Source organism: Brassica napus, chromosome C2 (assembly GCF_020379485.1).
Source record: "Brassica napus cultivar Da-Ae chromosome C2, Da-Ae, whole genome shotgun sequence".
Taxonomy (NCBI): Eukaryota; Viridiplantae; Streptophyta; class Magnoliopsida; order Brassicales; family Brassicaceae; genus Brassica; species Brassica napus.
In genome coordinates this window covers 26,552,252-26,621,386 of record NC_063445.1, presented here as the reverse complement: position 1 = coordinate 26,621,386, position 69,135 = coordinate 26,552,252, and the positions used below count along the sequence as shown (strand labels likewise).

Below are 69,135 nucleotides of genomic sequence, written 5' to 3'. Positions count from 1 at the left end.
TTGACCATTTGCAAGAATTCACTTGATGCTATGCTTAATGAACTTGAGAGTTGGCTGATTTGCATGTGTGAATGCATGATGATGAGTGTAGGGATGAAAAGAGTTGAATAGGCCTAGAGAAGCTAGAGTATAATAAGAGAGGGTGTACTAATGCTGAATTTAGATGTTGATTTGAGTGCTTTGTGTGTTTCTTTTGGCTATGAGCTCTCACCTTCAAACCTCTCTCCCTATGAGTTCTAGAAAGTTCACTTGTGGACAAGTAAAAGAACAAGTTTGGGGGAGTTGATATCTTGCATATTTCCATTATCTTATCCATTCGTCCATGTGCATTTTGATCATATAGACTAGGATTTAGCCATGTTTAGGTTACATTTTGCATACATGAGTCTTTATCAGGTGTTGGAGTGCCACATGGAGTTCTTGGGGACATTTGGATGCATTTGGAGCTCAAAGGAGGTGAAATAGGTGATCATTGGACGAGCAGAGGATGGGAGCGAGGTTCCGCAGCGACGTCATGAGGTCGCTCCAAAGCACCTCTCAGAGCGACCTAGCTGGAGCGACCCCGTGAAGTCGCTCGCCATATTCATCCTGTTGGAAGCCCAGAGCGACGCACCGAGGTCGCTCGTATCTCACACCCCTCTCGGAGCGACCTCCCAAAGCGACACCCCGAGGTCGCTCGCGTCTCTATGGCGAGACGACGCGAAGCGAAGCCCGGAGCGACCTCTCAGAGCGACCCACTGAGGTCGCTCCCGAAGGCCGGAGCGACTTGTCGGAGCGACATGCCGAGGTCGCTTCGCGTCTATTGTTGGGTCGATTTCTATTTTACTTAAGGCCCTTTTGGTCATTTCATTATGCACGTTTTACATTTCTAAAACCTATGTTTTAAACATCTTTGTAGCCGGCAGGCAGATTATCTTTTTATCTATTGAGAAATACACAAAAACTCTCTTGAGAAGTTCATCTCTTGGATTTTGATTGTTATGTTCTTGTGTTATTGTTGATTTCTTATCTATTTCTCTACATGATTAATCTGAAATCCAATATGGGTTTAAGAGGAATCATGGAGATTAGTGAGTAATCACCTTTTGAATTCATGGGTTAGGGAGATCAAGGGTGATTAGGTTAGTTCTAGGATGTTTTAGTGTAGATCATTCTTGTTCCTTGCTAGTAGAGTATTCATAATGCATCTTCTGAGTTGGCCACTCAAAAGTTGATCAATAGACATTTCCCACCCAAAAGGTGTTTGATGAAATGACTGAGACAACTCTCCTAGGCTTTTAGTATACTTTGCCAAAGACATTTGTTGTTAAAGGTGCTAAAATAGCTAATAGACTTGTTAGTAATGATTGCTTTCATATTATTCAACCAAAGACATTTGATGTTTGAGATATGTTAGCAAATGAGCATTCATCTAGACATAGAGCTTGCTTAGAATTGTGTCTAGGCTTAAGGTCGATAGTTTGATTGATCATTTGTCATCCTTAGATCGAAACTTGATCACCCAAGGTCTAATCCCTATGCCCATGAGTTCTCTTTTCCCTTAGTCAAGAAAGTATCATTCTGTTATTGCTTTTTAGTTTTAGTCATAGCTTAAAACTCATCTAAATCATTGGTTGCACTTAGATTAAGTGAGTACTTGCATTCTCATTGCTTTGATATCCCTCAGAACTGGTTCGACAATCACTATACTATAACATTTGTCTTAGGAGCTTGAAAACTCCTAACATCAGACTTACATTGAAGTCGTCTCAGGTTAGTTTTGGAATTGAAAAATAAAACAAAAAAAAATTGTTTTTTTTTCTAGACGACTTACACGAAAGTCATCCTTACGATTACTTACATTGAAGTCGTCCATACTTTTATTCCGAGATTCTGGTCAAACCTTGCATATCTTGTACGACTTCCATGTAAGTTTTCGGACGGACGACTTCTGTAAGTCGTCTAGAAAAAAAAATTGTTTAATTTTTCAATTGCAAAACTAACCTGAGACAACTTACATGGAAGTCATCTTGGTATAACAAAATATTGTTTTTTTTTAATTTTCTATTGGACGACTTACGTGTAAGTCATCCAGGAAAAGTTAAATTTGTGACACAATCCGGTCATATGCAAAACTAATCCGTTTTCCCTAGATGACTTACATGTAAGTCGTCTCGAGTTTTTTTTTTAAAAAACAAAGATGGACGACTTCCATGTAAGTCGTCTAGGTTAAAAATCAATGGCAAAACTAACATAAATGGACGGGACGACTTCCTAGAAGTCTGCCAGACGACCTCCGTGGAAGTCGTTTGCATCAATGTTTAATAAACTTTCATTTTCTCTAAAACTATAAAGAATTTTTTAACATTTTCATGTTAATTCATGTCTATTAATCAATATTTTAGCTACTGAATGAAATTTATAACTTAATTCATATTTTAAGAGTATTAAGTAACTTCAAGATATGTAAAACTCATATTTTCAAAATATGTTTTCTGCCTTAGTTTTACTAAATTTGACTAAGTTTTTCAACACAAACTTGTAAAAATTGTAATATGTTTTGACTAGTTACTATTGTTTGTTTACATCTCTTAAGTATGCACCAATGATGATTATTGCTATGAGTGGGTAAAATACTTGTTCCTTAAAATGTTGTATCAATGACTTAAGCATCATTATTGTTATATGCATCAAGGATGTTTTTTGCTTTTTTTTTTTGTCACAGAAATTTTCATTAAAATAGAAAGAGGAGAAGAAGCCTAAAACGATGGCTTAACCCCAAAGAGTTCAGTACAAAGAAGAAAAGGCTGTAAAGCCTGCTTAGCTAAATTGTAGACAAACAAGTTTTCCGATCTAAAGAAGCGAGAAAACACGATTGTTGCAAAACCAGAGGAGATCGAGCGGATGTCTGAGACGATTCCGATGATTTCTTTGGACTGGATGTTGCCGGAGATTTCTCTGATGAGCGTTGAATTGTCGGAGAAGACCTTGAGTGATGAAAACTTAAAAGACTTCGCCATGCAGAGTGCAGGGCACTCTGAACCACCAAAAAAGCTTCCCAACGAGACTATGTGAATCTCAAATGAGTTGGAAAGCAAGAAAGACCTGAGATGCCTAAATTTGGAAATAAAGATCCAGCATAACTTTTGGGTACCAAGATGCTTTGCAACGACCTGTATGTGCTTGACAGAAGTTGAAAAGAAAGCGATGGTTGAATTCAGGCAGAGACTTCGGGATCCAATATTACCGTATTGAAACCTTAGAAGTTTGACGGATCATAAACAAACTATTAGACATGGGAGTAGACATTACAGTCTTCAACAACATGGGACTAGAGATCATTCCTCCACATAGCTAATACATAGACATTACATAGACAACAACATGGATCTTTCAAACTAGTCGTTTGGAATACTTCCTGGAAGTCGTCTGGAAGACTTCTTTGAAGTCGCCTGGAAGACTTCCTAGAAGTTTTCTAGCGCTTTATATTTTAGAAGACTTCCGAGAAGACTTCCCATAAGTCTTGCAAAGTCTGATCCAGATCTGAAAAACATGTATATCAAATCCAGATCTGAAAAACCTGCATATCATATAAAAAACGTTCAAATGGCTTAAAACAGAGAAAATGAGTGAAAAATTAGATATATATACTTTTATAGAACACACAAAGTACATATCCAAGTGGAAGATGAGAACCATCCGATTAAAAACCTGCAACAAAAAGATTGATAGTGAAAAATACATGAGACAAAAATAAAAAATCCATATAAAGTTTAGTGTTTTCAAGTCTAGGAACATGAATTCTGTGTGGAAGGAACAAACATGCAGCGGAGGTTCCAAGATTTAATAATTCATGCTTTCCATTTCAAGGCTTCGTATTATAATGTATCGTATACGTGTTTGTCTCGTTTTGTCTTCCACTATAACGAAAAGAAAAAGTATATCCACAAAAATAAAATTGGGACAGAAGAAAAATGATTACAAGACTGAAACACATGAAGTATCAACCCATCCTGTCTTCTAGAGTGTGAACTATTTTGTACTAGTATTACCGCCCGGCTACGCACGGGTCAGTTAACTGTTTATAAATTATCTATCAACACCACTTAGCCTTTCTAAAAACCGAATTTTATTTTCTTTACTTCGTAATTTCATAAAGCCATCTCGGATTTCCTCGTCTTTCGTCAACAGTCCACTTGCAGCCCACCAAAAGCTTCCCATCGGTACCACATCTAATGTTTCTAATAGAGCCAAAGCATCTCCAAAAGTTGATTTCTGGTGGTTTCGTGACCGTAAAACATCTAATAAGTTTGTTCGAGACTCTTCCACACGCTGAAATCCACTTTGGATTTGTGTCTCGAAATTAACTCTTCTTCTATTCGTACGCTTAGTAGATGTACTTTGGACACACAAAATTGACTTGTTTGCACGAGGTGGAGATCGATGTGCTTCTTCTCTAGTGGGAAATTCATCATCTGAAGCTAAGAGGTTAATCGGTTCAGAAGGAATTCGGATTCCACTATCTTCTGCAGTTTCTCCCACTGTTGTTTCATCATCACTAGCTTCCTCCGTTTGCATTTGTTGGATATTGTAACGGCCCTGTTCCTGGCCCAAAAATTTCTTAAGTAGAGCTCGTTAGGACTGCAGCCCATTAGGGTTAATGACCTAGGGTTTCCTCCTTTTCCTATAAATGAAGCTGCCTCCTCTCACTTTTCTCTCATTCTGAAACTTGAGCGAAGCTCTGCAGAGATTTAGAGAGACTAGGAAACCCTAGCCGTCAAGCTTCTCTTTTCCTTTTCTCTCTTCTTCTCTCAAGCCTATCTCTCCCCTGCGCCGTCTCTCTCTCTCCTTCTCTCTCTCCTCTCTCCCTCCTCCTCGCCGATTGGTGGTGGTGGTCAGATCTCGCAGCTCTCTTGTTTCCTTGTTCCAGATCTGTTCAGATCTCCTCTCCCTTGTCTCTTGTTTCCGGATCCGGATCCAGATCTAGGCTAAGGTGGAATGTCTTGAACCCATCTTGTTCTCATGTACTGTATACTCCTTTATGTTGGAGTTAGGGTTGATTAGACCCTGTTTGTAAGCTAGGATGATAGATCATGATTATTGCTAGGATGTTAGATGAATGGAACACGATGCATAAGAACCCTCATATTGTTAAATGGGACTTAGTAAACTGAAATGGAGTTGTGGTACCGATGATTGATTGGTAATTTATGCTTGTATGTTTGGATGTGTAGTCCCATGAGTGGTTTGTGATTAAAGCTAGGATGCTAGAGAGAAATGAATGCTAAGCTGATAGATGAGTAATGATTGTTAATGTTATTGAAGTAGAACTTGAGTGCAATGTGTATTGTGTGTGACACCGATAACGGGTGGCGTCTAGTGAATGAGTCCAAGTACAAGTCTAAATGAAAAGGAAAGTGAATGAGAATGGGAAGGGATAAGTGAAAATGATAAGGATGTGAAAGGATAAGTGAAAGTATGAAAGAATAAGGTTACGGTTAAGCATGGGTGGGGAAAGCATATAGAGTCTAAGGAAAGTATGTGTGGCAGTAGTTCACGCTAGGTATCCATAGGAGATGTGGCGAATCCACAAGAATATGGAAGCACCCATAGGAGATATGGCGAATCCACATGAATATGGGGTAGAAGCCTAGTGGGAGCTACCCACTGATGATAAGAACGAAGTGCCAACCGCGAGAGGCGGGATATAAAAACGTGCATCATGGTCGGGTAACGGGGAGTTAAAGGTGTCATAGGATCGAGTCGGTCTGGTATGATGAGTCGGTTAAGTCTAGGGTTTAACGTGTGTTGCAATGAGTGAGTTCATTGTAATGATTGATCACTAGGTTGCTAGAAATGTATGGAATTGAATGTGGACAATTAGTGATGACAGTATGAAATGATAAAAATACATTACCTGATTGTAGTGGCTAGTCAGTCATAGTTCCCGCATAGAGTAGTATAGAGTGTCATGCGGGCAGACTGGTCTAGAGCCACTTCACTGAGTAACTTGTTGCTCACTCCTCCATTTCCATTTCCCTGTGCGCAGGACTGTAAGTAGAAGTATATGGATGTGAGTGTGACGGTATTTCAAAGAAGGATATGCGCCCGTCGACTCTCGGGACCAGTAACGGGACATGTAGGGTTGTCTAAATGAGTAGACACGTATCCATAATGCCCCTTCGATAACCTCAGTCGGACGCCGGGAAATCGGGCCGTTACAGATATGTTCCCAGAGCATTAATAGTGAATAACCTAAAGACATCTATTCATTGATAAGAAAAAGAAAAAACGTGAGCGGTGATTGGATTGATGATAAAATAGAATCCTGGGTCGCGAACAATGATTTGATTGATGATAAAGAAAGAAATTAGCCTTCCAAGCTAACGATGCGGATCCGATTCCCGCTACCCGCTCTAAATTCTATAATTGTCCCCTTTTTATTAGAGACAATTTTCTCTATTAGTTTTCAGCTCCTGGAGGAACAGCGAAGCTGGAGGAGAACTTCTTATATATTATATTAAAAAAAAAGTCAAAAAATATTGATCCAAATCATGTTCACCATAAATTTCATCAAGTAGCTCTTTGAAAGGAAGAGGTTTGCTTTGCAACACTCGTATAAATTTTCCATTAGTTATTCCAGCCTCCTATAATTTATTTTTATGTAAAAATTTTCCATTAGTTATTCCAGCCTCCTATAATTTATTTTTAGTATATGTTTTATGAACATTTTAACTTACAGCAATTCGATCGTCCCACAATGAACTTGGCATCTCTATTTGTTCCGTCGTAGGATTAACTCGAACTCCGGTACGGTTGATTAACATATTGTAATGGTGTCGTAGCCGGCGCATGTAGTCAAGTCTATTTCTAATCTCTGGCTCATAAATAATCTTATCTCCAGTCATTTCAAAATATTTTTCTTCTATTCTTTTCTTAGCGGGATTGTCTGGCAGTCTTATTGCGTAGTCTTTTGCTTTTAACTCAACGTTCACTAGGTTGAGTAAAATTTCGGTTTTTCTTGGGATCCAATAGTTATACTAAAATAATTATAAAAATATATGTTATACATAGTTCCCAATATAAAAAATAGGCTAAATTTATGTTAAGAAAACTTACTTTTCCTGCACGATTTGCTGGTGTTTCATCAATGGATTTGTCTTTGCGATTAAGTCGACCTCCATTTCCTTCACGAGTTGTTGATGTTTCACCACTTGACTTATCTTTGCGATTTAGCCGACTTTTGTGGCCTGATTTGCTGCTTCTATTTATCATATTTCTGCTGAAAAATAGTCATTATTAAAAAAGAAAAAGAAAAACATGTTGTTTTATACGTTGTAGAAATCATTATAGCTAGGAAGAAAAAACTTGAAGTGTTCTTCCCGTAAGTAACTAAAGATTTGCAGTAAATATATAACAATGAGTCAACCATCTATATATTAAAATGTCATCCTTGTTTCTGCGTAAAGAGAAATATTGACCAACGAATAGATTCTGCTCAACTTTCATATGTAGCCAAAATAATATTTTACTCTCATCAATAGTAAACATCGATATTTAACTCAAAAAGTATACCAGTAATGAAAGGAGATGATAGTAACTTGTAGAAGAGAAAGCAACTTGATTTGTTGGTTTGATAATGTACGTAAGATTGTTTAAATAAAGAAGAAGTTGCTATTATCTAGTTCAAGGTTGTAACATATCGTAAGATTCTACCAGAAATTTCAACTTCAAAATCTTAATAAATCTACTATTTAAATGCAATAATTACGTTGGATAATATCTAAACATAATTAAAAATATTTTTTAACTTAATTTTGTTTCATTCCTTCTCATTCACGTTCATTTTTTCTTCTGAATGTTTTATCACTGCATTCCTTCTGTTTCCACTTATTTCACAGGAATCAATGGAATGTGATCTATTTTCTATTCCATGTAAATGGTAATTTTATTTTGGAATCTACAGGAATTGACCATTCCAAATATTCATATTCCAAAAAACACACATCCAGTTGCAACCTATATGAATAGTGACACACAATATTAGCAATGTTGCACTAAAATAAAGCAATTGAAAAAGAACAGCAATAACTCATATTATTATAAGATGGTACATGTTTGTAGGATTTTTAAAAGATAAATAAAATCTATACCAAAATTTAAATATAGTTAATACTTTATTTGATCCATTAACCTTTTTCAATGATTTCTTTCAGAATAAAAAAAACTTAATGTATCTTAATATAAATTTGGATTTGGTGAACCAAATAAATTTACTGTTATAATTTTTTTACAGTTTTTTTGTAACAAATTTTTTAAACAGTTTAATATACCGATTTCATTGACATTTTATGTTACTTTACCTGACATCTTTTTGAAAACCACACATTCAAAACAAAATTAACCAACATTACTTATTTTATAGTTTGTTGTTATAAGATTAAAATTTACAACTTTAATTTGCTTTTTATTAAATTGAAATCAATTGTTATGTCTTGATGAAAAATTGCCATAGTTGACCTTGCAAAAGTGTTATTGTCGAACTCAATTGCAGTTACGACGACTGAAAAATTATTGTTTCAAGTTTCAACAAAGGAAACATTAATCCATGCATAAATCAAAATTTGGGAAGGAAACGTAGTAAAAAGTGGAAAACTGAGGCTTGTCCCTTTAGTAAAGTGGAAGATCACTGCGTGAATGTAGTTATAAGCTTTTCACCAGAATAATTTTGTTTATGCTCCACCCCATCTTTCCAAACCGTGATCTTCATGACCTATAAATAAATTGATAAAGGAAACTTCTAAGTTAACTATACTATAGTGATCTAAAACCAAGTCTTTTCAAAATCACCGTATCAGTATCAATTTCTTCAAAACCACCATATATACCCAATATCAATTTTTTCCAATGTGATTTAAAACTCCACTGCCACAATCCACTTTATGCTTTGAAAGAGGTTCAATGAAAACTGTAATCAACCGTTGCGATCTAAAATCTTGCCGTGATGAACTTTAAAGTATTAATCCAGGGGGTGAATAACAAAAGTTTTGAATTGGTGCAGAAAAACAAAGAAAGAGGATATAGAGAAACCGATGGAAAACAAAACTGAAAATTTAGTAGAGAAAAAAAAGAATTTGTTGTTTTTTTTTGTTAATAAAGAAGATAGAAAAATATCAGTAGATTTAAAATTTTTAGGAGAAGAAAATAGTTTAAAATCGTGGTCAACTATCTTGAACGTTCATGATATTTATTTTGAGGAAAAATAGAATATAGTTGCTTAACTTAGGGGTTTAAAGATTTTTCTTTTAATCATCAATTGTCTTTTTTTGTTTTCTTTTTTACATTTTCCATATTGATTTGTTAAGTGAATTGTGACTTAGTAAATAAAAGATGGGTCAACAAATCTGATTAAAATGAAATTAAATGGTTCTCAATATAATGAGCCGATTCCATATTGATTTGTTAAGTGAATTGTGACTTAGTAAATAAAAGATGGGTCAACAAATCTGATTAAAATGAAATTAAATGGTTCTCAATATAATGAGCCGATAAATCCGCCAATATTAGTTCCTTATATTGAGCTCATTTGAAGCCCTAAGGAACAATTCATCTAAAACACAGCATTTGATATGGATTTCTTGATGCTCACACAATGCTCTGCATATCATGGTTCTCTGGTGTTCTGTAAGCTGGTTCTCTTTATAGGCTTAAGTTTGTAAGATGAAGGAAGCTGTACTGTCTCACTGTAATAAGAGTTGTGTGGATCTTGATTTCATATCAATTAAAAAACTCGAATAATAAAAAGATGATATTGTGCTTTGGTTGGAATTTAGAACTTGTAGCTTCTTATTTTTCTCTTGGAACGAATCAAACGAAAAACTATGACTATTAGTGACGTAAACAATGTTGATCCTCCAACTAACCTAAATCCTAGTTTGATTCTTCTTATTTTTCTAAGTTTATCATTTTCTTCATCTGAATCCATCTCTTGAATCACTTCAGCTTCCCAATCTTCTTCTGAGTCTTCAACTTCAACTTTTAACTCTTCTTCTTCTTCATCTTCACTTGTTTCTCTATCCACTGGTCGGATCTTGTCTCTTTCCTCAACTCTTCTTGGTTCTGTTGATCCATCTTTGTCTACCTCTTGAATCTGTTTTGAGCTACCATCTTCACATTCAGTTTCCCTGTTCTCTTTTTCCCTAAGCCTCTCTTCTTTGAGCTGATGAGTCTTTCTTGATTCCTTATCCTTGACTGTTTCTATGGTTTCTTCATATTTAAGGTTATCTGTTGATCTTTGTTGCACTTGTTCCCTATCCTTGTCTTGTTTCCTCAGCCTTTCAGGTTCTGTTGATTCATGGTCTTCAGATTTTTCCAAGACCTCCATAGACATACTCTTCTTGTCTTCTCCTTCTTGATTGTTCATTTTCTCTTCCACCAAATCAGTTATGTTATCTTGGTTATCATGTCTATCCACCATTTTAGCTGATTCTCGTTCTTCAATCCCCTTCTTCTTTCTCGTGCCCTCTGCTTCTGCAGTTTCTTTATCTTCCTTACCATCCTCTTCACTTCTGTGATAGTTTGGTCCCATGTTCTTCTTGTCATGTTCCTCAGAGTTTCTCTTTTGTTCATGAGAGTCTTGTTTTTGATTTTCTCTTGAGATGTCATCTCTACTCTTAGTCTCTTTTGCTTTACCACTTGTGTCAATTTCCACAAGCAACTGCTTCTTGTCATCCTTGATTGTTATCTTTGCACCTGCTCTGTTTCCTCTGTTTTCTTCTTTATCATTGCTTGTTTCCTCTCTTGCAAGTGATCCACTCATCTCTTCTAGTTTATCTAACTGTATTTCTTCATGGTCCTGATTCTTTCTTGAGCTATCACATTCATCTCTTGTCACTGCTTTACCAACAATCTTCTCCTCCCTTTCTTCTTTCCTCTGATCACTTGTTTCTGTTTCCACCACTTCTTGATGATCTTCCTTTTGCTTTTTACCTCTCAATATTTCGGTCTCAGTCTTCTCTGAGCTATCATCGTTAGCTTTTGAATCCACATGCGGCATTCTCTTCTCCTTCTCGTTCTTCTCTTCTTCTTCCTCCTCAGCCATCATCTCTTGGATGTTTTCTTGTTCTGTACGATCTGGTCCCTTTTCTTCAACATCTTGAGTCTGGCTTGAATCTTCCATAGATTTTGTCTTCAGCACTGCCTTATATCCTCCCACTTCATTCACTTCTTCTTCTGCCACTGGTTGATTTTCTTGGAGCTCACTTAGTTCCCTGTGTTTCTCCAATCCATCTGTTTCTCCTGCTTTACTCTTCTGAACCTTTCTTGAACTAACGTCCTCAGCTTCTCTCTTCATCTCTTCAACTTCTCTATCTGTCATTCTCTTTTCCTCCTCTCTTTGATTCTTTGTTCCTTCAACAATCGGTTCTGGAATCTTGTCATGCTCTTCATCTTCTAGCAACTCATATGGTTCTTGTCTTTTAGTTTCTTGTTCCTTCATTATGATGCCAGTATTAGCTTGCATCTCCACTTCTGCAGCTTTCTCACTTCCCTCTATACCCTTTGCTTCTTTAATCTTATCTTGCATCTCCACTCCTGCATCTGATTTTCCCTCATCTTCTTGTTTTTCTGCATCCTTAAGTTGTTGGATGTTTTCTTGTCCCACTTGTCGTCTCTCTGATGGCTCCTTTTCTATAAAATCTTGGCCTTTTGTAAGGCTATCCTCTTCAGTCACCAGCTTAACTCCATCATTACTCACTTCTTTCCTCTCTGGTTCTTCAATCTGTTCCTCCGGTTCTGGATCTTTCTTTTCATCTGATTCTTTCACTTTAGTCTCTCCAACCTTTCTCACAATACCATCGTCACTTCTTGTCTCATCATTCTTCTCTTGTTTGTCTTTTTGTCCTCTCCTTGATTCTTCATTCTCTGTTTTTACTTCAGGTTCTTGGACATGAACCTTTTCCATTTTTGTCTTTTTCTCGGCAACTCTTTCCCCATCTCCTTCTTTCACTCTAGGATCAGGGATCTCTTCTTGTTGTTTTAGTTCTTCTCCTCCAGTGTTGGTGTGCAACTTTCTTGAACTATCTTTCTCATTTTTTGCCACTACAGCTTCAGCTTCCCCTACCCAATCATCTTCTTGACCCAATGTCTTGTCTTCTCCTTTTACACCTTCCACTGATTGATGAATCTTTCTCTCCTCATCTTCTTTCTTGAGTTCTTCCTCATTTCTCTTATGTCTACTCAACTCAGGATCTTCACCTTCTTGAACCTTAATCAAGCTACCATCATCTTCAGTTTTTGTCCTTCCCTCCACAGTCTCATTCTCCTCCGTTGATCTAGGCTTTCCTTTTTCTTCTGTTTCTTGCATCTTGTCCTGTACCAAAGATCTCTGCAACTCATCAAACTCCTCTTCTGAGCTATCTTCCTCAGCTTTCACTTCTTCCTTGGGAATAAACTTTTCTTCTTCTTTATGGTCATTGTATCTTTCTCCACCGGTGTGTTTGAGATCAAGTGCTTCCTCATATGCTTCTTTCTCGACAATTCTTTCTTCATCTTCTCCTTCCACTCCAGGACCATTTCTTTGTTCCTTGTGTTCTTCATGTTCTTCTATAGTTTGCAAAATTCTTGAACTATCTTCATCATAATTTGCCTCTACAGCTTCCATTGCCACTTCATCTTCTTGATCCACTGTTTCCTCTTCCACAAAGTCCTCCTGGACTATGTCTAGCTTCTCTTGAATCTCTGTATCATGTGAGTCTTCTTTTTCAATTTCTTGAATCTTTGTCATAGGATCATCTAAGGAACCTTCTTCTTCTTCTTCTTTTTGCTTCTCTTCTACCTCTTTGTTGGTCTCGTCCTCAACTTTTGTCTCAGTCTGTGCAACTTCCTCATCTCTTTCTTCTTCTTTCCCTCCTGTGTGTTTATCTCTGGGATCAGTTGCTTCTTCTTCAACTAAATCCAGTTTCTCAGTTTCTTGGCTTCTTAAGACATCATCTCCATCTTGTTTCTTGACCTTTTCTCTGTAATCCTTTGTTTCCATTTCCTCTAGTTCCTGGGTCTTGTCTCCAGCTTCAGTTTTTTTTCCTTCTCTCCACAGTCTCATTCTCCTTCATTGCTTTAGTTTTTTCCTTTTCCTCTATTTCATGCATCTTGTCTTGTCCCAGAGATCTCTGCAATTCATCAGCCTTATGCTTTTCAAAAATCTCTTGAACCTTTTCTGAGGTAATATCTTCATGTTGTTCTTCTTTGTGGTCACTATGGCCTGCTTCAGCAGTGCATTTATCTTTGGGACCAGTTGCTTCCTCTTTTACTAAATATTTCATCTTTTCTCGCTCCAGTTGTGTCCAATAATCATCTGATTTTGGTTCATGAAACTTTCTTGAATTATCATCTTCCATTTTTTCTCCTGGATCAGCAATGCTCTCTAATTTTTCTTCATCCACAGTACATATTTGCTCTTTGCTTATTGAAGTATCATTACCATCTTGTTTCTTGACCTTTTCTCTGTAATCACTTGTTCCCTTCTCCACTAATTCATGGACCTTCTTGTCTTCTTCTTGTGCCTTGTAAGGTTTAAGCAATTCTGGCTCTGCATCATCCTGAACATCTCTACTTCTTGTCTTCTTCCTCTCCAGAGTCTCCTTCTCTTCCACTACTCTAGTTTTCTCATGTTCCTCTGATTCTTTACTGAAATGTTTTCTCTTCTCCTGCCTCTCAGGTTCATGTGATTTTTGTTCTTCAAACTCATGAAACTTGTCTGAACTGTCATCTTCCACTTTTTCTTCGTCCACATCACCATCTTGTTTCTTGAATTTCTCTCTGTAATCATCATGTGTTCTCATTTCCACTGGTTCGTGGATCTTGTCTCCTTGCTCACTGCGTCTCTCAAGTTCATCTAAATTTGGTTTGTCAGGAGGCTCTTGGATTCTTAAAGTATCATCCCCAACTTGTTTCTTGACTTCTTCTTTATAATCACTTGTTCCCATTTCCACTGGTTCCAGGATCTTATAAGACTTACTCATTTCTGGATCTTCATCATCTTGGACTTTTCTCAAGGTAGCATCTTCAGTTTTTGTCCTCTTCTCCTCTGTTTCTTGCTTCTTGTCTTCTTGTACTACAGAACTACTTAATCCATCAGATTCCTGCTGTTCTATCTCCTGAACCCCTTTTGAGGTCTGCTTTGCCTTGACAGTATCTTTTTGCTCTTCATTATGTCCAGCTTCCACCAGTTCTTGAATCTTGTATCGTTTCTCATGACTCTCTGGCTTGTCAGGTCGTTGGTCCTTAATCTCTGTTACTGTCCTAGACTCTACAACTTTCTCCTTCTCCTCTTCCTCTCTTGCTTGACCACTTGGCTCCTCTGTCCCAGTTATTTTGGTCTTACAGCGTCGTTCCTTGCGTATATTAGGTTCATGTGACTCCTGTACTTCATCTTCTTTCTCTACCTCTCCTATTTTCTCTTCTATCATTTCTTTAATCTTGCTACCATGGTTCCTTTTTGGTTCAGACAACTCATGTTCTTTAACACCTTGAACCTTTCTTATGACATCATCAGTTTTGATCTCTGATTCTTCTTCTTTGCAACTACTATTGATGTTCTCATCCTCAAGTTCTTGCTCCATTTGACTGTTCAGATTAACCAATTCTGGTTCTATAGTACCTGTCCCTCTTTCTAGTCTATCATCTTCTTCCTGGAGTTCTCCTTTACCATATATTCCAGATACATCATCTGAGTCTGTTCTTTCAACCTCTTGAGCTTCTCTGAATCTTTTGTCTACCTCTCTTGTATTCTTCTCGCTCTCTACACCTTTAACTTCTCCTTGACAACTTGTTTTTTCTCCTTCTATAAGTTCCTGGAATTGGTTTCCAGGTTCATCTTCTTCATGTGCAACGGTTTTATTGCCACTATCAATTACTTTTTCTTCCAGTACTTGTTCTTGAATCTCTTCTTTTTCTTCTTTTCTTTTCATTGCATCAATGTCTTGAGCTTTTCTTGACGTATCATCATCATCATCGCCAAGTTCTGTTTTCTTCTCTGCAGTTTCTTCTTCCTCCTCGACTTTTCTTGAAAAGTCCATCTTCTTTTCAGCTAGTTCTTGGATTTTGTCTTCACATTCGAGTATTTTGGGTCTATAAGACTCTTGATCCTTTGTTTCTGCCTCTGAAAATATCTTTTCCTCACATGTCTCTAACCTCTCCTCCACCTTTGGTTTTTCAGTCTCTGCCTCTTCCAACAATTCTTTGATCTTTTCTTCTTGGAGCCTACTGTCTTCACTTTGTCTTCTCACCTTCTTCTTCTTCTTCTCAACTAGTTCATGTATCATGTCATCTTCCTCAACTGCTTTTGTCTCAGTTTCTGAAATGTTTGGTGTGCCCATTTCAGGATCAACCTCTTCTTTGGCACCTGAATCTCTTTGTCCAGCATCTCCAACTTTTCTTGAAACATGATGATCATCATCATCGCCAATTACTTTTGGTTTATACAACTCTTGATCCTTTGTTTCCTCCTCACATGTACCAACCTCTGGTTCTTCAATCTCTTGACTTGGTTTCGGAATTTGAGTCGCTACAGTTGTCTCTGCTGCCGCTGGAGTTTTCTCTTCCACTAACTCTTTGATCTTCTCCTGTTGTTGTTGTTCTTTAGTCTCTTCAAGCTTTTTACTTAGGTTACTGTCTTCAATTTTTCTTCTCCTCATCTTAGCATTGTCCTCTTCTTCTTCTTTCTTCTCAACCACTTCATCTACCTCATCAGATTCAAACTCCTCAGGTTTTGTTTCAGTTTCTGCAGCGTTCGGTGTCAATCCTTTGCCCATTTCCGCATCAAACTCTTCTTTGGGATACCCATTTTTTATTTCCATTGTAACACTTTTCTTCTTCTCTTTTCCTTCATTACCTGTTTCCTGAACTGGTGTTGGAATATTTGTCTCTTGTCGGTTTTGTCTCTTTGAATGTTGTTTTTCCTTGTCTTGAAGCTTTAGTAAGCTCCTGTCTTCGTCTTGTCTTCTCACCTTAGCATTGTCCTCTTCTTTCTCCTCAGCCAGTTCATGTATATCATCATTCTCATTTACCTCATCTGGTTCCGGTTTATGAGATTCAAACTCCTCAGATTTTGTCTCAGTTTCTGAAATGTTTAGTGTGAATCCTTTGCCCCTTTCCACATCAACCTCTTCTCTGGAATCTAAATCTCTTTCTTCAGCATCAAATACTGATTTCTTCTCTGCAGTTTCTTCATCCCAGAGTATTTTGGGTCCATAGGACTCTTGCTCCTCTATTTCTGTTTCTCCAGCACCTTTCTCTTCATCATTTCTTTTGCTTTTCACCACTTCTTGGGTCTTGCTTTCTTTCTCGCATCTTTCTGCTTCATCCAGGTCTTGTTGTCTTATAATCTCTTGAACTTCTCTTGAGACAGCATCATCAATCTTTTCCCCCGTCTCCACCATTTTCTCTTTGTGCTCTTCTGGCTGCTTCTTTGTTTCCTCCTCTTGAAAAAGTTTTGGGATCTTTTGTCTTCCCTCACCTCTCTCCTCAACTGGTTTCGAAGTATCATTTGATATATTTGTTTCTGCTCCTGGAATTTTCTCTTCCACCAATTCCTCAATCATTTCGTGTTCACCCTCTTGCATTTGTCCCTGAGACTGCTGTTCTCCAACTTCATGAGTCTTTATTAAGCTAATGCCTACACTTTTTTCCTTCTCTTTCTTCTTCTCAACCGGTTCATGTATCTTGTCTGCTTTTAGTTGATCAGATTCAAACTCCTCAGGTTTTGTCTCAGCTACTCCCATTTTCAGATCAGTCTCTTTTTTGGCATCCCTGTTTGTTACCTCCAAACTTTCACTTTTCTTCTTCTCCTTTCCTTCTTTTATTTCATCACCTGCTTCTCCTAACGTACTCACCTCTTGTTTAATCTCTTGAACTGGTTTCAAAATATCATTTGATATATCTGTCTCTGCCTCTGGAGCTTTCTCTTCCACCAACTGTTTGATATTTTCTTGTATGTCTTGTCGCTTTCTTGCCTTAGAATGTGGTTCTTCATCCTCTTTCATCTTTAATAAGCTTCTTCTGTCTTCACCTTTTGCTCTCGCATTATCATCTTCCTCTTCTTTCTTATCCACCAGTTTATGTATCTTCTCAACCTCATCTGCTCCTAGTTTCTCAAACTCAAAATCCTCAGTTTTTTTCACAGTTTCTGCAATGTTTGGTGCAAATCCTTTGCCCATTTCATAATCAACCTCTTCTTTTTCATCTGAATCTCCAGCTTTTCTTGAGATATCATCATCATCATCACCATGTTCTGTTTTCTTCTCTGGAACTTTTTCTTCCTCCTTGAGTTTTCTATTTTTGGAAAAATGCGGCTTCTCTTCAGCTAGTTCTTGAACCTCTTTTTCTTCTCCAACTACATTTGGCCTATATGAATCTTGCTCCTTTGTTATTGTTTCTTCAGTGTCTTTCTCTTCATAATTTGTGTTGATTTTCGTCAATTCTTGGTTCTTGCTTTCTTTCTCGCATCTTTCACATTCATCCAACTCCTGTTGTCTAATATTCTCTTGTGGCTTTCTTGAGTCTGTATCTTTTGTTTCCTCCTGAACTCGTTTGGGAGTATCATCCTCTATAGCTTTCTCTGCCTCTGGAGTTTTCTCTTCCACCAATTCTTTGGTCTTTTCGTGTCGCTTTTGTCCCTGAGATAGTTGTTCTCCAACTCCCTGAGGCTTTATTGAGCTACTTTGTGGCCCAGCCTCATCATTTTTTGCATCTGCCTCCTCTTTCTTCTGCTCAACCAGTTCATCTATCTTGTCTACCTCATCTGCTCCTAGTTTATCACATTCAAAATCCTCAGGTTTTCTCTCAGTTTCTACAATGTTTTTCTTCTCTTTTCCTTCATCACCTGTTTCCTCTAACGTACCCACCTCTGGTACTTCAATCTCTTTAACTGGTTTCTGAATATCATTCACTATCTCTGTATCTGCCTCTGGTGCTTTCTCTTCCAACAATTCTTTGATATTTTCTTGTTTGTCTTGTCCCTTTCTTCCCTTAGAATGTTGCTCTTCATTCTCTTGAAGCTTTATTAAGCTTCTTCTGTCTTCACCCTTTGCCCTCACATTAGCATCTTCCTCTTTTTTCTTTTCTACCAGTTTATGTATCTTGTCTACATCACCTGCTCCTTGTTTTTCAGATTCAAAATCCTCAGGTTTTTTCTCAGTTTCTGCAATGTTTGGTGCAAATCCTTCCCCAATGTTTTTTTTCTCCATCTCCAGACTTTTCTTCTTCTCTTTTTCTTCATCATTTGTTTTAACTAAAGTATCCATCTCTGGTGCTTCAGTCTCCTGAACTGGTTTCGGAACATCATTCGTTACAGAAGAATGTTGTTCTTCATTCTCCTGAACCTTTATGAAGCTTCTTCTATCTTTCTCTTCTTTCTTCTCAACCAATTCATCATGTTTCTTCTCTACATTTTCTGCTACTGTTTTTTTAGATTCAAGTTCCCCAGCTTTTGTCTCAGTTTCTGCAACTACTGGTGTTCTCTCAATGTTTGGTGTGAACCCTTCACCCATCTCCGCATCAACGTCTTCTTTAGGATCCCCTCTCACCATTTCTTGGATCTTGCTTTCTTCATTTCGTCTCTCTGGTTCTTCAGTGCCTTGAACCTTGTTCAAGCCATCATCATCAGATGTTGCTCTACTTTTACTTGTTCCATCTAGCTGCTCATGAGGTTCTTGTTTTTCAATCTCTTCAGAGGATCTAGAATCACTTTTTGTCTCTGCTTGTGAATCTTTCTGTTCCATCACGTCCTGGTTATTTTCTTGTTCGAAAATGTTTGGAGGCTTTCTTAAACTACTACTTCCCTCACTCGTTGTATCTGAATCAGAAAACTCATGTTGACCAACTGTTTCTTCTTCATGACTCTTTCCTAAGTTGTCATCCTCAATTTGAGTTTCTTTCCCATCAAAATCTCCCTTGGAGTCCTTCTCTTGACCACCTGTTTCTTCTTCAACCATTTCTTGAATCTTTCTTTCTTCATTGTGTCTCTCCGGTTCTTCAATCCCTTGAGCCTTCCTCAAGCCATCACCAGCATCACTCTTTTTCTTTTCTATTTCTCTACTGATACTTGTTCTACCTATCTCATCAGATTCTTGTTCTTCAATCTCTTCAACTGCTCTACATCCAATTTCCTCAATTCTAGTTCCTTCTGAAACTTTCTGTTCCATTACTTCTTGGTTATCTTCTTGTTCTATCATGTCTGGAAGCTCTTTTAAGCCACTGTCCTCATCAGATTCTTGTTCTTCAATCTCCTCAACTTCTCCAGATCTATTGTCATCACTTCTAGTCTCTTCTGAAACTTTCTGCTCCCTTACTTTTTGGTTATCTTCTTGTCCTATTATGTCTGGAAGCTTTTCTGAGCCACTGTCCTTAGTCTTTGTGTCTGAGCCACTGTTCCCACCAGATTCTTGTTCTTCAATCTCTTCAACTGCTTCAGATCTAATGTCATCTCTTTTAGTCTCTTCTGAAACTTTCTGCTCCATGACTTCTTGTTTATCTTCTTGTTCTATCATGTCTGGAAGATTTTTTAAGCCACTATCCTCATCAGATTCTTCTTCTTCATTCTCTTCAACTTCTTCAGATCCATTGTCATCACTTTTAGTCTCTTCTGAAACTTTCTGCTCTCTTACTTTTTGGTTATCTTCTTGTCCTATTATGTCTGGAAGATTTTCTAAGCCACTGTCCTTAGTCTTTGTGCCTGAGCCACTGTTCCCATCAGATTCTTGTTCTTCAATCTCTTCAACTGCTCCAGATACAATGTCATCACTTTTAGCATCTTCTGAAACTTTCTGTTCCATTACTTCTTGGCTATCTTCTTGTTCTATAATGTCTGGAAGCTTTTTTAAGCCACTATCCTCATCAGATTCTTCTTCTTCAATCTCTTCAACTGCTCCAGATCCATTATCATCACTTTCAGTCTCTTCTGAAACTTTATGTTCCCTTCCTTCTTGGTTGTCTTTTTGTTCTTTAATGTCTGGAAGATTTTCTAAGCCACTGTCCTCATCAGATTCTTGTCCTTCAATTGCTCCTGATCCAGTGTCATCTCTTTTAGTCTCTTCTGAAACTTTCTGCTCCATTACCTCTTGGTTATCTTCTTGTTCTATAATGTCTGGAAGCTTTCTAAATCCACTGTCCTCACTCTCTGAGTCTGAATCAGCCAACTCTTTCTCACCAACTATCTCTTCTTCTGAAGATTCCAAAATCTTGTGTTGCTCATCGATCTCTTGAATCATTTCTAAGTCATCATCCTCAATTTGAGCTTCTTCTTCATCCACACCTCCACTGAAACCCTCACCTTCAGAAACTTGACTCTCTCTCTCTTTATCTTCCATCATCTCTCCAAAACCTTCTTCCCTCTGAGTCTCTCTTTCTACATTATCCTCTTCAACTTCTTCTCTGTTCTCAACTTTACTCACATCTCCTTCTTCTTCTTCTTCTTCTTCTTCTTCTTCTTCTTCTTCTTCTTCTTCTTCTTCTTCTTCTTCTTCTTCTTCTTCTTCCACCTCTTGCTCAAGGTTAAATCCAGAGATTCCTTTTACTCTTTTAGGCATTGTGATCGTAAGAGTGGCATCATCATCATCAAATCTAGCTTTAATCTTGTCTAAATCAACAACATCTGGAATCAGAAATTTTTTCCTGAAGGCTCTCATTTCAACTTCTTTCCTCCATGCCATCCATCTAATCATAACCATTTCTTCAACAGGTTTCCTTCCTCTTATAGTAATCCTATCTCCCTCTTTGTTTATCTCAATCTCGATACCTTCCTTCTTGAATCCTACAGTTTCAATCCCCAAAGTTAACATTCCCTAAAACACTAAACCCTAAATCATTCAACCCTAACTATCCTAGACAAGCACACAAAAAGAGAGAGACCAAAGAGTGCATTAGTTTAGACCTTTAAGATGGATGATGATGATGAACCTTGAATCTGTTTCTTGAGAAAGCACCAGAGGACCAAATGGGTCTTTGGAGAAGCGAAAATCAACTGAGGATGATACATCTTCTCTTGTTCTTGTGACCTTCAATCCCAATTCTAGCTCCATTACTAACTTCTTTCCTGTGTTTGGATCTGTCTCCTGAGGATTTGATGGATTCCACTGTTTTGATTAGTTGATTGCTCCACTGAAGAGTAAAGGGAAGGAGAAGGACGGACTATATATTCCTTACTTCCTCTTTAGGATATGAATAGTCAAAATCTTTCCTCTCTTGCTGCCTTGTAGACCAAGTAACCACTTGCTTTTTTACTTTGCTTTTTATACTTAACAATGAAAACAATGGTCTTTTGTTCATATTTCTTTTTTTTTAGGTGTTGTTCCATTAAGCATTATACTTGAATAGGTATGTCCATTTTAAATTAAATTTATAAAAAAAAAAATATTATCTATTTGAGGACCAGTGAAACAAAACAAGCTCACATTACACAATATTAATCCGATTTTTTTTTCTGACAAAACGGATTAGTAAGAAATAATGGGTCTTGTCCTTAAAAACAAAAAAAAAATCTACCCAAAGAAACCCTAATGTTAAATCTCATTTTCTTCTGGATTGTATCAATTGAATAATGAAAACAATAATTGACATAAGCAGAGTAGATCCTGCAACGCATGGAAAACAAAACTTTTTTCTTTTCTTCTTTTTAGGTTTACTTTCTTTTTCTTCAGGTTCTTCTTCATGATCCTTTGTTTCTTCTTCTTCTTCCACTATCTCTTCTTCAATCTTTTCTTCTTCTTCTTCCTCAGGTATTGTTTCCTCTTTGATTTCTTCTTCTGGTTCTGCTATTTCCTCTGTTTTCTCTTCGTCTGGCTCTGTTATTTCCTCTGTTTCCTCCTCTTCTGGCTCTGTTTTTTCCTCCTCTTCCTCCTCAATCTTCAAACCAGTTATCCCCTTCAATTTCTTGGGAAATGTAACTGTCAAAGTCTCATCTTCTTCACTAAACCTAGCTTTGATCTTGTCAAGATTCACGATATTTGGAATCTTAAACACTTTCTTTAATTCTTGAATCTCAGTTTCCTTCTTCCATTCCACCCACTTTATCAAAACCATTTCTTCTACTTTCTTCCTTCCACTTATAGTAATCCTATCTCCTTCTTCGTTTATATCAATATCAATACCCTTCTTCTTAAATCCTGCATTTCTTTCACTATCAACCTCTGAGAGATAGATGTACATTAAAAATTACTATGAGAGAATGAAAACGTTTATATTATGAACCTTTGAGATGGAGAGTGAGAATGAACACAGACTCGGTTTCTCGAGAAAGCGAGACCTGACCAAAAGCATCTCTGGAAACCCTAAAAGCTGTAGAGGAAGAGACATCGTCTTTTGTTCGAGTGATCTTCATACCTAGTTCGAGCTCCATTTTTTTTTTCTATGCTCCTTCTTCTTCTTTAGTACTACCATATGTTTTTAGTTTTGGTTGAAGTCTCTCTCTGATCCACAGTTTTTTTTTCCTTTTAAAAAAGTTAAGCCATTACATAAGTTTCTTTAAGAATATATATATTCGTTGCTTCCTCTTCAGGAAACTGAGAAAAAAGGAGTCATGAGTTTGTCTTTTGTTACTGCCAACGGTTGGCTACTTTCTAACTATCACGGTTGCGTTGGCGGGAAGCAACGGCTATCTTTATATTAGCTTTTTGTTTTTAAGATCATGACCAAATAGAAAAAAAAAAGATCATGACCAATGCATGTAGTGTACACTACTTTTTCATTATGATAAATAACACTCTATGCACGAGAAGCCAAGACTGTAAAGTGATCTTCTTACCACAAAGCAATGGTCACGTTTGGTCTACATTAGTTTTTTTTCTTTCCTATCCCTAACTATTCTAAATTCACTCTTCTTAATTCTTAATTTTTATGCACGAGAAGCCAAGACTTTCATGATAACATATCTTTTAGTTATCTTCTCTTTGAAAAGACTGTTAACTACATGCTTTGGTTATCTTATCTTTATAGAGACTGTTAACTATGCATATGATGTACTTTGTATTGTTGGTGTAGTTTGGGATGCAGTGTAGTCTCTTTGCATATTGAGGTTATTCGTTTTAACAGACTGTGAGTAATTCCAAGCTTAGATTTTTTGGAAAGAGTTTGTATCAGTCTGTAATCTTTGATTTGGCAGGTACTTGTGTAATCTGTAAACTATTCTTTTATTTATGACTTCCAGGAGAGTGCCTTGGCAGCGAAACAACTCATCCAACAAATTAAGGATTCTCTGGAATTGAAGACATAGTTATGGATCATGACCTGATCAGGGCTTAGTCTTAGCCATGTTGTTTTGATGACTGTTCATTTACTAAACAAGGAGAATTTGTATGTTCCTTGTATGTCTTGATTTGAGAAGAGAAGATTATATTTGCTATATTTTCAAAACCTTGTTCTAAGTAACAATCTTTTATTCTCGAGTAATAACAGAGAAGCTATTGCTCTCTCAACATTCCTCTCCTATTACATTATATAAAGTTTCTCTTAGAAAAATAAAACATACGCTCTGGATTCAAGGGTTAGAAGATCTAACAACAGTTCTAGGCTTGAACTTAAGGGACAAAGGCAGCGGTGAGGAGGCAAGAGCATGTTCATCACCAATCTTGTCAGAGTCTTGGTCGTCATCACAGTAACCTTGGAGAACATCACCTTCTTGAGGAGTGAAACCAAGAACACCAATCATAGTAGTCCAACACTTGCGTCCCACGGTTCTTATAGCACTGCAACACCCAGGTCCAATGTAAGTCTCACCGTTAAGGAAGAACAAGATCAGCTCTCCAGAACAGTGTTGGAGCTGCATCAGTGAGTCCCAGCAGTAACCTGTTTCTTCATCAAGCCTGAGACGGTACACAAGGCTCGTGGAAGGAGAAGGTGCACCAACGGTTGGTTTCATGAGAGGTCGAGATCTCACTGTGGGAGAAGCCACCATAAGCATGAACATCACAGCGTATGCAACCACAAAACTTGGTTTAGCAGCCATGAGAGAGTTTAGGAAGTGATTTGTTTGTGTTTGTGATGAGGAGTGAGTGATAAACTGAGAGAGCTTATATAGAGACACTTGTGGCCTTGACTGTTACATGTACATGGTAGAGTGAAAAGGCTAAAGTAAATACATAGGAAACTCATTAGACACCTTTGTGTGCGATAATGAATGACTAGTGGCGTTGTGGGTATACTTATTGTAATTTAATATGCGTTACAAATGGTATTAACATTTACTAGCGTTTAAGAATGCATGTGTGCACATAACATGTATGCATGGGTGCACATCACATTTAGAAACATCATTAGACAAGAAAAAATGGGGTTTACAAAAACCAAAACCGACTAAAGAACCTCCACCACAAAAGCTTCACCAACAAAAACTGACCAAATGAAGCTTCTTCACCACAAACCGACAGTCTAATAGATAATAACACAAGGAGAACAATAGAACATAACAGAACATGATACTAGTCATGTGTGTTGTTGACTTGAACCCTCTCCAAAGTCTAGACTAATAGAGTCATGCTCCTCTTCTCCTAGTAACTCTTTTCGATGAATTTAGAAGTGTTTCATTTGCATTCTTGATGATGTCATTCGCAAAACGCTTAGACCGCCTAAGAACCACTTCAACTTTATAATCATATTTTCCCCTTGGGACCTTATGCTCTTCAACCAAACTAGAAGATACTTTCGCAGGCTTAACAATCCCACTAGCTGAGTTTCCATTACATCCAGCAGCTACTGTCGCCCCCTTAGACGCAGTTCGCTTCGACCTCCTCAGCTCTATACTTCCTCCACCTTGGCTACTACACGTTCTAGCATTCTTACGCCTAGGAAGTTTCTTAAGAGAGCGAGTGAACTCGAAGACTTGATTCTCAGACTCAGGGCTGAACTTTACTTTCTTAACCTTTCTGCTGCCAACTACATTCTCCTCCTCTTCCTCCTCCTTAACCTGTGAAATTAAAAAAAAAACCCTCAAAATTACAAGAGATGAAGAAAGAGACATTATACTTTAGTTAGTCTGCGATTGCTTTACCACAACACTCTTTGCGTATGCATCCTTGTACGCTTCCGTGACCAGCAGTGAAAGTTTCTACCAAAGGGTAACACACACAACATTAGAAACCAACCATTAACACTAGAGTTTTGAGTGTTCAGGCAGGTCAGTAACCTCAGAGCCTAACTCCATTGCTGCCTCAGTTATATCAGTACGTATGGGTTCCTGGTTAACTGATAACGTAACCTGGCAAACAAGGTTTATTTGGTAACAGAAACAAGCTTGTTAATAGACAAAAGAGGTATCTTCTTGTGTATTAGCCATTAGGACACAACAAGTATCATTAGTTTCTGAACTAATCTAGTGGGAGAAGACTAGCATTACTAACCTTGACAAGCTCGCCCTCGCAATAACCATCAAATTCTTCGCTGAGAGATTGAACGGGGAGACAAAAACTCAATAACACAGATAAAAAATCTAACTAGTAGTTTAATAAATGAGAGAGAGACATACACATCTAACTCTTTTTGAACAGACTCAACTTGAGCTTTCTTGACAGTAGTCTCAAACATATTCTGCATATTATTACCAAACTCATTAGTTCCGACCAAAAACCCATGTCGTGTTATTCTGAAGCAAATACAACAAAAGCTAAAACCTTTGACTGTCCATCCTCGAGAAGAGAAGTGAGTCTATAAGCCATCTCGATTTTTTTCAGATTTGCAGGGACTCCATGCTTTTTGCACATGCCTTGTAGTTCCTTCCTCTTCATTCGGTGAAACTCCATCTCCACGAGCCAAACAGTTTTGAGATGATAGAAACAGAGAAACTTGTAGCATACAAAAGAAAGTTTTGGGGATAATATTTTAAAATTTGAATTTTGGCAACTCAGTTCTCGTAAAACGAGTATAAGATAGAAACACGCGCTCTGATTGGTTAACTCGCTTATTTAGCCGTCCGTAAGTGTGACGTGAATGGATAATGATAAGACACGTGGAAGAAAGCGTATTAAAAAAAAAAAAAAAAAACCAAGATGTTATTTAATGATAACACCGCCCAACATCTACCTCTTAAAATCTGATAAAACGAATAAATATACTCTTTTGAACTTTTTTTTTGTGCCATCTGGATATATTCATTCATCAAACAGAATTTTACAACCAGAAACCAACCAGATCACTAAACCAACCATAAATCTAAAGCAACAACATGTTTTTAGACATTCACAAAAAGTTACTTGTCAGCCAACTAGGGTAGCAACCTCTAGCCACATAAGACTGAAACCTATCATCATTGACAACGCTGCTAGCAATCAAGCGGACATCTCTATTCACTTCCCATGTTTCTATCATCACGCTCCACTCCAGCAGTTCCTCAAGTAGACGTCTAAGCTCGCATATTTTATTCCTGAAGGAAGGCCAAGCTTTTGATCTATTGATTGCATTAACCAACATTCCCCTTTCAAAAGCAAAGTAAACTCTTTGACGTCTAAGGGACACCATACTTTCCACCGCCCATGCCAAACTAAGGTAGTACGCTTCATCTTTTGTCCAAACTCGAAGAAAAGATCGTCGACTATGAAGCAGAACTGAACCATCAGAGTTTCTTAACACCCAGGCAGCACCAAGTTCCTTCTTCGCATTAGACCATTTCATACCAATATTGCATTTAACGAACTGTCTCCGTGGAACAACCCAACCGATATTACGTCTACACTGAGGCCTACTATCTACTTCCCCATCCCTTTGCATCTCCTCTTGTGCTGATAACCACACAATGGCTTCATCAACTGCTTTCGTACACACCTGCTCTCCATCGTATAGAATCCTTTCAAATATCAATGAGTTTCTATTTTCCAGAGATACCAAAGAAGCCATGGGAGAGTCTTTGTGATCCATCTCGATTTCTCATGATTCCTCCATGTCTCAAAAAGATAATTCAAGTTTGCATATATTGATGACTGATCAAATCCTTCCCGAGGGTGAGGAAAGCCTGAGATTGCCCAAACTTGTCGAGCCAGAGTACATGTAAACAAAACATGATTGATAGACTCACCATCTAAGCCACACGTTTGGCAGAGAGACTCACATCTCATCTCACGGCTATGTAAAGCATCAAAGACAGGCAGTGGCGGAGCCACATGGGAGAGAGGGTGGTCAATTGACCCATGTGAAACCAATAAATATTAGTTTCTAGGCATACTTACAATGTTGTTGCTGTAGTGAATTGGTCAAAACACCTAACTTTGACCCATATGTTATGGGTTCAATTCTCATAGATGTATTTTTTATCAATAATAATTGAATTATGACCCATGTGGAACTCAGGTCTAGCTCCGTCACTGAAAACAGGTAGAATTCCTGAGAGGGTTTTCCACAAGAAAACCTTGAGTTTAGAAGGGGCCCAAAGATCCCATACCTGTGCCTTTAGCGGGTTCAGCGAAGGGTTTTCAGTTTGTCCTCTTACAAACTCTTCATTGTTTTCAAAGATTGCTACATCATAACCTGTCTTTACTGAATAAACTCCACTAGATAAACTCCACTTCTAGTGAGCTTCTACACCCAAGAATCCTGTTCAGATTAGCTGGTTGATTTTGCTCAAGGATTCGATATACTCTTTTGAATGATTAGTATTTTGTTTTGAAAAAATAAAAATATTTTGTATTAGTAGTAAATACACCATTTAATAATATTAAACATCTTCCAATAACCATGCACATGCACCATGAGAAGCCGTATGTTAGCGTTCTATTTTTCTTTTTATTCAAAATTTTCCAGTCAATTTTTTTAACGTCGAGAAATTAGATTATTTTTCTTATTACCAAAACAAGTTGGAGAGTTTATAAATAGAAAATAAAATCTGACAAAACGAAAATACTCTCCTGAGAAGAAATTTTCAAAACTTAAAAAATGGTATTTTGTATTGGTAAATGCACCATTTAATAATATTAAACATCTTCCATGCACCAGTATATTTCTGTAAACTCAAATACTTACAACTTGTTATGAAAAGAACTGGAATTTAATTGTATCGCGGGAATTTGAATAAGGGCAAAATTTTATACCCGTAGGAGAAGATAACACTGATATAGAGAGAGAGTGTTTCTTATTAAAAGGAAGAGAAGAGTTTTCAGTGTATTTACAAACGAACGCAAACGTTCGTATATATAGAAGAAAATTTACTGTGCAAATAGTGCAGCGGGCCCCACATCTTTTTATATTTTCAACGAAAGCGGCGCTGTCTCTATATGACTTTTATAACACTCCCCCTTGGGGGCCGGTGTCACTATTCGCCCTCGCTTAACGTCTTTGTTGCCTCGTTAAAAACCTTTCCAGGAAAACCCAATGGGAAAAACCATAGTAAGGTAAAAAGAGTACAACTACGTAAGCTCCCCCTCGAATGAACAGTCATAGATCCTTCTGATGGCGCATCCCAATGTTATGGATGTGTTTTCTGAATACCGAGGTAGGGAGTGATTTTGTGAAGAGGTCGGCTGCATTGTCGCATGATCGAACATATCTTACTTCAATCTCTTTATTCTTCTCGAGCTCTTGAGTGTATGAGAAGAACTTCGGAGGTATATGTTTGGTTCTATCGCTTTTGATATATCCTTCCTTCGTTTGAGCAACACATGCCGCGTTATCTTCATATAGAATAGTTGGCTCCGTATTTTCGTCAATCCCACTGCTTGAACAGATGTGTCGGCTTATTGATCTTAGCCATACACATTCTCTACTTGCTTCATGGAGTGCAATGATCTCAGCGTGATTTGAAGAAGTAGCAACAAGTGTCTGCTTCTGAGAACGCCAAGATATGGCGGTGCCTCCAATTGTAAAAACATATCCTGTCTGGGATCGAGCTTTGTGTGGATCTGACAAATAACCTGCATCTGCAAAACCAATCATTTGACCTTTTGAACTTTTAGGATAAAACAAGCCTAAATCAGTTGTTCCTTGAAGGTAACGAAAGACATGTTTAATTCCATTCCAATGTCTTCGCGTAGGAGACGAACTGAATCTCGCTAAAAGATTAACGGCAAAAGATATGTCAGGTCGAGTACAATTTGCAAGATACATAAGAGCTCCAATTGCACTTAAGTATGGAGTTTCAGGACCAAGTATTTCTTCATTTTCCTCAGATGGTCGAAACGGATCATTTTCAACATTAAGTGATCTAACGACCATCGGGGTGCTAAGAGGAGTTGCTTTATCCATGTTAAAGCGTTTCAATACTCGTTTGGTATATGTAGACTGGTGTACAAATATACCCTTTCGAGAATGCTCAATTTGTAATCCTAGACAATATTTTGTCTGCCCGAGATCTTTCATCTCAAATTCTCCTTTCAGATAGTTTGATGCCTTTTGGATTTCGTTTTGAGTTCCAATAATATTAAGATCATCAACGTACACCGCGATTATCACAAATCCGGATGTTGTTTTCTTTATGAAAACACAAGGGCATATAGGATCATTCGTGTATCCTTCTTTTGTTAAGTGTTCGCTGAGACGATTATACCACATTCGTCCAGATTGTTTTAACCCATATAATGATCTTTGCAATTTTATTGCACATAACTCTTTAGGTTTGGAACTTAACGTTTCTGGCATTTTAAATCCATCTGGGATTCTCATATAGATATCAGTATCTAATGATCCATATAAATATGCCGTAACGACATCCATGAGACGCATTTCTAAATTTTCATTGGCCGCTAGGCTCATCAGGAATCTAAATGTGATTGCGTCCATAACAGGAGAATAAGTTTCCTCATAATCAATTCCTGGCCTTTGAGAGAAACCTTGGGCTACGAGACGAGCTTTGTATCTTGTAATCTCGTTTTTCTCATTTCTTTTTCGGACAAACACCCATTTGTACCCAACAGGTTTTACATCTTTGGGTGTGAGCACAATAGGTCCGAATACATTTCGTTTGTTAAGCGAATCTAATTCGACTTGAATTGCATCTTTCCATTTTATCCAGTCATGTCTCTTTTGACATTCATATACAGACTTTGGTTCTGGATCTTCGTTTTCTTCATTTATTTCCTTTGCTAAAAGGTATGAGAAAACGTCATCAATATCATCCATCTCATTTCGTTTCCATATCTTTCCATTATGGATGTAATTGATAGAAATCTCATGATTTCCTTCAGATTCAAGATGCTTTATATTGTCGTTAGATTCACAATTTTCTTCGTCCAAAATATTTTCTGTTATTTTGGGAGTATCATGCTTTTCACATTCCTTACGTTTTCTAGGAAGTTTATCCTTTGAACCAATAGGTCTACCGCGCTTTAAACGTGTTCCTGATTCACGTGTATCAACTGCCGTTCCACCATTTTGTGGTATTTCAATACGAGCAGGAGTATTTGCAGCGGGTATATGTGATTTAGTTACCATTTTGGTATCAGCAAATGCATCAGGTAGCTGATTTGCTATATTTTGTAAATGCATGATACGTCGAACTTCTAGTTCTGACTGTTTCGTAGGAGGATCAAGGTGTAATAACGATGGTACACTCCATTTGATCTCTTTTCCTACTTGTTTATTGTCTCCCCCTAGAGTTGGGAATTCTTTCTCATTGAAATGACAATCGGCAAATCGTGCCGTAAACACATCACCAGTTTGTGGTTCTAGGTATCTTATTATTGATGGAGAATCATAGCCAATATATATTCCCAACCGTCTTTGCGGTCCCATCTTTGTACGTTGCGGTGGTGCTATTGGAATATAAACCGCACAACCAAAGATTTTTAGATGAGAGATATTTGGTTCTTTTCCAAATGCTAACTGTAATGGGGAATATCTATGGTATGCACTTGGTCTTATCCGAATTAGTGCTTCTGCATGCAAAATAGCATGTCCCCATACAGATGTTGGGAGTTTTGATCTCATGATCAATGGCCTTGCAATTAGTTGCAGCCGTTTAATTAATGATTCTGCCAAACCATTTTGTGTATGAACATGAGCAACAGAATGCTCTACTTCAATCCCTGATACCATACAATAATCATTAAAAGCTTGGGATGTGAATTCACCAGCGTTATCTAATCTAACTCTTTTAATTGGATAATCTGAGAACTGTGCTCTTAATTTGATTATCTGAGTTAGAAATCTCGCAAATGCCATATTTCGAGATGATAACAAACAAACATGTGACCATCTACTCGATGCATCGATTAATACCATAAAGTAGTAGAATGGTCCACACGGTGGATGTATTGGTCCACAAATATCACCTTGGATTCTTTCCAAAAACTTTGGTGATTCTTTGTCAATTTTGGTTGGTGATGGTCTTATGATTAATTTCCCAAGAGCACACGCATCACATGTCATTTTATTACTTTGGTATATATCTTGGGTTTTTATTGAATGACCATGTGAGCTTTCAATGATTTTTCGCATCATTGTAGTGCCTGGGTGACCAAGACGATCATGCCATAATGTAACATCTTCTGGATTTCTTTTGATCACAAGATGTGATTCTATAGCATCAATATAAGTGTGATGCAATCCAGAAGGAAGTTCTGGAAATTTTTCCAGTACAAGGCCTTTGCCTGATTTTTCAGAAGTTATATACAAATACTTCTTTCCATTCTCAGTTGCAGACTGAGTGTTATACCCTTGACGGTATATATCTTTGAAACTCAACAAATTTCTCTTAGAATTTGGAGAATATAAGGCATTATCTATGGAAAACTTTGTTCCATTAGGCAACATAAAGTTCGCCTTGCCAATTCCTTCGATCAGGTCTGTAGGACCTGATATTGTGTTTATAGTCATTTTTACTGACTTTAAAGTAGAGAAATATCTCTTATCCTTCAGTATAGTGTGCGTTGTGCCACTATCTGGTATGCAAACTTCTCTACCAATTTGTTTAGTTGTTGTTCCATTTGCTTTCTTATCCATTTCTGTAACACACAGTTAATATTAATAAAGAAAATAAACTTTCATAAGTAAACATATTATGCATCAATAACAAGTACACAATAATTATACATTAGATATTTTGAAATACAACATTATTTTGAAAGTGAAATACATAATATTTTATGGCATCACTAGGCATTATTAAGCTTGATCAGTACAAGCACTTCAATTATTTTGATGAGTGGCCTCGTCGAAATCTCCCATAAAGTCAGAGGATTCGAGGTATGTCGATGTTGTACCCACAAGGTGTTCATTGAGATTTACTTCCTTTGCCTTGCCTTTAATAGATTCTTGGTACAATTGGCATAGATGCCGAGGAGTTCGACATACTTGAGACCAGTGTCCCTTCGATCCACATCTGTAACAGACGTTCTCATTTTTATGAGTAGGGTTTTCTTGGGTTTCTTTCCCTTTTACCCGATCAGATCGATTCCATGTGTTGGATCCCCTTCCTCTTGGGTTGTTACTCCTTTCATGGTTGCGGTTAAATCGATAACCACGACCACGACCAAAACCACGATTGTGACCACGGCCACGACCACGCCCACGATAGGAATAATTTCCTTTTTCCGGATTTTTTATATCCGTTGCATTTACCTCAGGAAATGCTTTGGTTCCCGTGGGTCGGGCATTGTGGTTTTTAATGAGGAGTTCATTATTTCTCTCCGCTATTATAAGCGCCACAACGAGTTCAGAGAACCTCGTATACCCACAATTTCTATATTGTTCTTGTAGAACATAATGATTTTTGTGGAACGTTTGGTAAGTTTTCTCGAGCATTTCTGCTTCCGAGACAGGCTTACCGCAATAATCTAATTGCGCCGCTATTCTCAATATAGCGGAATTGTACGTTTCCACTTTTTCAAAATCTTGAAATCGTAGATTTTTCCACTCATCGAGTGCATGGGGGAGAGTAATTTTTCTTTGGTTATCAAACCTCTCCTTCAGAGCTTTCCAAAGATCTAAGGGATCTTTGGTTCTCGCATAATCATGCGTAAGATTTTCATCTAGATGCCTTCTCAGAAATATCACGGCCTTAGCCTTTTCATGAGAGGTTGATATATTGCCGTCTTTTATTGTTCCGAGTATTTCCTCGGAATCTAGATGAAGCTCCATGTTTGTAACCCATGCCGTGTAGTTTGTCCCAGTTACTTCCAATGCCGGAAACTGAAGTTTCTCGATTTTTGCCATTTGTATTTCTAAAGCACATAAATAAAAATTATTAGAATATTATTAATATTAAAAGAAAACGTTTACATTAATCATGCAAGCAATTACAAGGAGAAGCGATGTAAAGAAAATTAAACCGATATTCATCTTAAATTCACTCGGAGTAAATTCTCCAACGAATAAACCATAAATAGAAACACAAATAAAAATGGCACATAAAAACAAAAGTGCGCGAATCATCTTTCTTGAAATGAAAAATCGGAGGAGAGCGATTTGAAATTTTTTTTTCTTTGAGAGAAGATGAAATGTTTTGGATGATGAAATGGAGTGAAAATGAGTTGTATTTATAGATGAAAATTACTGTTCATGACCGTTGGAGAAAGGGGAAATTTTGAAAAAATTTCTTTGTGACCGTTGGGGTTAAATCGAGTGCACTAAAAATCAGTCTGAAAATATCGTATTAAACAGTCAATCAAATTTCATAAAAGTTAAAATTATGGCAATGAAATATTTATGTTATGACAACAAATCATGCGACGGCTCAGCCGATCAATGCAGAGTAATAAATAAATTATACGGCGGCTCGGCCGACCAATTAATAATAAACAGAATATAAGGCGGCTCGGCCGACCAATAAATAATAAACAGAATATAAGGCGGCTCGGCCGACCAATAAATAATAAACAGAATATAAGGCGGCTCGGCCGACCAATAAATAAATTAAATTACTAGTAAATAATATAGGCGGTATTCCGGCCATTATAACATGATATAAATAATAGTAGAGGCGGTATACCGACCATTATAACAGGGTATAAATGATACAAATAAATTTTACCGAATCGCAGAGTGATCGTGCTGATAACGTGTTATGAAAAGAACTGGAATTTAATTGTATCGCGGGAATTTGAATAAGGGCAAAATTTTATACCCGTAGGAGAAGATAACACTGATATAGAGAGAGAGTGTTTCTTATTAAAAGGAAGAGAAGAGTTTTCAGTGTATTTACAAACGAACGCAAACGTTCGTATATATAGAAGAAAATTTACTGTGCAAATAGTGCAGCGGGCCCCACATCTTTTTATATTTTCAACGAAAGCGGCGCTGTCTCTATATGACTTTTATAACACAACTAATGTTGTTGAATTTTAAAGTTTATCAACACAACATAAACTGTATGCAAAATCTAAATCTCAAAAGGCCTTCAGATTGCGGTTTTGTTGCTTAATAAATCCTCAACTCTTTAATTTTGGAATAACTAATTTTGACTTTTATTTGACATAATAAACCATAACTATATTTAAGCAACAAGTGTGGCGGATCAGTAGATACAAGCAAGCTGTTGTAAACTAAAGGCAGAGTTTGATCTTTACTCTTGTGTGATAAAGAACATAGCTTAAACTCCGATTAAACCACAGGACGCAAAGAACAAAGGTGCAGAAGCAGGTCATGATAACCAGGATCGACTAAGCTCTCGGATAGCCTAATGGCTGGTCAGAGCAAGCAAACACGCTAACTGAGCCGGAAGGTTATGATTGATGTTACACTTGCAACATTATCTTAATGCCAGAAACATCTTATTACATAAAAGAGGAACACACATAACATTCTTAATGAAAAAATTTAAGCTGTTGATTCAAGAAAAGGGTAATCCGTGTAACCCACGACAGGATCAGAAGTGTAAAACGTTGGCCTATCATATTTATTCAGCTCTGCATCCACTTCAAACCTCTTAGGCAAATCCGGGTTTGCAAGAAACCACCGACCATAAGCCACAAGATCGGTCCGTCCCTCTTCCACTGCCTCATTCCCATCTTCCCTCTTGAAACCACCCGCTGAGATGAAAGTACCCTGAAAAGCTTTCCTCATCGGTACTAGCAAGTGAGGACACTCTGTTATCTCTCCCATTGTTTTCATTCTTGCCTCTATCACATGACAGTAGAGGATCCCGTATTTGTTCAGAGATTGAGCCATGTGAAGGGCTAACGCTTGTGGGTTTGTGTCTGCAGACTCCATGTAGTCAGCAAAGGGAGAGAGCCTGATTCCAACACGGTCTGGGCCTATCTCATTAGCCACTGCTTCAACTATGTCTAGTGCGAACTTGCAACGGTTTTGTAATGATCCACCGTATTCATCTGTTCTGTCATTCACCGTGTCTTTCATGAACTGGTCTATCAGATAGCCATTAGCTCCATGAATCTCAACTCCATCAAAGCCTGCAACAACATTAAAGGACACATAACGATAAGTGTCTTTGAATGAATCGAGTATAGCTTCTTGACTAACAATGCTTTACCAGCTTCCATAGCGTTTCTTGCTGCGAGCCTAAAGTCGTTGACAATGCCAGGGATTTCTTCAGTACTTAGCCGTCTTGGTGGGGTAAACAGAGCTTCGTCAATGCCATTAGAGCGGATTTGAGGCATCAATGGCTTGTCTGAACAAGAGATGGGAGCTTGCCCATTTGGTTGAAAACCTGAAAACACACACACAATATTATACTAAGTATCCTAATATGGGTTCCACCAGCCTTATGAATAATTGAATACAACTTCAAATGACAAACCTCGATTAGAAACACGACCAACATGCCAGATTTGACAGAAGAAGACACCACCTTTGGCATGAACAGCATCCACAATTGGTTTCCATGCCTCCACATGCTCTTTAGTCCATATCCCAGGAGTATCTTGGTAGCTTCAAGACCAAAATCACACAAATGTAACAGATTTTAGATTCATAGTCTAAGATCAAACCCCACAAATAAAAGATTTTAAATTATTCCACCGCTTTAATACTAAACTATCAAATATATATTAAAAAACTATATCTTTTACTTTTAATCTTGTCATAAAATACTCAAATTAAAAACGAGCAGAGTAATTTGTTACCCTTGAGCTGTGTCTGAAACTCCTGTAGCTTCAGTGATGAGAAACCCTCCTGGGCTTGTTCTCTGAGAATAATACAAGACAGCGTGAGGCTGAGGAACGTTTCCATATGACCTCTGTCTCGTCAATGGTGCCAGAACAACCCTGTGGGAGAGATTGAATCTTCCCATCTTGTAGGGAGTGAGAAGAGGGATACTCTCTTTCGCTACTGCATTTTCCATTTCCATGAATTTCTGTGATTCTTTTTCTCTCAAAACACTTTCAAGTTTTTGGTGAGTTGTGGACGAAGATGGTTGGTTATATCTGCAACATATATATACACATTTGTTTTTTGTTTTTTGTTTTGGTTCAAATATACACATTTGGTTAGATATACATATTAGGAAAGTAAGTTTTTTCTTTGGACATGGACGTCATTGAGGACGCATGCATCCGTGGACCCCATCCACTCGCATTTACATGACGTATGCATTGACGACATTAGAGAGTAACCACCACTTTGAACTTAACCACAATAATGCTCGTTTCTTTCTTACTCCATCTACCGTTGAGATTCGACTTTTAGCGCATAAAGATTACAGAACAAAACTTTAATGGGCCTCATATAAATTTAATAATTAAAAAGAAAATAACTGGATTGACTTTGTCCAACTTTGACCACCGACAGAACAAAAGGTTAAGGTGTTCGAGGAAAGAAGAAAGAAAGATAGCATCATATACAGAACGGGCTTTGAGATTGAAATGAATGCTCGAATAGAAGATTTAGAGTAACATAAAAGTTCAGATTTGAAAAACATAAGTTGTTGATTTAGAGTAACTGATTTAGAAATTCAAGACCGAAAAACATAAAAGCATGATTATTGGAGGGTTTTTTAGTTTTTTTAAGTTAAAAGTGAAGAGACGGGTTCTTATATTCCGTTAAGAACCTCGTTCTAAGAGCATGATTATTGGGGAGTTCTTAGAGTGGGGTTCTTAGCGGAATATAAGAATCTGTCTCTTAACTTTTAACTAAAAAGGTTTAGAACCGGCTCTTAAAACTCTTATTTAATAACCGGTTATTAGCTTTTTAGTTAAAAGTTAAGAGACGGGTTCTTATATTCCGCTAAAAACTTCACCCTAAAAACTCTCAATAATCATGCTCTAAAAATCCCTAATAATCATGCTCTAAGTCGAATAGAAGAGTTGGTATCCTTTTTATCAGTATTTAGTGTAGAGAAAATGACTAGGATAGCACTAAAAAAGTTTTTGTGACAAATATAGCTTCTAAGAATAAAAATGACCTAATTAGCATTTAATGTTTTATCAAAAGAGATAAATATACACTTATACCGCAATGGTAAATTAATTTAGACATTAGGGTTTAGAGTTAAGGAGTGGGGTTTAGGATTTAGGATTTAAGGTTTAGGATTTAGGGTTTAGAGTTTAGGGGTGGGGTGGGGTTTAGGGTTTAGGGTTTAGGGTTTAGAGTTAAGGGGTGGAGTTTAGGATTTAGGGTTTAGGGTTTAGGATTTAGGGTTTAGGGCTTAGAGTTTAGGGTTTATGGTTTAGAGTTTAGGTTTTAGGGTTTATAGTTAGGGAGTGGGGTTTTGGGATAAGATTTCAAATTTTGAAAAATAAAAAAAATTAATTTTTTCAAAAGATAAAATACTATTTTGGTCATTTTAGTTTTTGAGAACTATTTTTGTTATATAAACTTAGAAATGTGTTATTTTGGAGATTTGACCACTCTAATGTGTATGGTTCACATCACCATATGGACAACCCATGAACAATTCAACTGTAAGACTTGGCCGCCAGGCTATGATTGATTCAGGTGGGACCGGAGGTATCTATCTGTCTAGCTGTTTCTTGCTTATTCAAAAAAGATCCTTTTGTACTATTGTACATGTGTGACATATAAAAGTTTTTTTTTTTGTTCATCGACATTCTATGAAAATTATGCTTTTATTCTTTGGTAGTAGGAAATTTGGGCCCTTGAAGGAGTTAATGTAATTATTGATGTTAAAAGCCCACATAAAAATATCTTTTGTAATAATATTGAAGATCATGAGTACCAAAAATCGGTAAGCAGTAATTAGATCCTTTGTAAGACTATCAATTAGGCAGGCTACCCATTTTTTTAGAACACTTGCAGCAATTTTTAAAATATTTCCATTTACGTCTGCTTTGCCGCCTAGTCCGCATAAACCAATTTTTAGAATATTGATTTGTTGTATTAATTCTCCATCATTTGATTTCTTTGCACGTAGATTTTAAAGTTGCCACCTAGGCGCCGTCTAAACCGACTTTTAAAACACTGATTCGTTATATTGATTCTTTGTAGTTTGATTTCTCTTCACGTAGATCTCGAGGTTGAGCATGATTTCGGTTGTATGCTTCTGTTATGGTTGTGGCTGTGGTTGTTGGTGTTGGGATTTGTACTGTCACTGTTGTCAGGGTTAATGGTAAAGGTTTCGTTTGCGTATGCACTGCCGTCTTCTCCACATCTCTCAGCAGACTGTAAGTATTAACGCTTCTCTTTGCCTTGTGTCATTCTTTTTTTTTTTTTTGCTTAAACCTTGTGTCATTCTTGAGATGAGATTAAACTCCTCAAGGAAGGAGTAGAGCATATCGATTTGAAAGGCGTTGAGTTCGGTGAGACTGAAGTATAAACTGTTTGTGCCTTTGTCAACTTGAAATTCTTAAAGACTAAAAACGTATAAATTTTTAAATATCATCACTTTATTCATTTGTGTGCCATACTAGAATTTCTTTCCACTTATAAAAAGTTTCAGAGCGCGTTGGATCTTTGTAATAAAGCCTATAATTCCTTATTTGCTTAAGAACAAGACCCATCTTGAATGTCAACTGAACCAAGCATGTGATTTTAGTTATTTTCTAAAATGATATATCAAGAGTCAAGACAGATCTTTCTTTGTTTTATATACCATAGTTTAATGGCATCAAAACTCTAACCAGATGTTTCATTTTCGGAAAAACGACCGTAGCTGCTCAGGGACATGTGATGTGTGTTTTAAAAACAAGAAAGTAACATGTGATGTAGTTTAAAACTATGAGTGATGATTCCAAATTAGAAAAGGTAAAGTTTTATTCACTGGAACTGTAATTTTTTGTTAATAATTTTGTGTTAACAAACATTAGTCGGCCTAGTTTAGATGTATTAGGTCCCACTAAATATAAATCCAGACCCACAAAAGATGCAAACGCTACAACTGGGTCCTCTTTTCCGCTGCTTTATTGGAACCCTCAAAACCCAAAGACAATTCATAAATATCAAAACCAAAATTCAGAGAAAAGAATCACCTTTTGTAATCCCTTCAAATTGCAGTATATATAAATAATTATGGTGTGCTTCAAAAATATACTCCGTTAAGTCATTGTAATTATTCTTTTTCGCTAATCTTGCTAATATATTTACTCCTTTTTATAATCCATATATATATATATTTAATCCAAATATTGAATATTTTACTGTTTACAAAGTTCCCCAAAAACTTTCTAAATCTTTTTTTTTTTTGGACAAAAAACTTTCTAAATCTAAACTTTGTTTTTTCAACCACCAAAGCCAAGATAAACACAACAAGCTCGTTTTCTTGGTAACTGCTACATTTATTAACTTCAATAGCCGTTTGACTTAGCGGTTACATTGATTTTTTTTTTTTTTGAGCAAGCGGTTACATTGATTTTGGACGTGTTCTTATTAGACCAAACCAAAAAGAAAAGAAGTAAATGGTTTTGACTTTTACATGTTCAACTTAGTAAACGTCCTTCACGTGCTCAAGTAAGCATTTAGATGTCCAACTAAGCCAATATGATAATAACCCACTAAAGGACATTAACAAACCTTCAAAAAAATCTCAGTTTTTTTCCCAAAACGAGTAGAGATCAAAACTCAAAAGCTTTTTCATTTTTTTTTTGCTAGTTTCTTCAAAACGAGTAGAGATCAAAACCACCCAAAAAAAACAGAGGTTTTTCCTTTTCCTTTTCCTCTTTTTTTTTTCTTTTTCTTTTTGTTCTGTTTCATCTTTGCTCTTTCTTTATGGTCGGTCAGTCACATTCTGGTTAAAAAAAATAAGAATTGTTTTTCCTTTGGTAATGGATATCTTTTCAACCCGATTTCCATTTTCTCTTGTAAAACATCTCATCCTCGTCCATTTCTTTTTCTCTCACTCCGGTGAAAAAAGTTATCAACTTTGTCTTTCCCAAAAGCTTTAATCTTTTGTCCCCATTTTCCTTTTATTTAGCTTCTCTGTGTAGTTTCTGGATCGTACCTGTTGTACAAGACGGAGAAAACGCAGATTGATTGCTTGTTTGTCCTGACACCCTCAATTCAGACAAAAAAAAATCATTGTTTTCTGACGAAGAGACACACCTAATGGGCTCAGAGCAGCAGCACATGTTTCCTCAGCAAGAACAAGAACAGGTTTCTCTTAAATTCTTCTACTTTCGTTACATCCGAGTTCGAGTGTGGTGTGGGTTTTAAGTTCTCTTCAGTCTCAGTTTCTTGCTTAGTAGATCTGGCTATTCAACCCTGTTCACACTAATCTAGCTTCTTAACTCTGTTTTCACGCAATGTTCATTAGGGTTTATGTTAAAGTCTCCACCTTTCTTTTGTTCTAAAGGTAAACCGTTACTGAAATTCATTTTTTACAGCCACTGCTAACTTAGAAATGCTAAAGTTTACATTTTTCAATTACATAAAAATCCAAACTTTTGTGATCTTGAACTCATGCATGTAAGCTTATAAGATTACCGTTGATTCACTACCAAACTTGGCATTGAAACTTACACTGTGTGTGCTCTTTTACAGAGGAAAAAGTGGGGAGGTTGTTTAGGAGTCTTGTCATGTTTCAAGTCCCAAAAGGCCCTAAAACAAATCGCCCCCGCCTCCTCTCGCATTCCTGAATGCGGCAATGCCTCAGCTTCACAACCAAGCGGAGGTGTCTTGACCAACCAAGCTACTACAAGAGCAATGAATCCAGCTTTCATGGCTCCACCCTCCTCTCCCGCTTCCTTCACAAACTCCGCTCTTCCTTCAACCGCTCAGTCACCAAACAACTACTTATCTCTCTCTGCCAACTCCCCTGGAGGTCCTTCTTCTAGCATGTACGCCACCGGACCTTACGCTCACGAAACCCAACTGGTCTCACCTCCTCCTGTTTTCTCCACTCTCACCACCGAGCCCTCCACTGCTCCTTTCACTCCTCCTCCGGAGCTTGCTCACTTGACTACTCCTTCTTCCCCTGATGTCCCTTACGCTCGTTTCTTGAACTCTGGCAACGGCCATTACAATGATCTTCGCTCTACGTACTCTCTTTATCCTGGTAGTCCAGCCAGATCACCTCAAACTGGAGTCTCCACACCTCTGCAGGATGAGTCGAACTTCTTCTGTCCTGAAACCTTTGCCAAGTTTTACTTGGATCACGACCCTTCTGTTCCTCTAAACGGTGGAAGGTTAAGTGTGTCCAAGGATTCAGATGTGTACTCTACTAATGGGAACCAGAACAGGCAGGCGAGGCAAGACATGGAGGAGTTGGAAGAAGCTTATAGAGCTTCCTTTGGGTTTAGTGCTGATGACGTCATCACAACTAGTCAGTATGTAGAGTTCACTGATGTGATGGATGACTCTTTAGTCAAGGCAAAGGCTTACTCACCAAGCGAAGGACAAAAGCTGCTTAGAGGAGAAGCAAATCTGCTGAGTCAAACAAGCTCAAAATCAGAAGAGGTTTTACTGTCAAGAAACCGCATCCACGCTGATGAAGAGGCTTTATTGTCAAGAGTGGGGTCTGTAAAGAAATGGAACAGAAACTATCCCGCTGGTGTTTCAAGCTCTGATGCAGAGATAGAATACAGAAGAGGAAGAAGCTTAAGAGAAGGCAGAGAGAACAGACACAGGAGATAGCCTGATCAAGGAACAAAAACATAGCCAGCTCTAGCTCTGTTCTAAAGGTCTTTTTAAGTTGCAGAAGTATTTAATATGATCTTGTGATGCTAACTCTTGAGATAAGTATTTAGTTTTTAAGTATATATCAATATATCACAGATGGTTTTTACTAGAATAATGTGATATATAAGCACGCAAGGTGCAAATATCTAGTCCATTGAATGAGAATGTTTCTTCTGCATTATGCATTCATCTACTAAGTTTGTGTTGTACATGTGTGATACATTATTGGACCATGAAACACACATTCAGTCAACGAAAACAGTATCTGATTACAATTTCCAAGTGTTTGCCTCTAAACTCCTCTGAGTAGGCATGGATGGTCGGGTCAGTTTTTTGGATTCAACCATCCCTTATTTTTTTTTATCACGATGAGATACAAAGATAAATCTTAGTACGAATCAGCGAAAAGCTGAGTTGCGAATGTCAATCCAGTGTGGCACACACGTGTTAACATATGAGAAAACACGCTTCCTTGTTCGAGCTTGTCTTGCCAGGAAGTCTGCTTGGGTGTTACTGGATTTGTCCTTATAGACCACTTGTCCGTCTTGGTAGGACGTCCATAGAGTTTTAAACTCATTAAGTTCAGCTGCAAAGGCTGGCCAGTCTTCAGGTGTAGCGATCATTTTGACGAACTCTTGAGAGTCAGTAACAAAATAATTGCAGTAACGCTGGTGGCGAGATAAACATTTCAGAGCCCATACCAAACTTTTTAGTTCAGTGTGAAGTGGCGAGATTTTTTTATGGCAGCCTTGGAGTCCGAGGATATCTATTGATCCGTCTTGTAGCTGTAAGATCCATCCTATTCCACTTGTGGTTTCATCATTTTTCCACGATCCATCCACCCTACATATGAATGTAGGTACCTCAGTAGGGGTTCTTGGTATGCATTCAATGATACTTTCACCTGGGTCGATCTCCTCATTGGCCAAAAACCATGCATTACATTCTCGTGTCGCCAGATCAATTGTGTCCATAGGTGAGAAATCACGTCCATTAAACAATTTTTCGTTCCGGACTTTCCATATATACCAAATAATCCAAGGGAAGACCCTGGTTAAATCCTCCATAATTCCACCCGTATTGGATCTTGAGAGGAGGTAATCCATATTGGTATAGAGATTTTCTGATGGAAAAACTCTCGGAGCCGATGGAATCATTGAGAGGGCCCAGCATTGCATAGCGGGAGGGCATGTAAAAATCGTATTATTAATCGTTTCCTCAGCATGCACATTTGGGGCAGTTAGGATCATTCCCAATATGTCTTTTGAAAAGTTGCCCCTGATAAAATCTGCCACAATAACTGGCAGTTTTTTTTTTCCGGTTTTGACTTTCCAAACTTTTTCCTTGAGTGGGTTGAGGGAAGGTAGCTGACTCCTAAATTCAGTATCCTCAACTGGTTTTGATCTTGCAAGCATATAGCCTGACTTGACTGAATATTTCCCAGAAACTGTTAGGTTCCAACAATATCCATCCCGAATGGGATTCCTACTGAGATGTAAACTTCGAACCAACGGTATGTCGTTGGGGTGGATCAGATTCCTGAGTTTGGTGGTGTCCCACTCTTTTTTCACAGGGTTAATTAGGTCAGACACTCTAAGGTTCAGATCATAGTCATGCGTTGTCGTAGGAGGCCTGGCGGTCTCATCCGGTATCCACGGGTCTTGCCAAACAAGTGTATCTTCTCCTGTTCCTATTGTACGTCTAAGACCTTTGGTGACAAGATCTTTTGCAGCCATAATGCTTCTCCAACCATAAGATGGTCTTGAGGCTTTTGGTGCTTTGAACGGATGTGAATTTCGAAAGTACCTTCCTTTAAGAACTCTTGTAAGTAAGGAATTTGGGTTTTGTTCCAATCGTCATAGTTGTTTAGCCAATAAAGCTATATTAAACTCTTCGAGTGATCGGAACCCAATCCCTCCTTCCTTCTTAGAGAGGCAAAATTTGTCCCATGCTATCCAATGCATACCTTTTGAGACCAAAAATTAGATGTAGCACTAGATTTCTTTTTACAAAATCCTTTAGGGAGGAGATAGCACGACATTGGGAATGTCGGAATGGCTGATGCTACAGATTTGATCATAACTTCTTTGCCGGCTCTGGAGAGGTATTTTGCCGTCCATCCATTAATTTTCTAGTGAAGATTGTTTTGGACATAGGCAAAGGCCTGGGTCTTAGAACCTTGGAGTTGCTCTGGGATGCCTAAATATTTTCCATTGCCGCTTTCAGTTGTGATGCCTAAAATATTCTTCAAATTTTCCATATTTTCTTGAGGCACTTCTTTTACCGAAAGTGATAGCTGATTTCTGAAAATTAATTCTTTGTCCAGAGCCAATCCCATATGCGTTTAGAGCGTTGAGTAGGCTGTTGCATTGCTCTGGGACTGCTTTACAGAAGAAAAGGCTGTCATCTGCAAAGAGGAGATGAGATATCGGAGGACTTGCTTGAGCCACCTTGAGTCCAGTAATATGTCCTAAATTCTCAGTTGTTCTTATATTAGCTATAAGAACTTCTGTGCAGAGGATGAAAATGTATGGCGAGAGTGGGTCACCCTGCCGTAATCCTCTAGAGGGAGTTATGTGACCTGTGGTATTTCCATTTATCAGTACACTATAGGAAACTGATCTGACACATCTCATTATCCAATGGATCCATTTTTCCCTGAATCCCATTTTCCTCATCATAGATTCTAAGAAGTCTCATTCCACTCTGTCATAAGCTTTGCTCATGTCTGTTTTAATAGCCATGAACTCATTCTTACATTTATTATTAGTTCTCAGGGAGTGAAAGGCTTCTTGGGTGATACACTAAAACTGAACATTTCCTACTGTCAAGTTAACAGTGATAATTGTAAAAATTTAGATTCATTCCAGGGGACCAGTCTACACTTTATTCTTATGAGCTTTCAACTTAGCTAAAACTAAAAATGGGGTTTTGAATTAAGTAGTGACTTGCAAGTAAAGTAAAAGATTTTAAAACGTTTAGATTCGATATTAAAGATAAGCCGATCTAGGGTTTCTCATCGGGTGTTAAAACTTAGCCAAACATTTATTCAAGCTCGTTGAGACATGATCTAGAACACGGATCACTCTTAGTAGAACAACCCACTGTCGTGGCGCTGTTCCCTTTGCGGTTCGACCTTGACGCCTAAATTGTCGTTTGGATCAAGGGTCGATCGCAAGCTATAGAGATCAAGTCCGATGGGTTCACTAAACTACTACACGGTTAGTGAGTGATTGAGCCTAAGATCTAGCAGTAAGTGATCAGGTTAGGACTAGCATTAAGAACTAGAATGAACGAAGAAACAAAAGAGTTGCTTATTTATGTTTAGCCTCGCGATTAACACCCTAGAACCCTAGACAAGCTAGCCGACTACTAAGCCATAACACAAGACAAACAAGACATGATAACTGAATAATAATGCATGTAAATCAAAGGTAAAACAATGGGGTTTAGGATGATCTTCTCTGTCAAGAAGAGGAGCCGTCTCCCTTACAATAGCAATATCTAAGAATAAGGTCTAGGTCTCTTGCAAAAACTAGCATCTTCAAATAAAATAGATAGGGGCCACTTTTATATGGAGGCGCCCCTAGACTTCAAAGTCGAGATTCGGCAACTAGGGCAAATCTTTGGAGGATATGGAAACTTCCATAATTATCGAGAACAATTGTCTGGCTGTTCCTGGTAGGATCGACCATCAGACTGCTCCGCGGATTGTTCTTCGGGAGAAATCTCCAATTCTTGCTCCTTTCTCCATGCCTCTTCCTTTAGCTCTTCAATCTTCTCCAGACCTGAAATGACTCTAAAAAGACTAGACTAGCTCGATAAAACAATGAAAACAAGTTAAAAAGCATATACACAATGATGTCAAAAACACCATATATCAATTCCCCCAGACTTAGATCCTTGTTTGTCCTCGAACAAGGCAAGTATTAAGAACAGGGAAAAGGTTTGAAAGTGTGAGAACTCTCCTAATCCTCAATAACCATACCTTAACCTCAAATCTCTGAACCATATAAGCAACCGACTAGGACCACACACTTTTACTAGAACTTTCGCTGATCACTGTTCAAAGATCGGCTCCATACTCTATATCTCAATCCTGAAAAGGCACACTTTCTAGACATAACTCCCTATATTCGTTTTAAAGTGTTGTGATCCTCTTGTCACAGACATCATTCAGGGTAGACGGGCTAGGTATGAACAGGCTAATTTATAGTGAGTCAAAAGAGTGTTTAGGGTTTACCAAATTTTTTGTAGTGGATGTAGGATATCACGCAAAATAGCAAGAGAGGATGGATCCATTGACGTCTACAACCCCTCACTCATTTGCTGACTTCTGGAGCTATCGCTTTTACTGTTCTTCTGCTCCCTATTATTGGTACCAACTCTCCTTGTCCTAGTTCTGACCGAGTCAACTCAAAAGGGCATCTGACTGACTTAATCCTCCTTCTTTATGGATGATCTCATATAAAATGGTAAATATACGTACATATATTTCTCTTTTTTTTTGGATAACTGATGAGATCATAGATGATGAAGTGACAGAGAAGGAGATAATACACGAAATGATCGGTGCCCTATGGTCGTTCTCCTTTGTTCTCGACTGGCTGCTCTTCTGATTGTTCTGGAGCTGGTTTTTCCTGATTGTTCTGATTGTTCTGGTTGTTCTTGCAGCGATTACGAGTAAGAGGCTGCGTCGATCCTTTCCTCTCCAACCTTTTTGCACATATCGGCACATATGAAACTGAAGAATAGAATGCATGAAGGCGGAATAAAGGCTTAGGTACAAGGTGGGTACTAGCTAAAAATGAACTAGCCACTCAGGATCAACAAGATTGGTAAAAGAAGTAAGAAGTCCTGAGTGTAAGTCTCGTTTCCCTGATCTAATGCCAATAACAAGAGGAATTTGCAGTCAAAATTAGGTTAAAGTTAGATGGAGTTATGTCGGCCCAGTATAACCTGATCGGTTGAAAACTTCTGGAGAGTCAGGTGAGATAAGTCAGGGCTGTTCCAGGTCCAAGTGTGAGTCTTTCGTCGCTGCTAAGGTCACTGAATAAGAATGTTAGAGCACGAGGTGGTTAAAAGATCATCACAAAATAGGGTCCTAATTCCCATAAGAGTTTGGACTGACTCAATGAAACACAAAGACGGACTCAAACATTAAAAACGAAAGATAATTAGTTTCACACAATCACCTCCCCCAGACTTAGTTCACACCATCCCTGGTTGTGAAAATAAATTTGAGGTAGGCTAAAAACAAACCAAACTAGCAAATATTTGGCAAGATAATAAATTGTTCAGATGGATAAGACAATGAGATAGGGTGAAAAGGCGGGATCAGTCTGACTCCCTGCTCTCGGAGCGACCAGCCGTCCTCTGGTTCCTCGGAAGACACCCTGCTCCAGCGGAAGATCCGACCGGTTCCTTGCCTGCGCGATGGGACTGCTGTGGAGTCTGCTCAGCTGCGGATGGTCGTGGCTCTTAACCGCCGAAACATCCCCCCCCCCCGTGATCGCCTTGAGGATCCTCTTCATGAGGTTGTTGTTCTTCCGCTGCGAATCAACCATCCAGCGACGGTATGCTGCCTCGTCCGCGTCATCGTCGAGTGGGCCTAAGTCATACGCCGTTTCCTCGTTCGGTGTGATGTCCTCTGGCTCATCCATATCATCTTCAGGAGGTGGTGCTCGCGGGTCGGCGTAGAGGAACTCTGGGTCAGGTAAGAAACATATGTTCTCTATCGAACTGAAGTTCGTGAGGTGCGGTTGGGGCAGCATGATGAACACCACGTTTCCCTCTTTATCAGTGAATCTGTATGTGATCTCGTCGTGGAGGATGTGGCACGAGATCAGATAGGGAGTGTCCACATACTCAATGTTGTAGTTGACCGCGTAGGATTGGAGGTTGATCCTTGTTGGGGTCAAAACCGGTCACGACAGAATCAATGCCTGAAAGTTCCCGGAAAACCAACTCTCGATCGATCCTTGAAAACTAGACATTCCCGGTACGGTTAATAAAGTAAAAGACAGCTTTTCTCGGATGCGAACCGAGGAATGTCGAGAAGAGGATCAGTCTAGATGAGGTCTCGATCGTAAGCGAGGACCGTCTCAACCGAGGTCACCTCGCCCCTGGGTGAGGACGACCCGCACCGAGGTCACCTCGCCCATGGGCGAGGACGACCCGCACCGAGGTCACCTCGCCCATGGGCGAGGATGACCCGCACCGAGGTCACCTCGCCCATGGGCGAGGATGACCCGCACCGAGGTCACCTCGCCCATGGGAAAGGATGACCCGCGCCGAGGTCACCTCGCCCATGGGCGAGGACGACCCGCGCCGAGGTCACCTCGCCCATGGGCGAGGACGACCCGCACCGAGGTCACCTCGCCCTTGGGCGAGGACCGACCTCCTGTCCCGAAACCGTGCATCCTCGTCTAAGTTCCTGTTACACAATCCTTGGGCCCTTGGACGCAATACCCATGTCTCGTCTCGGTTAGGATTATCAAAGAAAGTCTTCAGGAAAAGTTATAAAAGCTTGTTCGTCGAAATGGATTCCTGCTTGCCGTATCAAATGGCTATGGTTAGCTTGAACACCAGTTGCCTTAACTATACGGGGAATTGGAATCCTTTCGGAAAAACCAACTGCTGTTTCTTAGTAAAAATCGTAAAAACGTCTAAGTCCCAAAACGGCCCAAAAGAGGCCTGAACCGCGGCTAAACGGCCCAATTATGATTTTAGAACTGAATTGAGCCCAAGGTTGATATGACGGTCTATTTTTTTTTCGCAGGAAAAGATAAATGTCAAGTTTCCGAAGTTTCTGAAGATAATCATGAAGGGTGACGAAAAATGGAAAAGCCCATCTCGCGACGAATCTAGCCCAGGAAAAGGTGCAAACCGACCTAGGGAGAGTATATAAGGAGGGCTTAAGGCGAGGAGCAAAAGAGAGCTTTCTCAGAGAAAGCTTAATACTTTGAGTAATTTAGGCATTTTTCCGTTTTTACTATCGAGCTGCGACTCGACTAGTTTAGAACTTAGGTGGCTAGACTAGCGAACGTACCGACAGCTCTCGTGGCCTAGGATCTTACCTGTTGTTCACGCTCAAATGCGAATTCGGAAGTAAGACCTCTTTGTTCTCTTTTCGCTCTTTTACGATTTATTACTTTCGACTATTTCATATTGATTGTGTTGTGCGTGGTCCAGCAGATAACCGGGACCTTCAGGGAAGGCTAGGTTAGCATGGCTTTCCTTCGATTAACAAATCTCGACGGTGTGAATTCTGGTTCCCACAGTTTGGCGCTAGAAGGACGGGGGTACGGATCCGCTCGATCGCCTGTGGGAGGTGGAAGGTTCTCCGCGGTCGGTTGTGCGCCTGGCGGGACTGTTTCGTTAGGGTTCTGACCTGAAGAATCCTTGTCTGCCCGTGTGGCCCGATTGCTCGGAGTCTCAAAATCGAGTCTTCTGTCGCTGCGGGCTCTTGTGGCCCCGCGCGGGTTTTTACTCTTGGCCTTCGCCGTTAAGGTTTCCACCTGTTTTGCGAGAGAGGCCACGAGTTTTCCTTGTTCGTCCGTACCCCCGTCCTTCTAGCGCCAAACTGTGGGAACCGAAATTCACACCGCCGAGTTTTGTTAATCGGAGGAAAGCCAAGTTAACCTAGCCTTCCCTGAAGGTCCCGGTTATCTGCTGGGCCACGCACAACACAATCAATATGAAAGACTCAAAAGTAATAAATCGTAAAAGAGCGAAAAGAGAACAAAGATGTCTTATTTCCGAATTCACGTTTGAGCGTGAACAACAGGTAAGATCCTAGGCCACGAGAGCTGTCGGTATGTTCGCTAGTCTAGCCACCTAAGTTCTAACCTAGTCGAGTCGCAGCTCGATAGTAAAAACGGAAAAAGCCTAAATTGCTCTAAATATTAAGTTTGCTCTTAGAATGCTCTCCCTTTCTCTTCGTCATAGGTCCTCCTTATATACTCCTCCTTAGGTCGGTTTATCTCTTCTCGGGCTGGATTAGTCATGAAGCGGGCTTTTCCATAATTCCTTCTTCTTTGTGATTATCTTCGGAAATTTGACATTTATCTCTCCCCGCGGATGAGAAAAACCGTCATACCAGTCTTTGGGTTCAAGTCTTTGGGGACCAAAGATGGGCGGTTGTCAGCAATTCGGACCCTCTTTGGGCCGTATCGAGACTTAAGCGTTTTTACGATTTTACTCGCGAAGTAGCCGTTGGTATAGGCATGGTTCTTCCAACGGAACCCTGTTTCTTCGCATAGCCGAGGCAGTTTAAGTTAACTGTAACCTGCTCTACTACGAAGAATAGGAAACTGTTCGAGAGACATAACCTTCCCAACTTCCTGAATACTTTCGACGATGTTTTTTAGACGGAACATTGGTGTTGTATCCACGGACCCAAAGACTGAGTTACGGAAACTTCGGACGAAGATGCATGGTTATGGGATGGGACCGGGTTCGGAATGGTCCATGGAGAATTGGCCGCGCTCGCCAGGCGAGCCGATCCGTGGCACAATCGAGCTCGCCGGCGAGCCGACCGGCAACACGGTCGTGCTCGCCGGGCGAGCTGGCCTGTGTCACGGCCGAGCTCGCCGGCGAGTCGACCGGCAACACGGCCGTGCTCGCCGGGCGAGCTGGCTCGTGTCGTGGCCGAGCTTGCCGGCGAGTCGACCGGCAACACGGCCGTACTCGCCGGGCGAGCTGGCCCGTGTCGTGGCCAAGCTCGCCGACGAGTCGACCAGCAACACGGCCGTGCTCGCCGGGCGAGCTGGCCCGTGTCACGGCCGTGCTCGCCGGCGACTCGACCGGCAACACGGTCGTGCTCGCCGGGCGAGCTGGCTCGTGTCGCGGCCGAGGTTGCCGGGCGATCCATTTCAGCTGTTCGTTTTCTCGACTTTTGAAGTTTTGACTGAGATTCGGTTTTTCTAAGGATTTTCGGACATCGATTCCGTCGTGACCGATTTTGACCCCAACAGTTAGCCCCCCAGCTAGCTAGGATCTGTGGACCTGGGTGTTAGGTCCTAGCTTGCGGTATGGTCTGTTCTAGGTGGAATTTAGACGTAATCGTTTGTCGAAAGATCAAAGGTGAATAGTAAAAAAGAAAAAAAATTGTATAAGTAAGGGAAGTAAGTTTTTCAAATTCTTTACTCACTTCTTCCCTTAAGAAAAAATTCCTCCAAGATAGAAATTTTTTCTCCAAGATCTCTCTTTGCTCAAAGAAAATGTCTTCAAGAAAAGGATCTTCAAAGAGGAATTCTTCCTCACACTCATCTTCGGGTGACTCTTCGGCCAATGAGGTGATCGCCCCGAAAGAAGAGTTTGAAGTTGAGGAAGAAGCAAAGGATGCGTACTACAAAGCTCTTTGCGGCTCGCCTCCGCCTTCGCAAGACATTCCGATTCCTAAGAGGCCCGTGAGGTCGCCAAACGCGCCCCTTACGTCGAGCATGGTCTCTCCAGACTACCTTACGACTCTCAGGGAGTTTTACCAGATCCCAAGTGGAGTCGTATTTCGGATCCCGAGTGGCAACGAGAGTGCGAAGAACCCTCCGGAAGGTTTCTTTACTTGCTACGAGGCCTTGCTGGTGTATTTCCGTATGTGGTTTCCGATCCCTGGTACCATCGTCCGCGCGCTTCGCCACTTTGGGCTTTCGATCAGCCAGCTAAGCATTCCGGACTTGCAGCGTTGGCTCGGCGTGTTGACCTCGAGTTACGAGCTAGGAATGGATCTTAACCCTGGCGACTTCGAGGGATTTTGGTTTACGAGAGGAACGGGGATCGATGGCTCATACCGCATGCCGCCAAAGAAGGGTATGGCTATAACTCAGGGGCATACCTCACATCCTAAGGATGGTTCGAGCGCTTTTTCTTTGTCCGGATAGATGGGGAGTCTGTCGAGGAGAGCTACCTCCACCTATTCCGTCGGGAGTGGAACTTCACCCGTGGTAATAAGAATAGCTATATTTTTCGTTTTGATACCTTAAAAACATGTGAAGACGATTTTTATTATCTTGCAGTGAACAGGATCCTTCCGCCGACTCCTGCCGATATTTTTGCCAAGCGAGATCTTCTCCGCAGCAGGCCGTTCTTCTGGAATTCCTTTACCGTCGAACGGATTCGAAGTGCGGTGGAGCTCCATTGATCTCGAGCTGTCTCTCAGCCTCTGGACGTTCCGTATGGCGTAGAACCGGTCATTGATGTCCTGCCTGCTTAGAGGCAGAGAATCAGGTCTCAGAAAGGCAAGGGAGTTGCCTCCGAGAACCTCTTGGGAAACCTTCCGCTGCCAGAATGGAACCCTGGTTTCTCCCCAGGGGAAAGGAGTGGAACCAGCGAGGTTCCCCTTCCCAGCGACTTTTTCGCCGACCTTCCTCCCGGTTTTACTACTCATAAGTTGCTGGACGAAGAGTCGAGGAGGAAAGTAGTCGCCGAAGGCTCCAGCTTAATCAACGAGGTTTATCCTTTGAACTTTGATCTAAATTATATTTTATTTTATTTTTTGTTTCCCTTTCCGATCTTAAGTTCGCGCAGGGGATGAGGGTGTTCAATGCTCGACGGAAGTTTCCGGGAGTCGCGTATCTCTCACTTCAAAGCCGAAGAGGCTGAAAGAGAACTCTTTCGATTTCGGAAGGAGGTCGAAGAGCAGAGCCGGAGACAGGCTGAGCTCCATTCTCGGGCCCTTGTCCGTGCGGAGAGGAGAGGAAAGAGAGCGATTGTTGCCGAAATGAAGGGGAGGGCTGCGAATTCGAGAGCTTTAAGGATGCTCAAGAATTCGTGGGCGATTTTTGCGAGTGCCGTGGCTCGGTTGCTACCCTCTACAAGTCCCAGTTGGAGGACTTCTCTTTTCCTGCCGAGGTCGCTGAGATGTCGGGTCTTATGAACGGGTGTGCCCATGCCGAATCCTTGGTTCCTCCGATCGAAGGAAAGGTCCGACAGCTTTGGGATTCCATCCAGGTCTCGGAGGACACGGCGGAAGCGGGAACCGGTGTCGGTGATGAAGGTGCCGGAGTCACGGACGGAGAGGTGGATCGGCCCGTGAGCTCGTTCGGGATCTCCATGTCCGGGTTCCTCGACTTCGAGCTTTGAGGATTGTTGGGATTATTTCCCTTAGTTTTATTTTGAGGTTTGATGTATCTAGGCCGAGTGTGGCCGTATTTGATTTATGTGTGTTATGGCCTTGCGAGGCTATGTGAACTATGTGTTTGAGACCGGCCTTTTGGTGGCTTTGGGTCCTAGCCGTTTTTTTGCGGCTTCTATATATATGATGAATGATTGACATTTTGTACGTTTTAGTTTATACTTCTGCCAAGTGTGAGGGAAAGATACGAGTAGTCACTTCGTATCTTAACTCTTAGTTTATCGTCTTGTTCGTTTGCTCTTACTGAACGAGGGCGTTCGGAAATGTTTAGGAGTTTCGCGAAGTTTCGTGAGCGTATTAGATATAGACGATGGGACATGTTTTTAAGATCTCGTATCATGTCTTGAGATGTTAGTGGACCAGTAGGACTGGGTTTAGGGCAAGACCTAGGTATACTTTCGGCTCTAAGGCTGTGCGACGACTGATCGGCTCTCGTTTTGCCTGTGGGCGATTTCCACCTGGTTCTTTCCGATTTAAAGTCCGAGACTTGGCGCCGGCTTATATGACTTGTATGGAACGAACCGAGCACTCTCCAGAGACCGTTTGGAGTGCTGACCAAAATTTTGGATTTCTTGTATAGCGCGCTATGGTATCGTCGTCGGATGTAAGAGAACCTTTAATTTTATGAAAGGTTAGAGTACGAGTTCTTTTTTTAGAACATTTTGGGGTTGTCCGTCGGGGCCAATCGGACAGACCGTGTGTTTGGATAATATCTCTCGAAAATATTTACGACGTCTCGCTTTTTCCGAAAAGTATATCCTTTGTAGTGAGAAATGTACGATCTTCGTTTTTAGAGAAGATGTATTTGGTCTTGCTTGACCATTGATACGCAGTGATTGTTGTTTAAGTTAGTTCCCATCCAAGGACTGCTTGAAAGGTATGCGTGTTTGGAGACCCTTGTTTTGGGTGTTTCTCTGGTCAATCTCCGATTGTTATGGCTTATTGTAAGTGAATCGGGAGACCGAAATAAAATGAGTTTTATTGGAAAAGTTTCAAAAATATCGAGTACATGTGTGGATATTCCGAACTTTGTGGGAGTATACGAGTATACGTACCCACTCCCTCCCTTTTTGGAGAGGGGGATAACTGAACTTGTCAATAGGACAAGCTGCATACGTACCTCTTTCGAGGATCAAGCCATCTCGTAGTTCTGCTTTGTTGTTGCGGGCGTTCCTACTCGTTGGATAGGGCCGTTTCTGTTACTTCGGCCATTGAGACTTTAGTTAAATCGGCGGCCGTTTCGTGAGTCAGGTTTTCCGCTGGTAGGGCGATGGACTCCGGGATCGCGTCGCTGTCCGGAGCCGTTGCCTGGGCGAGTGATTCCGAATCGCTCTTTGTGGAACCTTCGGGAGTACTCTGAGTTTTCTTGACTCGCTTCGGGCTAACCGCAGGGGTGTTCCGAGTTTGTCGTAGCTTATGCTCGGCCAAAAATCAGAGCCTAGATTGTTTCTGGCATCCCCAGATTACTGCTGTTCCGTTTGGTGTTGGAACTTGATGCTAAGGTGGTAAGTCGACGGTATCGCCTTCATTGCGTTGATCCGTGGGGTTCCCATGATAACATTATAGATGGCCGGGTTATCGACTACGGCAAAGTCAACAATTTTCGTGACTTCCCTTGCCATGACCGGAAGTTTGATTGATCCGAGGGTTATTGATGTTGTGCCCGAAAAATCGGCCAGTGGTTTTGGTTCCGGGATGATTTCCCCGAGTTCGATGTTCATTCTCTGGAGAGTGTCACGGAAAATGACGTTGACTGTGCTGCCTGTGTCGATGAGGATTCTTCCCACTTCGAGGTCTCGAATCACCAAGTCGATGACCAGTGGGTCGCAGTGAGGTTTATCGAGTCCGACGGTTTCCTCCTCCTCGAAAACAATCGTATCGTTTGGAACGTTGTCGGTCAGGGACCGAGTCGTCCAGTTAGAACTTGTTTCTGCCTTTCTTCCGTAGGCCTTGATGGATGAAACAGAGTCGCGGTAGAATTGCGATTCTCCAATGATCATGTTTATCCTTCGGCGGATACTATTGTCTCCAAGGTCATCCTGCCTTCTTCCGCGTTTTTCGCCAGACTGATTTGCACGTGCGTCCCTCTCGGGAGACTCTTTATCAGTCTTGGGAGGGCGGTCGGAATCCAGGATGAGGTCTTTTTTGCTAGTGACCTTCGAGAGGTCGCCAGCGAGGAGTTTTGCGGCTAGCCTTGCGCCGAGAACTTTGCAGTTCGTAGTGGAATGACCTTTGGTCTGGTGGAACTCGCAGTAGGAGTTATCCATATACTGGTTCCTAGACCAGGTGTTTCCTGGATGTATTCTCCCTCGTTGTGGACATACTTGTCGTTTCGAGAGCTTTTCTTTTTTGTGGGCGTCTTCTGCGGGTTGTACTTCTGGGAGAGGATTTTCATCTCCTCTTCCATTACGATGAAGTCCGTTGCCTTATGAAGAGCATCCTGAATCCTTCTCGGTTTTTCGAGGGATACCCATTGCCGGAATTTCGCCCGGTACCAGAGAGTTTTCTTCAGAGCATCGATCGCCACTTTGTCGCCGATCCCGGTGACTCTTGCCATTACTAGCTTGAATCTGTTCATGAACTCGCGAAGTGGCTCGTCTTCTCTTTGAGACAGGCTCCAGAGATCGACGTCCGAGGTTTCGCGTTCCTTGAGTTTGAACCTCCCCATCGCGATCTGGAAAGAATGCAGGTGCGCTTTCGGGTCGGTGGTGCCATCGTAGATGGGAATTTTGATCTTCCCCGGGTCCGAGATGTTGGTCTCAGTAATCCAGGCAGTGAACCGGGTTTTGCGTGCTTCCTCGAGAAGTCTGTCGATCTCGGGCGCAGTGTGGGAACCAAAATTCACAAATTCGATTTCCGTAAAATAAGGAAACTTAGGAAAACCCTAATTTTCCAGAGGACCCGGATCTCTGCGAGAGCCAACGACAAGTAACCAAATAAATGCGGAAAATATGAGAAAACATGATAAAACGAATTTACAAAGAAAGTAGGTCTTATTTCGAATTCGAGTAAGAGCGTTGCGATCATTGCAAGAGAATATAAAGGCTTTGGCCGCAGGGGCCGTCAGCGAGTTATCTAGTTCTAGCAACATAAAACCCTAATCCTAGTTGAGCCGCAGCTCGATAACAAAAGACGAAAAAGATATCTAAAAGGCTTTGATTGATTTCGGACTGAACCTTATGAAAGGCTGCCTACGTACCCCTTTCGAGGATCAAGCCGAACGTAGTTCAATTGGTAGAGCTGGACAAGAGATCGAACTGCCTAGGCGAGTTCGTCTAGTAATTGAGTGCCAGTCATAGAAACCGAACTTGTCGAGAAATAAGCCTATGTTTCTAAGTGCAGAGAGTTCTGAGTCTAAAAGAGTTCCCTCCCATGCTTCTCGCCTAGGACTTCTTATATACTAGCTCCAAGGTCGGTTTACGCTTTTACTCTTCTGCCCTTAAGCCGTCATAGCATAAAATGGAGATATTCCATTTTTCCCGATCTTCACAATTATCTTCAAAACTTCCATATTTATCCGCGGAAACTTGACATTTATCCTTCCTTGTGGACCAAGCGTAAACCGTGATGTGGTTTACGGGCTTTTGGTTAAGAAATCGTAGGATGGGCCTCGAGTCGTGTTTTAGGTCCCTTTGGGCCGTCTTCCGACTCGACATGTTTACTACGATTTCTTGTGACAATGAACGAATTTTCCGCGGTTTCTAATCTGCAAAGTTTGATCGATCAGTTAGAATAGCGGAAAACGTGGACTGAGGCTGCTATGGTCTTCGGGAGATAGCATTTGAAGGTTTGGCGAGAATGCATGGATTGGTGTCGTATCGATGTTTGGAAGAGCTCGATCGCTGCGTAGCGACCGAACTTTGGCTCGAGCCCGGTCGCTACGTAGCGACCGAGCACGCTACGTAGCAACCGAGCACGCTACGTAGCGACCGAGAACGCTACGTAGCGACCGAGCACACTACGTAGCGACCGAGCACGCTACAGAGCGACCGAGCACGCTACGTAGCGACCAAGCACACTACGTAGCGACCAAACATGCTTCGTAGCGACCGAGCACACTACGTAGCGACCGAGCACGCTACGTAGCGACCGAGCACGCTACGTAGCGACCGTGCACGCTACATGGCGACCGAGCTTTGGTGAGAGATCGGTCGCTACGTAGCGACCAGCTTTTGCGCTGGTTGCTACGCGGCAACCTTGTTCTCGTCTTTCTCCGATTTTTCGTGAATGTGTTTTCTCCGCAAGATTCTTCGTAAAAATAGATCTTTTTCTAAGATTTATTTTTCGTAAAAACGTTCATGCCGATTTTTATGGACTTTCAGACATTGATTCCGTCGTGACCGATTTTGACCCCAACAGTTAGCCCCCCAGCTCGTTAGAACCATGAGCTTCTAGCGTGAGGTTTTAGTGAGTGGCTTGGCAAGTTAGGTGAGTTAGGCGGAATTAATGGTCGAAAAGGTCCGTGGTAAGTGGTATTCTCGCTCTTCTAAAAGTAGAACGCAATAAGATTGGGGCTGCGCCTTATGACGGCTGCCTACGTACCCTTGTTGAAGGGATCAAGCCTTTCGTAGTTCGTCTTGGAGTTAAGGTTTGTATGACTAGTTTTCCAGTGAGACCTTTACGGTCTGGTTTTTATGTAGAGGTTATCAGGCATGTTGCTGCCGATGGCATTTTATATGGGTGTAGAGGGAAGACTACGAGTTGTCGACTCGTAATATAACTCTGTGTGAATTGCCATATCCATAATCTGTTTCGAGAGTTTTTCGCAGTGTGTAAACTTGCGGGATTTTCTGAAGACGTTCGAATATTGGCAAAGAGACAAATTTTGGGATCTCGTATCAGGGTGTGTGATACTATGCCTAGAGATGTTAGAGACCAGTGCGCTGGGTTTAGGGCAAGACCTAGGTTTACTTTCGGTTTAAGGATTGTGCGCTGACTGGCCGGCTATCGTTTTTCCTATTGCGATTTCTTCCTGATTCGTATCGATTTAAAGTCCGCGATAGGTTCTCGGCTTATACGACTTGTTTGATACGAATCGAGCATCTCTCCGGAGACTGGAAGTGCTGGACCAAAATTTTGGATTTCTTTTATAGCGCTATTATCCTTGTGTCGGATGTAAGAGAGTCATCTTCGTGAGATGGCTATGTCTGTTTAGGACGTTGAGAGTTTGTTGTGATCAGCAACAAACTTAATGGTAAAATACCGTTTCGAGTCTTCGCGAAGAATATTTGAGAAGATGTTAGTGCGTATGACTGTTTGGTCTTCAATGAAGGTGTTTTTATCGATGAAGGAAATTTCGTCGAAGAACTAATCTTCAGGCGTCTGCGACGTCTCGCGATGCTGAAGATTTGTTATTCTCTCGTATGCCACGTTTCGTGCTTGAAATGTTCGCAGGCTTGAAGATATTTCGCGATGTTGCAAGGGTTTAGTCTTAGCCATGCGTTTGAAAAACATTCTAGTTTGACTACGAATGTTCGCAGCCAAAATTGTTGTTCATGTTTGGATGCTAATAGTTTTATTTGCGATCGAGGAATTATGACTGAGGTGTCGTGTAAATTTGTCCATGGGAACAAGCGTTTTCCTTCATAGTGCTTTGTGAAGTGTTGGCGTTCCGAGATTTCTTTCGTGTCTATTTGAGGATGTTCCGTATAGCTATAGAAGCTTTGTTACGAGTTTTCCTTACATGCCACATTTTACGAGTAATACACAGCGGGCTTAAAGTGATTCGTAGTATATGGAACTTGGTCGATTTTTGACAAGTGGAACATTTCCGTTAACTGTTTGGTTGTTAGGACTGAGTTTCGTTATGACGAATTTACCGTATGATTCCCGTTTTTTGGTGGTACGATAATTGTTTGTGGGCTCGAAGATGTTGCGTGGTGTTGCAAAGGTTTTGTCTTAACCCTGCTTTGCTGGAACACTTCGATTTGTTTGCGGACAGTCGCAGCCAAAAATTATGTTCTTGTTTGGATGTCAAGTAGTTTGATTCATGCTAGAGCAGTTCGGAAATAGAGTGAATTGTGAGAATGTAAAACTTAGTCGATTTTCGACATGTTTACATTGTTCGTCGAATGTTTTGGCTTGGCGTGAAGGTTGTATTCAGCCGCATATCGAAGGACGTAGTTGATCAATAATTAGGCCATGACACTTTCGTGCTATCAATAAGGTCGAGTTGGTTCGGATTGCCCATAAAGGGGATGCCGTAACCTAGCTCGTCTTCGAAGTGAAGCATGATAGGACAAGGGCCAAGTAGCGTTTGTCGAGATTGATATGCCAAGTACGTCCATGGTCGTAGGAAACGTTTTTCCGTTTTTAGGTTTGATTTATACGATGAAAGTTTCGTATAATCTTTCCTTTGTTCGTATGGAAGTTGTTTCTTTTTTTATCCGAGGGAGACAAAGCCTAAGAAGCTCGATGCAAAGCCCGTGCGGAGTCAGTCGCGGTGTGGTTTCATCCCTTCGAAGGGATGATCGTCAATCCGGGTCGATTAAAGACCGCGACTAATTGATGATGACTTGGAATATGTTGGTTTTACGAAAATTTGTAGGAGCGAGTCAGTTTTAAGACGACGTTCGTGTCTCTAGTTTCTTCTTTCTTTAGGAAGTGAGATGAGTGTGCTTGAATGCGTGGCGATCGTTTCTCGGTTGTACGAGAGATTGGATCGGTTTGCTAGTTTTGCCTGAACAGTTAGAGAACAATAGATCGAGATAGAAAAATTGCCTACGACTTAGCTTGCTAGACTATCCACCTAAATTCTAAGTTCCCTAGGGTTTTCGGCAGTTTCCAAGGCGTTTTCATTCCTTTCCTACGAGAAATTAGAAGTCTAATAAAATTTTCAAATCAGACATACCTTAGTCTCATCGATGATTTGGGGCTGCCTCTTCTTCGTTATTCTCGTGTCTTCTGACTTATTCTCGTACGAATCGATTTTGACGAAATACCAACAAGAGTCTCGGAGTGAAAAAGGGATTTCAACATCCGAGTTTATGTTCTTGTTTCTTCGTACTGCTGGTTTTACTCAACTTACTAGGTGTGCTTTTCAATCGTTGAAAAATCCATCTGATGTTTATGATTAGATGTTTTCGACTCAACGTGGCAGAAGTTTATAAAACCGGATTGCGTTTAGAGAGTTCAAATTTCTCGTATAGTTTAGGCAACTTTGGCGTTTAAGTCGACCGTTGCCGTTTTAGACGATCGATTCGATCTTATACGAAAAAACAAGTCTTTACGGTTTTTATCGTAAAATCAAGACGAGACAAAAATCTGCGCGATGGAGACTCGAGAGAGAAGCTCGAGGAGTGGTCCAGCTCGCCCAATGTGAGCTCTCTCAGCTCGCCACACGGCGAGCTGATGCGGACAGTCTCGATTCGTCGAGCTGACTTGTTTTCGTCGTAAAATCTCAACGGAAAGTCCGATCGAGACGAAACGAAAAGATATACGATCGAGACTGGAGAGAGAAGCTCGAGGGGTGATCCAGGTCGCCGTAGGGCGAGCTGAATGAGCCCTCTCAGCTCGCCACACGGCGAGATGATGCGGACAGTCTCGATTCGTCGAGCTGACTTGTTTTCGTCGTAAAATTTCAACGGAAAGTCCGATTAAGACGAAACGAAAAGCTGTACGATCGAGACTGGAGAGAGAAGCTCTAGGGGTGATCCAGGTCGCCGTAGGGCGAGCTGAATGAGCCCTCTCAGCTCGCCACACGGCGAGCTGATGCGGACAGTCTCGATTCGTCGAGCTGACTTGTTTTCGTCGTAAAATTTCAACGGAAAGTCCGATTAAGATGAAACGAAAAGCTGTACGATCGAGACTGGAGAGAGAAGCTCGAGGGGTGATCCACGTCGCCGTAGGGCGAGCTGAATGAGCCCTCTCAGCTCGCCACACGGCGAGCTGATGCGGACAGTCTCGATTCGTCGAGCTGACTTGTTTTCGTCGTAAAATTTCAACGGAAAGTCCGATTAAGACGAAACAAAAAGCTGTACGACCGAGACTGGAGAGAGAAGCTCTAGGGGTGATCCAGGTCGCAGTAGGGCGAGCTGAATGAGCCCTCTCAGCTCGCCACACGGCGAGCTGATGCGGACAGTCTCGATTCGTCGAGCTGACTTGTTTTCGTCGTAAAATTTCAACGGAAAGTCCGATTAAGATAAAACGAAAAGCTGTACGATCGAGACTGGAGAGAGAAGATCGAGGGGTGATCCAGGTCGCCGTAGGGCGAGCTGAATGAGCCCTCTCAGCTTGCCACACGGCGAGCTGATGCGGATAGTCTCTATTCGTCGAGCTGACTTGTTTTCGTCGTAAAATCTCAACGGAAAGTCCGATTGAGACGAAACGAAAAGCTGTACGATCGAGGCTGGAGAGAAAAGATCGAGGGGTGATCCAGGTTGCCGTAGGGCGAGCTGAATGAGCCCTCTCAGCTCACCACACGGCGAGCTGATGCGGACATTTTCGATTCGTCGAGCTGACTTGTTTTCGTCGTAAAATCTCAACGGAAAGTCCGATTGAGACGAAACGAAAAGCTGTACGATCGAGACTGGAGAGAGAAGATCGAGGGGTGATCCAGGTCGCCGTAGGGCGAGCTGATGCGGACAGTCTCGATTCGTCGAGCTGACTTGGTTTCGTCGTAAAATCTCAACGGAAAGTCCGATTGAGACGAAACGAAAAGCTGTACGATCGAGACTGGAGAGAGAAGCTCGAGGGGTGATTCAGGTCGCCTCACGGCGAGCTGATGCGGACAGTCTTGACTCGTCGAGCCGACTTGTTTTCGTCGTAAAATCTCAACGGAAAATCCAATTGAGACCAAACGAAAAGCTGTATGACCGTTGTTATGAGTAGGATCAGGCTTGGGATCCTGAGAGTCTTGTCCGACTCGCCATTGGACGAGCTGGACGTTGCGTTTCTAATTTGCTGCGCTCCTTTTTTTTTCTGCGAGTGACCTAGGGTTTTTCTGCGTGTAACCTAGGGGTTTTTACGCAGTTTCTAGGAGATCACGTTTTATTTTTCCGAAAAGTTTTTGGAAAACATCTTTTGGTCAAACCCTCACACGTTGAGATTTCTCCGATTTGGTTACGGGGTTTGATAGGTTTTATCGTTGCCCTTTTGTTTAGACGGAGAAATCGCGAGCTCGTTTCGTGCTCTTTCCGTGGTGAAGAGTCTCGATTAGGTTTTCGATTTAGTTAAGTACTACAGCGTTTGCATGAGCGTTGGCTATAGGAGTAGTCGCTGCTGGAGTTGTTTTACCAACGTTTTTGCGAGCTGCGACTTTGTCTTTCATATATCCAGACATCGTTTTGATCAAGCGTTTTGCGGCTATGAGTAAGAGTAATCCGACCCCCCCCCTCTTTCTAGCGCCAAACTGTGGAAACCGAAATTCACACTGTCGATTTCCGTAAAATAAGGAAACTTAGGAAAACCCTAATTTTCCAGAGGACCCGGATCTCTGCGAGAGCCAACGACAAGTAACCAAATAAATGCGGAAAATATGAGAAAACATGATAAAACTAATTTACAAAGAAAGTAGGTCTTATTTCGAATTCGCGTAAGAGCGTTGCGATCATTGCAAGAAAATACAAAGGCTTTGGCCGCAGGGGCCGTCAGCGAGTTATCTAGTTCTAGCAACATAAAACCCTAATCCTAGTTGAGTCGCAGCTCGATAACAAAAGACGAAAAAGATATCTAAAAGGCTTTGATTGATTTCGGACTGAACCTTATGAAAGGCTGCCTACGTACCCCTTTCGAGGATCAAGCCGAACGTAGTTCAATTGGTAGAGCTGGACAAGAGATCGAACTGCCTAGGCGAGTTCGTCTAGTGATTGAGTGCCAGTCATAGAAATCGAACTTGTCAAGAAATAAGCCAAAGTTTCTAAGTGCAGAGAGTTATGAGTCTAAAAGAGTTCCCTCCCATGCTTCTCGCCTAGGACTTCTTATATACTAGCTCCAAGGTCGGTTTACGCTTTTACTCTTCTACCCTTAAGCCGTCATAGCATAAAATGGAGATATTCTATTTTTCCCGATCTTCACAATTATCTTCAAAACTTCCATATTTATCCGCGGAAACTTGACATTTATCCTTCCTTGTGGACCAAGCGTAAACCGTGCTGTGGTTTACGGGCTTTTGGTTAAGAAATCGTAGGATGGGCCTCGAGTCGTGTTTTAGGTCCCTTTGGGCCTTCTTCCGACTCGACACGTTTACTACGATTTCTTCAGACAATGAACGAATTTTCCGCGGTTTCTAATCCGCAAAGTTTGATTGATGGTTAGAATAGCGGAAAACATGGACTGAGCCTGCTACGGTCTTCGGGAGATAGCATTTGAAGGTTTGGCGAGAATGCATGGATTGGTGTCGTATCGTTGTTCGGAAGAGCTCGATCGCTGCGTAGCGACCGAACTTTGGCTCGAGCCCGGTCGCTACGTAGCGACCGAGCGGGACGATCGCTCGGTCGCTACATAGCGACCGAGCTTCGGCTTGAGCTCGGTCGCTACGTAGCGACCGAGCGGGACGATCGCTTGGTCGCTACGTAGTGACCGAGCTTCGGCTCGAGCTCGGTCGCTACGTAGCGACCGAGCTTTGGCTTGAGCTCGGTCGCTACGTAGCGACCGAGCGGGACGATCGCTCGGTCGCTACGCGCTATTTAGCGACCGAGCACGCTACGTAGCGACCGAGCACGCTACGTAGCGACCGAGCACGCTGCGTAGCGACCGAGCACGCTGCGTAGCGACCGAGCACGCTGCGTAGCGACCGAGCACGCTGCGTAGCGACCGAGCACGCTGCGTAGCGACCGAGCACGCTGCGTAGCGACCGAGCACGCTGCGTAGCGACCGAGCACGCTGCCTAGCGACCGAGCACGCTACGTAGCGACCGAGCACGCTACGTAGCGACCGAGCACGCTACGTAGCGACCGAGCACGCTACGTAGCGACCGAGCACGCTACGTAGCGACTGAGCACGCTACGTAGCGACCGAGCACGCTACGTAGCGACCGAGCATGCTACGTAGCGACCGAGCACGCTACGTAGCGACCGAGCACGCTACGTAGCGATCGAGCACGCTACGTAGCGACTGAGTTAGCTACGTAGCGACCGAGTACGCCACGTAGCGACCGAGCACGCTACGTAGCGACCGGGCACGCTACGTAGCGACCGATCACGCTACCTTACGACCGAGCACGCTTCCTAGCGACCGAGCACGCTACGTAGCGACCGAGCACGCTACGTAGCGACCGTGCACGCTACGTAGCGACCGAGCTTTGGTGAGAGATCGGTCGCTACGTAGCGACCAGCTTTTGCGCTGGTTGCTACGCGGCAACCTTGTTCTCGTCTTTCTCCGGAAAATTCTTCGTAAAAATAGATCTTTTTCTAAGATTTATTTTTCGTAAAAACGTTCATGTCGATTTTTACAGACTTTCAAACGTTGATTCCGTCGTGACTGATTTTGACCCCAACACGCAGCGCTTGTCGCGTGGTGGATTTGTGATTTCACCGCTTTCACCTCCGCTGCGGTTTTCGCGATGTACTCGCGGAGATCGTGGATCTCAGCAGGATTTCTGGCAGCCTTGCGAGCTTGTCTGTGTTGGCCGCGGTGGATCCTGTCCTGCTTTTCGGCCAGCTCCTCCTGTTCTACCCAATAGAGGTTTACTTCTTCCTCGGTCATGGGTTTTTCCAAGGACGCGTCCTGCCGAGCGTACTGGCTTCGCGTTCTTCTTGGGTGGATGTCAGCACCGTCGTCCGAGTGATCGGACTGGTCGTTTATATCCAGGTCGATGCGCTCGATTTCTTCTCCTTCGTTACTCCTGGTAGGAGGTGGAAGGTTCTCTGCAGTTGGCTGTGCACCTGGCTGGAGTGTTTCATCAGGGTTTTGGCCTGAGGAAGCCTTGTCCGCGTGTGCAGCTCGATTGCCCGGAGTCTCGAAATCAAGTCTTCTACCGCTGCGGGCTCTTGTGGTTCCGCGCGGGGCTTTGCTCCTGGCCTTCGCCGTTAAGGTTTCCACCTGTTTTGCGAGAGAGGCCACGAGTTTTCCTTGTTCGTCCGTCTTTTTCTGAGCGGAGGCGAATATTTCCTTCATCTGGTCTAGTATCGCGGTGTTGGCAGTGACCGTTGATACGTTTCCAGCTGGAGTTTTATCAGCGTTGGCATCGACGGGAGTCCCGTCGTGCGTTTGCGGGTCTTTGTCAGCGTTGGTCGTCATATCGGACTGAGCGTGTGTGGTTGCGAGAGAGATAGATCCGTACCCCCCCTCCTTCTAGCCCCAAACTGTGGGAACCGAAATTCACACCGTCGAGTTTTGTTAATCGGAGGAAAGCCAAGTTAACCTAGCCTTCCCTGAAGGTCCCGGTTATCTGATGGGCCACGCACAACACAATCAATATGGAAAATTTGAAAGTAATAAATCGTAAAAGAGCGAAAAGAGAACAAAGAGGTCTTATTTCCGAATTCGCGTTTGAGAGTGAACAACAGGTAAGATCGTAGGCCACGAGAGCTGTCGGTATGTTCGCTAGTCTAGCCACCTAAGTTCTAACCTAGTCGAGTCGCAGCTCGATAGTAAAAACGGAAAAAAGCCTAAATTGCTCTAAGTATTAAGTTTGCTCTTAGAATGCTCTCCCTTTCTCTTCATCCTAGGTCCTCCTTATATACTCCTCCTTAGGTCGGTTTATCTCTTATCGGGCCGGATTTGTCGTGAAGCAAGCTTTTCCATATTTCCTTCTTCTTTGTGATTATCTTCGGAAATTTGACATTTATCTCTCTCCGCGGATGAGATAAACCGTCATACCAGTCTTTGGGTTCAAGTCTTTTGGGACCAAAGATGGGTCGTTGTCCGCAATTCGGACCCTCTTTGGGCCGTATCGAGACTTAAGCGTTTTTACGATTTTACTCGCGAAGTAGCTGTTGGTGTAGGCTTGGTTCTTCCAACGGAACCCTGTTTCTACGCATAGCCGAGGCTCCAAATGAGTCCGCAGGCTGATCCACTTCTCCTCCCTCCTCCGAAACCTCGATGGGTTCCCAAAGCTCTCGGATCCTCCCCTCGATTGGAGGAACCATCGACTCGGCCTGGGCACACCCATCCATGAGGCCCGACATCTCAGCAACCTCAGAGAGAAAAGAGAAATCAGCGTTATGCGACTTCCAAAGGGTACTAACCGAACCGCGGCATTCGCGGAAGTCACCCACGTAGTCTTGAGCGTCCTTAAAACTCCTGAACTCAGCATCAAACAATGTAGCTCTCCTCGCTAAATCAGCAGCAATCGTCCTCCTCCCTTTCCTCTCCGCACGAATGAGAGCTCGGGAATGGGACTCAGCCTGTCTGCTCTCTCTTTCTGCAACCTCGTTTTGAAAACGGATGAATTTCCTCTCAATCTTTTCAGCCTTGAAGTGCGAAAGACGCGCCTCTCTGAAACTTCCGTCAAGCGTTGAATTAAAGACATGCATTCCCTACACAAATCAAGGGTCAAACATGGAAGCGACAAACGAAGTCTCGCCAAAAAAATAATAATTTTTCAAAGATTAAACCTTGTTGATCAACCAAGAACATTCTGTGACCACTTCTCTCCTGGACGCTTCATCCATTGACGCTGGAGTAGTAAAATCTGGAGGAAGGTTGGCAAAGAAGTCGTCCAGAAGGGGAGCCTCGCTGGTTCCACTCCCATCACCTGGGGTGAAACTCGGGTTCCATCCGGGTAGCGGAAGATCTTCTCAGACAAAGTTTCTATCTTCGAGAGCGATTCCCTTGTCCTTTCGGGGCCTAACTCTCTCCCTCTGATCGGGAACAGGGTCTGGGTGTGGCTCGTCCATGTCCGATGCACGTAAAGGTCGGGAGATGCCTCGCGATCGGTAGAGCGCCACTCCATTCTGGATCCTGTCTAGGGTGAAGGAATCCCAAAAGTACGGACCATTGCGGAGGAGACCGCGCTTAGCAAACAGGTCTCTGGGGATCGCGGGGAGGATATTGTTCGCTACAAAAAAATGAGTTAGATACCTCCGAGTGTCTATACGAACCAAATTTCCGACCGTCGTACCACGATGAAAGTTTCATTTGCCACGGAACAAGGGGAGACAGTTCTCCTCGACGGATGCGCCATCAATTTGAACATAGAAAAAACTCTCGAACCATCCATTGGCATTTAAAGTATGCCCCTGGATTCTCGACATATGTCTCTTAGGAGCCATACGGTATGAGTAGTCAATCTAGGTCTTTCGTGTCGACCAAAGCCCTTCAAAGTCGTCGGGGCTGAGGTCCATTCCGAGCTCGTATCTCAGGATCAACACACCAAGAAAGTTCTGCAACGCCGCAATGTTTAGCTGACTGATCGACAGCTCAAAACGGTCGAGTGCGCGGACGATGGCCTCAGGAATCGGGAACCACATGTGTTGGGATCAAAATCGGTCACAACGGAATCGATGTCCGAAATTCCTTAGAAAAACTTCAAAAGCTGAGAAAACGAACAGCCGAAACGGATCGCCCGGCGAGCACGGCCGCGTTACCGGTCGAGTCGCCGGCGAGCTCGGCCGTGACACGGGCCAGCTTACCCGGCAAGCCCGGCGAGTCGACCACGGCCGCATTGCCGGTCAACTCGCCGGAGAGCTCGGCCGTGACACGGGCCAGCTCGCCCGACGAGCACGGCCGTGTTGCCGGTCGGCTCGCTCGATCGTGCCGCGGATTGGCTCGCCCGGCGACCGCGGTCAATTCTCCGTGGACCATTCCGAACCCGGTCCCATTCCATAACCATGCATCTTCGTCCGAAGTTTCCGTAACTCTGTCTTCGGGTCCGTGAATACGACACTAATGTTCCGTCTAAAAAACATCGTTGAAAGTATTCGGGAAGTTGGAAAGGTTATGTCTCTCGAACAGTTTCCTATTCTTCGTAGTAGAGCAGGTTACAGTTAACTTATCACCGACTGCCTCGGCTATGCGAAAAAACAGGGTTCCGTTGGAAGAACCATGCCTATACCAACGGCTACTTCGCGAGTAAAATCATAAAAACGTTAAAGTCTCAATACGACCCAAAGAGGTTCCGAATTGCGGACAACGGCCCATCTTTGGTCCCAAAAGACTTGAACCCAAAAATTGATATTACGGTTTATCGCATCCGCGGGAAGAGATAAATGTCAAATTTCCGAAGATAATCACAAGGAAGAAGGAAATATGGAAAAGCCCGCTTCACGACAAATCCGGTCCGAAAAGAGGTAAACCAACCTAAGGAGGAGTATATAAGAAGGAACTAGGACGAAGAGCAGGGGGACAGGATTTGGAGAGCATTCTAAGAGCAAATTTAATACTTAGAGCAATTTAGGCATTTTTCCGTTTTTACTACCGAGCTGCGACTCGACTAGGTTAGAACTTAGGTGGCTAGACTAGCGAACATACCGACAGCTCTCGTGGCCTTGGATCTTACCTGTTGTTTACACTCAAACGCGAATTCGGGAATAAGACCTCTTTGTTCTCTTTTTGCTCTTTTACGATTTATTACTTTCGAATATTTAATATTGTTTGTGTTGTGCGTGGCCCAGCAGATAACCGGGACCTTCAGGGAAGGCTAGGATAACTTGGCTTTCCTCCGATTAACAAAACTCGACGGTGTGAATTTCGGTTCCCACAGTTTGGCGCTAGAAGGAGGGGGGGGGGATACGGATCTATCTCTCTCGCAACCACACACGCTCAGTCCGATATGACGACCAACGCTGATAAAACTCCAGCTGGAAACGTATCAACGGTCACTGCCGACGCCGCGATACTAGACCAGATGAAGGAAATGTTCGCCTCCGCTCAGAAAAAGACGGACGAACAAGGAAAACTCGTGGCCTCTCTCGCAAAACAGGTGAAAACCTTAACGGCGAAGGCCAGGAGAAAGCCCCGCGCGGAACCACAAGAGCCCGCAGCGGCAGAAGACTTGATTTCGAAACTCCAGGCAATCGAGCTGCACACGCGGACAAGGCTTCCTCAGGCCAAAACCCAGATGAAACGCTCCAGCCAGGTGCACAACCAACTGCGGAGAACCTTACACCTCCTACCGGGAGCAACGAAGGAGAAGAAATCCAGCGCATCGACCAGGATATAAGCGACCAGTCCGAGCACTCGGACGACGGTGCTGACATCCCTTCAAGAAGAAC

The 69,135-nt window shown here is 41.4% G+C and overlaps 6 protein-coding genes across 7 annotated transcripts; 1 reads left to right on the top strand and 5 right to left on the bottom strand.

Annotated features, from left to right (window-relative positions):
• Positions 1-9,734: 9,734 nt before the first annotated feature.
• On the bottom strand, positions 9,735-21,133 carry LOC106376736 (titin homolog). Its single transcript, XM_048748123.1, is given in 3 exon segments — positions 9,735-13,044; positions 13,046-20,785; positions 20,906-21,133. Coding segments are annotated over 3 exon segments (11,124 nt in total). The 5' UTR covers positions 21,054-21,133; the 3' UTR covers positions 9,735-9,808.
• A 275-nt stretch (positions 21,134-21,408) lies between these two features.
• LOC106376735 (cilia- and flagella-associated protein 251) lies at positions 21,409-22,556 on the bottom strand. The gene is made up of 2 exons (XM_022693983.2): positions 22,222-22,556; positions 21,409-22,136 (listed from the first exon to the last, which is right to left on the bottom strand). Exons 1-2 carry the CDS (start codon positions 22,367-22,369, stop codon positions 21,541-21,543), a joined length of 744 nt encoding a protein of 247 aa, XP_022549704.2. The 5' UTR covers positions 22,370-22,556; the 3' UTR covers positions 21,409-21,540.
• An 834-nt stretch (positions 22,557-23,390) lies between these two features.
• On the bottom strand, positions 23,391-23,984 carry LOC106376737 (egg cell-secreted protein 1.1). The gene has a single exon (XM_013816851.3). It carries the CDS (start codon positions 23,972-23,974, stop codon positions 23,507-23,509), a length of 468 nt encoding a protein of 155 aa, XP_013672305.1. The 5' UTR covers positions 23,975-23,984; the 3' UTR covers positions 23,391-23,506.
• A 202-nt stretch (positions 23,985-24,186) lies between these two features.
• BNAC02G24220D lies at positions 24,187-25,893 on the bottom strand. The gene is made up of 6 exons (XM_013816848.3): positions 25,635-25,893; positions 25,490-25,551; positions 25,365-25,404; positions 25,151-25,222; positions 25,016-25,072; positions 24,187-24,931 (listed from the first exon to the last, which is right to left on the bottom strand). The coding sequence occupies exons 1-6, from the start codon at positions 25,761-25,763 to the stop codon at positions 24,500-24,502; spliced, it is 792 nt and encodes a 263-aa protein (XP_013672302.1). The 5' UTR covers positions 25,764-25,893; the 3' UTR covers positions 24,187-24,499.
• Positions 25,894-34,592: 8,699 nt separating this feature from the next.
• LOC106376739 (12-oxophytodienoate reductase 1-like) lies at positions 34,593-36,305 on the bottom strand. The gene is made up of 4 exons (XM_013816854.3): positions 35,964-36,305; positions 35,639-35,769; positions 35,372-35,548; positions 34,593-35,291 (listed from the first exon to the last, which is right to left on the bottom strand). The coding sequence occupies exons 1-4, from the start codon at positions 36,185-36,187 to the stop codon at positions 34,699-34,701; spliced, it is 1,125 nt and encodes a 374-aa protein (XP_013672308.1). The 5' UTR covers positions 36,188-36,305; the 3' UTR covers positions 34,593-34,698.
• A 3,493-nt stretch (positions 36,306-39,798) lies between these two features.
• On the top strand, positions 39,799-41,987 carry BNAC02G24200D (uncharacterized protein At1g76660). Of its 2 annotated transcripts, XM_048748121.1 has the most exons (3): positions 39,799-40,383; positions 40,544-40,582; positions 40,771-41,987. In XM_048748121.1, the coding sequence occupies exon 3, from the start codon at positions 40,933-40,935 to the stop codon at positions 41,860-41,862; it is 930 nt and encodes a 309-aa protein (XP_048604078.1). In that variant the 5' UTR covers positions 39,799-40,383; positions 40,544-40,582; positions 40,771-40,932; the 3' UTR covers positions 41,863-41,987. The 2 variants fall into 2 exon arrangements, with proteins under 2 accessions (XP_048604078.1, XP_048604077.1); XM_048748120.1 differs by lacking the exon at positions 40,544-40,582 and having other exon boundaries at positions 39,805-40,383.
• The last annotated feature ends 27,148 nt before the right edge of the window (positions 41,988-69,135 follow it).

Coding starts and splice junctions, on each gene's coding strand:
- LOC106376735 (XM_022693983.2), bottom strand. CDS start 22,369: ATGGAGCTCGAACTAGGTATGAAGATCACTCGAACAAAAGACGATGTC. Junction 22,137..22,221: donor TCTCACTCTCCATCTCAAAG/GTTCATAATATA, acceptor AAAGAAATGCAG/GATTTAAGAAGAAGGGTATT.
- LOC106376737 (XM_013816851.3), bottom strand. CDS start 23,974: ATGGCTGCTAAACCAAGTTTTGTGGTTGCATACGCTGTGATGTTCATG.
- BNAC02G24220D (XM_013816848.3), bottom strand. CDS start 25,763: ATGGAGTTTCACCGAATGAAGAGGAAGGAACTACAAGGCATGTGCAAA. Junction 25,223..25,364: donor GCGAGGGCGAGCTTGTCAAG/GTTAGTAATGCT, acceptor CTTGTTTGCCAG/GTTACGTTATCAGTTAACCA. Junction 25,073..25,150: donor CAATGGAGTTAGGCTCTGAG/GTTACTGACCTG, acceptor ACCCTTTGGTAG/AAACTTTCACTGCTGGTCAC.
- LOC106376739 (XM_013816854.3), bottom strand. CDS start 36,187: ATGGAAATGGAAAATGCAGTAGCGAAAGAGAGTATCCCTCTTCTCACT. Junction 35,770..35,963: donor GTTTCAGACACAGCTCAAGG/GTAACAAATTAC, acceptor TTGGTCTTGAAG/CTACCAAGATACTCCTGGGA. Junction 35,292..35,371: donor AAGAAACGCTATGGAAGCTG/GTAAAGCATTGT, acceptor ATGTTGTTGCAG/GCTTTGATGGAGTTGAGATT.
- BNAC02G24200D (XM_048748120.1), top strand. CDS start 40,336: ATGGGCTCAGAGCAGCAGCACATGTTTCCTCAGCAAGAACAAGAACAG. Junction 40,384..40,770: donor CTCAGCAAGAACAAGAACAG/GTTTCTCTTAAA, acceptor GCTCTTTTACAG/AGGAAAAAGTGGGGAGGTTG.